Below are 71,530 nucleotides of genomic sequence, written 5' to 3'. Positions count from 1 at the left end.
AAAAAAATCAACAATAAATACAAATTGAGAAAGGGAAATTAGTAGACAGGATTTCAGTCATGCTCCAATTTAATAATTTTCAGACTAATGGAATGGATTGGACTAGATGGAAACCCTAATAAACAGATTCCTTTCCTTTATGTTATGTGTATAAAAGTAAAAAATGAAAAGAATTAATGTAAAATATTCAGCTATACTGGAAAACTTACACTGCTTGTAGGTGTGGATCCTAATAGTTTCATGGAAGGTGTTATCTCCCCAGCTTTCACCAGCCCCAATGAGGAAATCCTCCTTTTCTATTCTCTTCCATTCTATTAATCATAGAATCATAGAATCATAGAGATCAGAATCATCACTGATCATTGATCATCATGCAGGCCCTCCTGCAAGATGCTGCCACATAACCCCCACACCACCCTCCTGCAAGTGAACCCTGCCCCATGCTTCGGAGGAAGGCGAAAAACCTCACTCCCAAAGGCAAATCTTCCCCAATTCCTTGAACCCCTGACCCCCAAGGTCAGCTGAACCCGAGCACCCAGGCAAGACTCTGGAAAAAAGCCCCTCTGGAAAAGGTACATCATACCAGGCACATAATTGACCTACTTGACTCCTATCATTATCCTATCATCCCATATCCTCCATAAACTTATCTTCTCTAAGCTTAAAAGTCGTGTCCCTCTTTCTGCCCCCACCTGTTCCCGGTAGACTGTTCCAGTTAGCCTCCCCCCTCTAATTTGGGTCTAATTTCATTTCTGAATTTCCTGACTGACAGTTTATATCCCTCGTGTCTCAGCCACATCAGTTGAGCTGAAATATTTCTTCTCCTTCCTTCTATTTATCCTAGTATATATCTAATATATTTAGTATAATCATCCATCTTTTCTTCTCATCCTAAAACAAAACAAAAAAGCTCTCCAAGCCTCCTTTCTCTTCCTTTCCTTCCAAGGCCTTCCATTTTCCTTCTCCCTTCTGGCCTCTTTGTTTACCTTTTTCTTCATCCTTTCAAATCCTTCTTACCAAAACTGCACCAAACAAACCAAACACAACCTGAGACTTATATATTATATAATATATATAGCACCTCCTCCTCCTTATCAGAAATACCTCGCCTAACCTAATGCAACAACGCATTTTTTTTTTTTTTACATCACACATTGTGCCTACATAGTCATCTTGCGATCAACCAGGACTCCTAGGTCCTTCTCCTCCTCCGTTACTTCCAACTGGTGCGTCCCCAGCTTATAACTAAAGATTAAACGTAATCTCATCAGTGATTTGCCCCCTCTAAAGATAAACTAGGACTAATTTAGTGACCTGGGGTTGATTGGTCCCTGTAAGCACAGAGCAACGCTTTCCTATCCACCTCTCTCACAGTTCGAAAGTCATAGAGGCCATTTCTGCCTTTAGGGGCAGAAACTGATCTGAAACTGTCTCCATCCCTCACTCTGCAAAATCTAAGATCCAACAAGATCTTTTGGAAAAAGTTCTCTCTCTCTCTCTCTCTCTCCTGGCTGTGAAGTTACAGCAGAAATATTTAGAGTGAATCATATAGTGGTAGCATGTCATTGCCTTGGGTAATGAGTTCCCAGAGGTATTTTTGTCTCCATTGGAAGCAATCAGTGAAGAGGTGGCTAAAGCATATTGCTTTGATCCTTCAGGCAAACTTTTGGTGTGTTGACAGTTAGGCCCAGATTTTTAGGCATTTCTCTGCTCAGCGTTACAAGGGACTTAGCTACACTCCCTTTTGAAAATTGATAGGTACTTAGCAATCTAAGGGTACATCAACACTACCCGCCAGATTGGCAGGTAGTGATCAATCTATCGGGGATTGATTTACCGTGCCTAGTGTAGACACGATAAAATCAATCCCCAGTCGCTCTGCCATTGACTCCGGAACTCCACCGTGGTGAGAGGCTGAAGCGGAGTTGATGGGGGAGCAGCAGCGGCTGACTCACTGCCATCCTAACAGCTAGGTAAATCGACCTAAGGTACGCCGACTTCAGCTTCACGAATCTTAGGTCGACCCTCCCCTCTCCCCCACCAGGTGTAGACCTAGCCTAAGTCACATTGAGACTTAGGCTTCTAAGTGCCTAAATCACTTTTTAAAATGGGATTTAGCCAGTGATGAGCTGCCAAAATCTTAACAACGGGTTCCCTATAAAAAGTTCTGATTTAACAACGGGTTCCCTATAAAAAGTTCTGATTTAAGGGATGTGCGACAGCATGTATTTTTTGTACCAATAGGGTTACCATACGTCCATATTTTCCCAGGAGGTGATTAAGAACCGAAAAGCCTGACATGTCCAGGAAAATACAGATGTATTTTAACCCTACCTAAAGTTCTTTTTTAAAAAGATGGGGCTGAACTAGAAATGAGCTCCGTTTCACATGTGTGGGTGGTGATCAGGGACAGTCTCAATTTTTGGGTCTTTTTCTGATATAGGCTCCTATTACCCCTCAGCCCCGTCCCGATTTTTCACACTTGCTGTCTGGTCACTCTAGGGTGTGCACACGTGTGGGTCCCAGCTGCTCCCTGCCCCCCCCTCACTGAAGCAGGTGTGCAGGGTTACTGCCCTGGGAACTGCAGGGCACCAGTGGATGTGGGGCTGGCTGCAGATAGGGGCGTGGGGCAGGGCTAGCTGGAGGCAGGGAGTGACACGGGCTGGCTGTGGGCAGGTGATGCAGACGGGCGGGCTGCGGGTGGCTGTGGGCAGGGGGTGGCTGCGGGCGGCTGTGGGCAGGGGGTGGCTGCAGGCAGGGGGTGGCGGTGGCAGGGGCTGCAGGCAGAGGCTGGCTGCGGGCAGAGGGTGGCTGTGGCAAGGGCTGGCTGCGGGCAGAGGTCGGCTGTGGGCAGGGGCTGGCTGCGGGTGGCTGTGGGCAGGGGGTGGGGCAGAGGGCGGCTGTGTGCAGGGGCTGGCTGGGTGGCTGGGGGCAGGGGCTGGCTGCGGGCAGAGGGCGGCTGTGGGCAGGGGTGGCTGCGGGCAGGGGTGGCTGTGGGTGGCTGTGGGCAGGGGCTGGCTGCGGGTGGCTGTGGGCAGGGGTGGCTGCAGGTGGTTCTGGGCAGGGGTGGGGCAGGGGCTGGCTGGGGGTGGCTGGGGCAGGGGCGGGCTGGGGGTGGCTGGGGCAGGGGTTGGCTGCGGGTGGCTGTGGGCAGGAGTGCGGCTGCGGGCAGGGGCGGCTGCGGGGTGGCTGGGCTGGGGTGGCTGGGGGCAGGGGCTGGCTGTGGGCAGGGGCGGGCTGGGGGTGGCTGGGGCAGGGGCTGGCTGTGGGCAGGGGCGGCTGGGGGCAGGGGCGGGCTGGGGGTGGCTGGGGCAGGGGCTGGCTGCGGGCAGGGGTGGCTGGGGTGGCTGTGGGCAGGGGCTGGCTGCGGGCAGGGGTGGCTGGGGTGGCTGGGGCAGGGGCTGGCTGGCTGGGCAGGGGCGGCTGGGGCAGGGGCGGGCTGGGGGTGGCTGGGGGCAGGGGCTGGCTGTGGGCAGGGGGGCGGCTGGGGGCAGGGGCGGGCTGGGGGTGGCTGGGGGCAGGGGCTGGCTGCGGGCAGGGGGGTGGCTGGGGGTGGCTGTGGGCAGGGGCTGGCTGGGGGCAGGGGGGTGGCTGGGGGCAGGGGGTGGCAGGGGGTGGCTGGGGGCAGAGGGTGGCTGGGGGCAGGGGCTGGCTGCGGGCAGGGGCTGGCTGGGGGTGGCTGTGGCAGGGAAGGTGGGGGAGGGGCGCAGATACTCACACGGGGGGGGGGGGCTGGGAGCAGCAGGACGCAGCCAGGGACTCACCAAGCAGCAGCTTGGCTGCAGGGTCAACTGCAGGGCACACACAGACTGCAGTCACTAGGCACCAGGGACAGTCTGTGTGGTGTATGCTGCCCCGGGTCTTTCCTTGATGTGTATGCTTGTGCAAGGTCCTGGTGCCTGACATCCCCGAATGTAAAGGCAGGCTTCCCTTCACATGCACTTGGACCGTAGTCACGATCCTCCCCGGTGCCCTGAGCCCCAAAAAGAGACCTCATCCAGGGGCAGATACTCACCCTTCCCCCACACCCCTCACCCCTTCCAACGCCCAAACCCACAGCCGTCATGTTAACCCCTATTCAAAGACGGCACCCCTCGCCCCTTCCTGCAAACCCACCCATCAGTGCACACCTTACCCAGCACAGAATGCTTCCATGTTTCAACCAAGAAACAGAAATGCAAAGTCAACGAAAGATTTATTATTAATTACTAAAACATGTCCTTAGTTTTAAAACGTCCTTGGGAAGTGGGGGAAACTTGGTTTATGATCAGGCTCTCTTAAAATCAAGTGGACAGTCACAGGTTACCCTGCTCTGCGAGGAAACTCGCTTTCAAAGCCTCCCTGATGCATATCGCTTCCCGCTGGGATATTCTCTCAGCACGGGTGTCTGGCTGATCGTAAACAGCAGCCAGGCGATTTGCCTCAACCTCCCAAGCGGCCAAAAAGGTCTCACCCTTGCTCTCACAGAGATTGTGGAGCACACAGCAAGCAGCAATAACTACGGGGATATTCTTTTCGCTGATGTCCGAGTGAGTCAGTAAGGTCCGCCATCTCCCCTTGAGACGTCCGAAAGCACACTCCACCACCATTCTGCACTTGCTCAGCCGGTAGTTGAAGAGTTCCTTTTCACTGTCCAAGGCGCCTGTATAGGGCTTCATGAGCCAGGGCATTAGCGGGTAGGCCGGGTCTCCAAGGATCACTGTAGGCATCTGCACATCCCCAACCGTTATTTTGTGGTCCGGGAAGAAAGTGCCTGCCTGGAGGCGTCTAAACAGACCAGAGTTCCTGAACACACGCGCGTCATGAACCTTGCCCGCCCACCCGACGTTGATGTTGGTAAAACGTCCCCTATGGTCCACCACAGCTTGCAGCACCATTGAAAAGTAGCCCTTTCGGTTAATGTACTCGCTGGCCTGGTGGGCTGGTGCCAGGATAGGGATGTGAGTCCCATCTATAGCCCCACCGCAGTTTGGGAATCCCATCGCGGCGAAGCCATCTATGATGACCTGGACATTTCCGAGAGTCACTACCTTTGAGACCAGTTGCTCAATGATTGCGTGGGCTACTTGAATGACAGCAATCCCCACGGTAGATTTGCCCACGCCAAAGTGGTTCGCTACTGACCAGTAGCTGTCTGGCGTGGCAAGTTTCCAGAGGGCTATGGCCACTCGCTTCTGCACACTCAGGGCTGCTCGCATCCTTGTGTCCTGGCGCTTCAGGGCAGGGGACAGCAAGTCACACAGTTCAAGGAAAGTGCCCTTACGCATCCTGAAGTTTCGCAGCCACTCTGTGTCATCCCAGACCTGCAGCACTATGCGGTCCCACCAGTCTGTGCTTGTTTCCCGGGCCCAGAATCGCCGTTCCACACCATGAACGTGACCCATTGCCACCATGATCTCCACTGCCCGGCGTACCCTGCTTTCTGAGAGGTCTGTGCCACTCTCCTCACCGCGCTGCCGGAGCCTCCTCGCCCGGTTTCTCAGCAGCTGACTGTTGCAGAGGTGGACGATAAGGTGCGAGGAGTTGACAATGGCCATAAGTGCAGCGATGATCGCAGCGGGCTCAATGCTCGCAGTGCTGTGGCGTCCGCGCTGTAACCGACCAGACAAGTGCGCGAACAGATTTCCCGCCGGCGCTTTCAAGGAAGACAGGGAGGGCGTGATTGACGGTTCAATGACGACACATTTTTCCCCCCAGCATGCATTGGGGGGAAATCCCACAATTCCAATGGGCAGCGGGGAGTGCGGGAACTGTGGGATAGCTTCCCACAGTGCACCGCTTCCAAAGTCGAAGCTGGCCCCGTGAATGTGGACTCAGAAGTTCGAATTTGTGTATTTAGTATGGATACACAAATTCGACTTATTAAGGTCGAATCCACAAATTCGACTTAAGTAGATTCGAAATAGTCCTGTAGTGTAGACAAGCCCTAAGGGTAGGTCCATACTTACCCGCCGGGTCGACGCGGAGAGTTCGACTTCTAGGAGTTCGAACTATCGCGTCTAATCTAGACGCGATAGTTTGAACCCCGGACGCGCTCCCGTCGACTCCGGAACTCCACCACCATGAACGGCGGTGGCGGAGTCGACGGGGGAGACGCGGACTTCGATCCCGCGGTGTCAGGACGGGTAAGTCAGTCAAACTAAGGTAGTTCGACTTCAGCTACGCTATTCACGTAGCTGAAGTCGCGTACCTTAGTTCGACCCCCCCCCCCCAGTGTAGGCCAGGCCTCAGTCACTCAGGATTTGTGATACTGAGCTGAGCAACACCTAAATACTTTTAAAAATCTGGTCCTTAATCCCTTTAGTTGTTCTGTGCCTCACACTTAGAATTAGATATGAATCCCTCTCAACTTCCCATGTTTTACCAACTGATTGTGCTGTAGATTTGAGACCTTTCACCTCATATCTCGTTCGTATCTGGTTCATTCTACTGACACCTTCCTACATAACAAGACATTGCAGGAACTCCTCTTTCAAAATCTTCAGTTATTTCCTAATGCTCAGGAAGCAAGAGCATGAGAAGTCTGGCAACAGATAGTTAGCCCTCTAGGAAATGCTGTGTGTGAACAGCCATCTGTCCTAACTAGAACTGTGTAAATAGATTTTTTTTAGTTCACTGGAAATTCCAAAGATAAACTCGGGGGGGGGGGGAGGGATTTGTTTTGGGTTGAACCGAAAACAAAATTTTGGTAAATTGAAAAGTTAAAAAAAAGTTTCATTTTGGGTCAAATGAAACATTTTGTTTGGCCAATAATTAAACATTTTGGTTTAATTTTGAGTGATTTTGAATTATTTTTTAAAAATAAAATTAAAGGAAATTTTGAAACAAAAAGTCATTTTGAACCAAATAATTGAAAGTTATTTTAGAAAATATCAAAATATTTTTTTCTTAAATTTTTAAAGGTTCCCCCCACCCTTACCAAAACAATTCAGTGAAACCAACACACATTGTTTCAGTTTACCTGAATCTGCATTTTTCTGCTGGGAGAAAAGTTTCAGTTGAAAATTTTCACCTCACTCTAGTCCTAAACAATCACTTAAATAAGAGATTTAACAACGTTTGGATTTCTGTTCTACGTGCTCATGCCTAAGTTACAGGCCTAAGCTGTGACAATACAATGGCCCATGAAAGGAATGATTCATCTAGCTTTGCAGAAGAGACATTATAGCAAAATCAGCCAATGAGGGCTCTGAGGTAGTGTATGCCCAAATGTGTCCTGCTACATTTTGTCACAGGATGCTGCTTACATGCCACGCCCTGACTGCTCTGGGCCTACAGCTGGAGAGTAGAAGGGGGACCAGCACCTTTGTGACAGTGGTGCTGTGTTCCTAGAGTGAAAGCCAGTGAATGGTTCCCATTGATTTCACTGGGACCTGGATCAAACTCCACACAGATTTAGGAAGTGGCTGCCCTTTGTTCACCTGTGCAAAATATGTATTAGGAGTGGGGATAAACACCCTCAGCCACACCCTCATTTATCCACTGACATAACCAGTCCTGAATTGATCCATAATGAGAGTCATGTCATGTTAGCCTAGCTGTAATGAAACAAAACAGACTGTGACATCTCTCGCAGATGATGCACATGGAAAAGCCAAACTATTCCTTTAAAATACGATTCACTGAGAATTAGTCTCAGTTTTGGCTTAGCAGATCATTTGTCAAATGAACCTGATTTCCTCTGAATTAATTTGGTATTTCATAGAATCACAGGGTTGGAAGGGACCTCAGGAGGTCATCTAGTCCAACTCCCTGCTCAAAGCAGGACCAGTCCCCAACTAATCATCCCAGCCAGGGCTTTGTCAAGCCTGACCTTAAAAATCTCTAAGGAAGGAGATTCCACCACCTCCCTAGGTAACCCATTCTAATGCTTCACCATCCTAGTGAAAAAAGTTTTTCCTAATATCCAACCTAAACTTCCCGCACTGCAACTTGAGACCATTACTCCTTGTTCTGTCATCAGGTACCACTGAGAACAGTCTAGATCCATCCTCTTTGGAACCCCCTTTCAGGTAGTTGAAAGCAGCTATCGAATCCCCCTCATTCTTCCCTTCTGCAGACTAAACAATCCCAGTTCCCTCAGCCTCTCCTCATAAGTCATGTACTCCAGCCCCCTAATCATTTTTGTTGCCCTCCACTGGACTTTTTCCAATTTTTCCACTCTCCCACCCCCAGTGTGGGGCCCAAAACTGGACACAGTACTCCAGATGAGGCCTCACCAATGTTGAATAGAGGGGAACGATCACATCCCTCAATCTGCTGGCAATGCCCCTACTTATACAGCCCAAAATGCCATTAGCTTTCTTGGCAACAAGGGCACACTGTTGACTCATATCCAGCTTCTCGTCCACTGTAACCCCTAGGTCCTTTTCTGCAGAACTGCTTCCTAGCCATTTGGTCCCTAGTCTGTAACAGTGAATGGGATTCTTCCGTCCTAAGTGCAGGACTCTGCACTTGTCCTTGTTGAACCTCATCAGGTTTCTTTTGGCCCAATCCTCTAATTTGTATAGGTCCTATCCCTATCCTCCAGCATATCTACCACTCCTCCAAGTTTAGTGTCATCTGCAAACTTGCTGAGAGTGCAGTCCACACCATCCTCCAGATCATTAATGAAGATATTGAACAAAACCGGCCCCAGGACCGACCCTTGGGGCACTCCGCTTGAAACTGGGTGCCAACTAGGCATGGAGCCATTGATCACTACCCATTGAGCCCGACAGGTAGTTTATAAGTGTTTGAACAGTAGTTTGGCCAAATGATATTCATTTGTGGGTTGTTCGTCAACTGCTCACTCTATCCAGTCTTTGCTATTTGTTCTTTTGTGAGACAAGACACCTAAGCTGTATGATATACTTCCCACTCCCTGCTTGAAGGAATGAATACAAAACTTTTTCATCTGGAGAATAATGAAAGGTGGAAAAGTGCTCTTTCTGGGACCCATTTTCAGAAGAATTTGCGATAAAATCTGTGTAAAGCTTGGGGTTTGCAAACAGTTTCATGAACAGACCAGTGGTCATCCAAATGCTGAAATCACTCAAAACAAATAAAAGAATTCAATGGATCGTAGTGACCCAAAGTTGTTGCTTTGGTTGTAGATATATTCATCAATCAATTTTTTGTTTTGCTTTAACCAGGCACATTTGGGTGAAGCAAACAAATGTCTTATCTGCATATTTATACAATTCTGGTAGCCAATTGTTGAGAAGTCCCTTTTAATCCGTACATTATTCACATTTTTGTTGTTAATTTTCTTATGTTCACTTCTTAACACCACTATTTTAAATGGACACTTATTAAGAGTTGCAGGAGTTCCACAACTATGGATTTCCCCCCAAATGTCTGTAATTTTGTAATTCTTTTTTTCCAAGTTTATTTCAGCATCTAGAGATTCCACTAATTGTTGTTGTGCGTGGCATATTCTCAGTTTGTAGTTAAGTACTTAAGTGTGTGCCACAGTAACATTTAATTTACGACTTGCATCATTTGCAGAACTTCTTTTTCCAAAGAAGTTTTAATTATGCCCACTGGACTTACTCTAAGTATCTCTGAATGTTAGCATGGCATGCCTGTGTTGGTGTGTACCTGGGATAAGAACAAGATTATTAAAAAAATAAGTTATCATCAGATCCCGAGTCCTACTTCAAAAGTTACTAACTTATCAACAATCAAAAGAGATTGTTAGTTGTACCTGAAACCGCCAGAATTTTGAAGCTCTGCTGGACTGCAAAAATCTGCAAATGAAGTATGGAGATTCCATCTTTTGCAATGATTTGTTCTGACATTGCAGGAACACAGCTGTGCTTGACTGGGCATCAAACATTTGGCCCATAAGTGCTCAGTATGATATTGGTATATTTTAGCAAGGCCACAGAGTACATAAAATGCTCATGTGCATCCAAATGGTTGCCAGTGAAGCTGGTCAGAAAATTTTTGTTAAATTTTCTGTCAGAAAACGTTATATCAATGTAAATGATTTTTTTCATGAAATCATATTGATTTCAATGAAAATTCCCATGAAAACTAATCTTCCCAAAACAAAAAGTGGTTTTGGTTCAGAAAATTTAATTTCAGAAAAAAAAATCAATTTTATGTGTATAATTTTTTTTACTTTATTTTCATTTTTATGATACTTTTATTATTTTCTCAGTAGTGGTTCATAATTACATGTCATATTGTGAAGTTATGTCATAACAGGACATGTCATGTAGGATTATGACAGTCAACATTTATTTAATTTATTTTTGTATTAAAATAATTAAGGGCAGCTTCTACTTAATACAGATTGAAACATCTTATTTTCTAGGTCAAAGTGTCTCCTGTTTGTGTTGTAATGAAACAGTTTGATGCTTTCATACCCAGTCGTACCTTGGTTGGACAGCACCCTTTAAGCTCCATGGGTCGGGAATCCCTGTTATAAAGGGCAGAAAGAACAACATACTCACCTTCCATGTCAGCTTTTTGCAGCACTGAAAAAACACAGATTCACAAGATCTGGACTTGAGTGGACACCTGGCCCTTTCAGAGGCCTTATCAACTGGTACTGTTACCACAGAACCAGAAGAAGGTTCTTGCAACACCAAAGGGAAAGACACATGAACCTTCCATGCCACCTTGTGTTTGGGCTTGTCCTGTATCCCATACTGTCCGCAGAGCTGTCAGCCCAGTGTCCCACTGATTATCTCCCACACCAACACCAGCAATAGTCTCAAGTTTCAGTGGCGGAGGTCTAGATTGGATATTAGGAAACTCTATTTCACTAGGAGGGTGGTGAAACACTGGAATGGGTTACCTAGGGAGGTGGTGGAATCTCCTTCCTTAGAGGTTTTTAAGGCCTGGCTTGAAAAAGCCTTGGCTGGGATGATTTAGTTAGGGTTGGTCCTGCTTTGAGCAGGGGGTTGGACTAGATGACCTCCTGAGGTCCCTTCCAACCCTGAGATTCTATGATACTTGCCTCCAGTGGCTGTGTTGGTAGGCAGGTTGCTGGTCTGTGCCTTCAGGCAGACATAGAGAGCTCCTGCCTCTTTGCCAATCAGCCCCTGACTGAGCCAAGCTCCCTTCTTTTCTCCCCCCTCCAGGCCTGGCATTGGCTGCAAGTATAATGGGGTGGAGCTAGCTGAACCCAGAGGTGTTCTTTAACCCTTGCTGTGCCTGGCTGCAGTCTCTCTGCTCCTTCACAGTATTTTTGCAATATTAGCCCTGTTCTTGACAGATACTATGAGCAGGTTCTACCTTATACCAGGCCTTTGATACAAGGGCTTATATTTTAGGCTTTCTTCCTACTACATGATCCTTTAAAAATTGGAAGTCAAATTCTACTAAGGAAAATAGAAAGGAGCATAAACTCTGGCAAGCCAAGTGTAAAAGTACATTTAGGCAGGCAAAAAAGGAATTTGAAGATCAACTAGCAAAAGACACAAAAACTAACAGACAAAATATTTTTAAGCACATCAGAAGCAGGAAGCCCGCCAAACAATCAGTGGGGACACTGGATGATTGAAATTGCAGAACTACTAACTGTTGTATGCAACCTCTCACTTCAATCATCCTCTGTACCAATTGACTGGAGGATAGCTAATGTAATACCAATTTTTTTTAAAAGGCAATTACAGGCCAGTAAGCCTAACTTCATTACCACGCAAATTGGTTGAAACTATAGTAAAGAACGGGAATTATCAGACACACAGATAAACACAATATATTGGGGAAGAGTCAGCGTAGCTTTTGTTAAGGGAAAGCATGCCTCACCAATCTATTAGAATTCTTTGAAGTAGTCAACAGGCAGGTGGATAAGGATAATCCAGTTGATATATTGTACTTGAACTTTTAGAAAGTCTTTGACAAGATCCCACACCAAAGGCTTGAAAGCAAAGTAAGCAATCATGGGATAAGAGGAATGGTCCTCTCATAGATGAGAACTGGTTAAAAGATAAAAAACAATTACATTTAGGAATAAATGGTTAGTTTTCACAATGGAGAGAGGTAAAGAGCAGCGTCCCCCAAGGATGTGTACTGGGATCAGTGCTGTTCAACAGATTCATAAATGATCTGAAAAAAAAAGGGGTGGGTGGCAAGTGAGGTGGCAAAATTTGCAGATAGGAAAATTCTCAAGATAATTCAGTCCAAAGCTGACTGTGAAGAGTTACAAAGAGACTTCACAAAACTGGGTAACTGGGCAACAAAATGGCAGATGAAATTCAATGTTGATAAGTGCAAAGCAATGCATATTGGAAAAACATAATCCCAAATATACATACAAAATGATGAGGTCTAGATTAACTGTTGCCACTCAAGAAAGAGATCTTGGAGTCATTGTGGATAGTTTTTTGAAAACATCCACTCAATGTGCAGTGGTAGTCAAAAAAAAAGATAATAAAATGTTGAGAATCATCAGGAAAGACAGAAAATAATATATTGCCTCTATATAAATTCATGGTATGCCCACATCTCTAAAACTGCGTGCAGATGTAGTCACCCCATCTCAAAAAAGATATATCGGAATTTGAAAAAGGTTCAGAAAGGGGCAAAAAAAATTATTAGAGGTATGAAACAGCTTCTGTATGAGGAGAGATTAATAAGACTGGAACTTTTCAATTTGGGAAAGAGACGACTAAGGGCGAGGGGAGAGAATATGATATAGGTCTATGAATCGTGACTGGTGTGGAGAAAGTAAATAAGGAAGTGTTATTTACTGCTCATAACACAAGAACTAGGGGTCAAAAAAATTAATAGGCAGCAGGTTTAAAATAAAGAAAAGGAAGGATTCCTTCATACAACACACAGTGAGCCTATGGAACTGTTTGCCTAAGGATGTTGTGAAGGCTAAGACTATAACAGTTCAAAAAAAGAACTAGATACATTTATGGAGAATAGGTACATCAATAACTATTAGCCAGGATGGGCAGGGATGGTTTCCCTACCCTCTGTTTGCCAGAAGCTGGGAATGGGTGACAGAGGATGGATCACTTGATGATTACCTGTTCTGTTCATTCCCTTTGAAGTACCTGGCATTGGCTACTGTTGGGAAGACAGAATACTGAGCTAGATGGACCATTGGTCTGATCCACTATGCCATTCTTACTGGTAAAGTTTCAAACTTTTTTTTCCAAAATTGCTCCTGTGCTTCATTTTTCTCAATAAGACTGAAACCATGGTTGCCCTCAGTTAAGATGGCCAGAACTGCTCCACAGCCTTTGTAGATGGCAATGAGGTTGCCCCTAGTAAAATGGCCACTGCCTCCCTTTCATTCCAAGGAGACAGAAGCCAGATGGCTGCTTCCCTTTTGTGCTAAAAGTCTCCATTAATATCTGATTAGTTTCATTCTCTTTTAAAATTATCATGGCTTTACAACAACAGGATACAATATAAAATGGTATATTTATCAGGCAAGGACAGAAGAATCCCATGCACAGCTACAGGCTGGGGCCTGACTGGCTAAGCAGCAGTTCTGCAGAAAAGGACCTGGGGATTACAGTGGACGAGGAGCTGGATATGACTCAGTGTGCCCTTATTCCAAGAAGGCTAACAGCATACTTGGCAGCATTAGTAGAAGCATTGCCAGCACATCAAGGGAAGTGATTATTCCCCTCTATTCGGCACTGGTCAGACCACATCTGGAGTACTGCTTCTAGTTCTGGGCCTCCCACTACAGAAAGGATGTGGACAAATTGGAAAGAGTCCAGTGGAGGGCAATTAGCATGATTAGGGGGCTGGGGCACTTGATTTATGAGGAGAGGTGGAGGGAATGGGGCTTATTTAGTCTGAAGAAGTGAAGAGTGAGGGGGGATTTGATATCAGCCTTCAACTACCTGAAGGGGGGTTCCAAAGAGGACGGAGCTAGGCTGTTCTCAGTGGTGGCAGATGACAGAACAAGGAGCAATAGTCTCAAGTTGCAGTGTGGGAGGTCTAGGTTGGATATTAGGAAACCTATTTCACTAGGAGGGTGGTAAAGTAGTGGAATGGGTTACCCAGGGAAGTGGTGGAATCTCCATCCTTAGAGGTTTTTAAGGTTAGGCTTGACCAAGCCCTAGCTGGGATGATTTAGTTGATCTTGGGCCTGCTTTGAGCAGGGGGTTGGACTAGATGATCTCCTGAGGTCTCTTCCAACCATAATCTATGATTCTGTGTGAGCTGGTGGTTTTCCACTGGGTGGAATAAATTAGTGTATATAGAGAGAAACATTCTATTAAAAAGAAGTTGAGATGGAGAGGGCAGAATTGTGGCTGACTGGATGGTGTACTTGAACTGTGCTTTTCCTATTTTCATTTTATCATTGTATTCTTTATTCCTATAGTGGTAACAGCTACAAGCCCCACCATGGGCCAGAGCCCTCATTTTAAAGGTGTTGTACAGACACAAAACAAAAAGACAGCCACTGCTCCAAAGAGCTTACAATCTAAGTAAAATTTGGTTAATGTTGGAGTCTTTTGAATGTTCACCATCACAGAATGATTCCCAGGGTATCCATTATTTATTAATTAGAAGTTTAGTGTCTCAATAATCTTACCAATATGAACATTTAAAATAGAACCATTGCAGTTGCTGAAAGAGGTTTGTCTGTTTTCTGCATTCATGGGAAAACAAGGGGAATGTTCACTGATGAACTGAAAGCAAGACATTTATTTAAAATCTCTCATGAACATTATCCTTTTCCTCCTGGTTTGTATAACATAATTCTGCATGTCACCCTTTTGATTTCCCATCTGACATCACTTTTCTGCTCCATAATTTTCTCATGGCACTTTTCACCTCCTCATTTCTTAGTGTGTAGATCAGCGGATTCAGCATGGGGGTGATAATGGTGTAGAACACAGCAACCATCTTGTCCTCTGATAAGTGGCTAGAAGGTCGGATGTAGGTGAACGTGCAAGGCCCAAAAAATAAAATCACTACAGCAATATGGGAGCCACAGGTGGAGAGAGCTTTACGACGCCCTTCAGACGAACGTGTCCTCAAGGAGATTAAGATCACAATGTAGGATATAACCAAGAGAAGGAAACAACCCAAAGCAATCATCCCGCTATTAGCAACAACTATGATGCCGACAACATAGGTGTCAGTACAAGCCAGTTGTAGCAAAGGGTGAACATCACAGAAATAATGGTCAATCTCATTGGGCCCACAGAAGGGTAAATGGGTGGTTATAAGAGTCTGTACCATGGAATGCACAAAGCCCCCTACCCATGAGGCCGCCACCATCTGGCCACATACGCGCCTGGTCATGATGGTTGTGTAGTGGAGGGGTTTGCAGATTGCAATGTAGCGATCATAGGCCATCACTGTGAGGATGAAGATCTCAGTGCAGCCAAAGAAATGGACTCCAAACAGCTGTGCTATGCAGCCAATGAAGGAGATTATTTTTTTCTCAGTGAGGAAGTCTGCAATCATTTTGGGGGCTGTGACAGAAGAGTAGCAGATGTCTACAAAGGACAGGTAACTCAGGAAGAAATACATGGGTGAGTTCAGATGCTGACTGCTAACTACAGTGAGAACAATGAGGAGGTTTCCAAGAACAATGCTTATATAGAAGCATAAAAACAGCACAAAACACATTTTCTGCAGCTTATGATTCTGGGAGAGGCCTAAGAGGACAAATTCAGTCACATTGCTTATATTCGTCATGTGCTCTGGTTAGGTGGTGGCTGAGTGATATAGAGCTAATTTACCTGCCAAAATAAAAGAATTATATCATTAACAGAGATATATTGACCAGTTACATTAATGTCAAGCTTTATTAACCCAAGAGGTAGATATTGACCAAGGTGAAGGTAAGATCAAGATTATCTAAACAAGCAATCAATTTTTCGTTCCACTAAAATCAGGCTGTTCAGTTTTCACCAATGTCAGTAGGATTCTGACCAGACTGATGTGTCAAGGTGCTTAGATGGAGTGGGGGCAGGGGGAAGTCATTAGAGTTCAATGAGGCCCACTCACCCTAAAAATCACTGCTTCACCCCGAGTGGCTGAATGGTCATTTTAATGGAACTCAGGTTTTTCTGATTTTCACCCAAATCAAGTGAATAGTATCCATTCATGCCTAGACCATTCCCTGAAATTTTATAATTGGATGTGGTTTTCAGAACTTATTGCATTACAGAACAACAAGTTTTATTGAGCCATGTCTAGGGCCACTCTTTGCTCAGTCAACTATTTCACAATGTATTATTTTACTATGGTACTACGGGAGCCAAGTATCTGAACACCTCACAATTTTTAAGTTGCTTATCCTCACAACACCCCCAAGAGATAGGGAAGTGATATCAACTCCCTTTTACAAAAGAGAGCCTGAAGCACAGAGACTTTGGGCTTGTCTCCACAGTGGGGTAATGAGCACATGCAGGAGTGTGATTTTTAAAGAGCACTAATGTGTTACCCATTAGTTGGTCCAGGTAGCAGATGATTGTGTGCAATAACGGTTCCCTAGTTTACTTTCACATATTGATTTGTTTAAGATCACACAGGGTATGTGATAGAGCACAAAATCAAACCCAACTTTTCTGGGTCACTTGCAAGTGGTCTAGCAACTGGGCCATCCTTCCGCATTGATGTAGCTTCAAGATCTGCCCCTCTAATTTTTGTAGGAGAGTTAATAAAAGTAACCCTATGAGTTCAAACATCTCATGCATGGGTCCAGTATTCAGTAAAGTCAGTGGAAAGACTCCCATTGATGTCAATGGGCTTTAGAGCAGGAAATCAAGTTCTCTATGACAATGTTTGGGTAGTTTAGACTATATGAACAAGAAATAACAGAGGCCAAATCATACCCCCCACCCCCAAGATTGATGGGTGAAGCATCCCACCTTTCCCTTATAGAAGGAGGTGTTTTTGCTGCATTGTTTCCCCTTTCTCTGCATACTTCAAGGGCTGGGATTCACATAAGGGGAGAGGATAAGGAGTGGGTAGGCCTATGTAGATAGGGTGAGGGATACAGATCATCCCCTCTTGGCTCAGCAGAGATTAGGTAGAAAGATTTATACAGGCTAGGGCACTGCTACCTGTTCTGCTGCCCCTATGCATTATAGAGAGGCCCTGTTGAGGGATGCCTAGGGTCAGCCATGGCCAGGGAGTACATGTTTCCCTGTGCACTTAATGGGAAATAGAAGAGTGCTTGGATTTGGTGTGCACTTATTAGCATTTTTACAGAATAGAATCTCACCCTGCCAACTGACCCTAGTACAGAATTCCAGAGAGGGAGGGCCAGAGCCCCAGCTGGTGTCAATCAGCTTTATACATGGAAGTCAATGGAGCAGAGCCCCAGCTGGAGGTAAATCAGTAGAGGTCCATAGAGAACAATGGGTCTGACTTCCAGGTGGTATAAATTGGCATTCCATTGACATTAAACTAGGTCCTTTGATTTACACCAGCTTTGGATCTGGCCCATACTTTTTTGGCCTTGTGTTCCAAAATACTTTAAAATCTAAGCCATAGGAAATATTCAAAGTATGCTTGAGGAAGAGCATCCCTCTGTTATTATGGATGTATTTATTGCCTTCCCCACTCTATAGCTAGCAGTAGGCCTGCTTCTATCTAGCAAAGAAGAAATGACCATTGAGCCTTTCATACGGCATGCACCAGTTCAATGTACTGAATCTGACCATTTGTATATGCAAAAGATCAGATAATTGCATGTACACGGTGGTACTGATCTATGCAATCACTGCATCTGCACATGTGGGTGTAGGTTTGGATAGCTCATTATTGCCTGGGCTTTTAAAATTAAACAATGATATTTTTCAATTAGGAAATATTCATTTCTGTCCAACAGGAAGTGAACCAAGACCACCTATGCCTTTCATACAGAAAAGTGAAAAGACATTTGGGGAGGGTGAAGTCAGCCATCTTACTCAACTCACTGTAGTTTTAGAAATGGTGTTGTTGGAGCAGGAAAACTGATGAAACAGATTGTTTTCATGAACACACCTCTTATTAGTAAGAGCAGGGGATTGAAACACAGGAAATAGAGGAGAGAAGGTTGTTTGTTTTTTTAAGTGGGATTCTTTCAGAATGCCATGAAGGATCAGTGCTTCTTTCAAAATAATTGTTATGATCAGTGATGTACATGCTTGTTTCACTTCTGTTGCCATGCTCTAACTACAGCCTGCTTCTTATTACTTAATGCCTTTTGTTCAGGCCAGAATCCAGAGTGTCCTAGACAAAGAGCAAAATCCAGACCTTTCTTTGAGAAAGTGATCCCATCAGAGACACTTCCATCCTGATAAAGTCAATGCTGTCCCTTTAACTTGTTCAGTGATGCATCAAATTGCTATGTAATCCACTAACAAACAAGGTCAATATAGACATAGACCCTACCTCTGTGTTCCCAGCCATTTGGGGAGGGGGGGTATGATCATTCTCTTGTGTTAAAAAAAAATGTTTCTGCGTGAAGAGACCCACACAAAAACATTGAGAGAAACTGACTAAGACCACATTTTCATTGGAAAGAATTAACAGTTATATGGATATAGATAACCCACCCCAACCCCAGAGTGGACACTAATAGGCTATACCCTTATAAAAAACATTTCTACTGGTATAACTGGTTCCACACTCGCTGTTGTACTAGTACAACTTTCAGTACTCTTTAAAAAAGTCACTTGTAGCCAAATGCATAGATTAATAGATTTTCAGGCCGAAGGGACCACTAATCATAAAGTCTGAATGCCTGTATAATGTAGACTTTTACATTTTAGCCAGTTACCCCTTTGTGCCCAATAACTTATGCTTTTAGTTAAACACATCTTCCAGAAAGGCATCTGGTCTTAATCTGAAGACATCAAGACATGCAGAATTCACTGCTTCCCTTGGTTCAGTGGTTAATCCCCTTCTGTTAAGAAAAGTTGCATTTTATTTCCAATTTGAATTTGTCTGGCTTTTATTTCCAGACATTGGTTCTTGTCATGCCCATCTCTGGTAGAGTAAAGAATCTTTTAGTACTTAGTATTTGCTACCTGCAAGAGTACTTACACACTTATCACTGCACCTCTTGTTCACTGTGACCCTTAAATCTTTTATAGTAATTGCTTTCTAGGAGACAGTCCTCCATTCTGTAGGTATGGCCAACATTCCTTGTTCCTAGATGTATGACCTTGCAGTAGTTACAGGCAGAAAAACTGTTTAGACCAGGCCTTCTGACATAAGTGTGGCTTATTTGATTTAACTGAATCCCCTTCCCAAGTGATATAAGCAAAGACCAAAAAGGCATGCTTATACCAGAATGAACATTTCTGCATTTGGGGTAATACTGGTATAACTATATCAATTTCAATCATTTAAGGATATACCTACATGGGAAAGTTTTGGGTAAGTCCTAATGCAGAGATTTTGGTTATGTCATAACTCAAATTAATTGACATTAATGAACACTAGAATCCTGAATCTAGATGTTCTACAAACATTTGTTTCAGGTTGTGCTGCAGCCCAGCGTGAACCAAGACCAGGAGTAAGTATTTGAAGAATGTCTATGTCAACATGACTGTAAATGTTATGTCACTCAAATTAACTGAAGATCAGTTATTTACAGCATGGCCAAAAATTCTCATCTAGACAAAGCTTACCTGGCCATATGGCCACACTGTAGATTGGGAAACACTGAAACTGACAATATACAAAAGTACAGTCAGATGCAGAGTAACTAAACTGGGGAAATTCCCCCCTTGCAAAAAAATCTTAAATTACAGTAATCTTAGGTGCCCCTTGTAACAGTAGGTAGAACATTTTCAGATGGAAGTGTTACGTTTACACAGCCTGTAGTGCAGATGTAGCCTAAGTGTGATTCTCCTACTTATGTATACATTCACACTAGCTCTAGCATGAGTCTAAATAGTACAGCTGTGGTTGGACAGACAGCTGGGCTATTCAAAGTACATACAACCTCCCTGAAACCAGTGGGTACTTGGCATGGCTCAGCTGTGCCTTCACAGCTGCTAACCAGGCTACTGCAACTAGACTGCTCTTTATACCTGTGCTAGCTTAATGAGAGCTGCTTGCGTACATACACTTGAGCAGGGGAAATTATACCCCTCTCTCATAGTACAGGTGTAGCCTTAGGGTGTCTTTCAGATTTGAGGCAAAGGAATCAGTACTTTTTGTGGTGTGTTTATGGAGTTAGGTGCTGTACAGAGTCCTGATCCAGGACTAGGGCTCCTAGGCACTATGGAAGCCACCAAGATTTTGGTCCCAGTTCATTCTTGCCCTGCACAATGGTTGCCCTTCAAACCCACTTTGCACTGACATAAGCGACTCTGGAAGAAGCTGGCCAAGGAAGAATCAGGCTCAGAGCCCACAGCCTTATGGCTGGTCAGCGCGCCCAGTAGGAAGTGAACTGGCATCTCAATCACACAAATAAATACTGTCTCTGTTGGCTGTCTGGGCAAAGAGGCTAAGAAACAAAATGGCCAAAGATACTGAACTTTTGTCTGATCTACAGATGGGGTATTTTCAGGTAAAAAATAAGGCCTATTTTTGTTGAGATTGCCTTGAAGTTGCCATTCTGCGCACTGAGAACTTCAATGTCCATTCCTATAAATCTAGTCCCTTATCCTCACAAGGAAACTCAGTTAATTACACCAAAGCAGTTAGTAAAATATAGAGTGTTTTATCTCCTTGTCTGTCTCATCCACCTGTTGTGTCTTCCTTTTAGGGTATGTGTACACTGCAATCAAAGTTAAGGCTGCTGCACATGTAGACGTATCTGAGCAAGCTAGCTAGAATACACGTCAAGGTTCTCGGGCAGGGCTGCAAAGCTCATGCTGCTGCTGCTCTGCTGTGTTGTGCCTGAGCTAGCTTTTACACTCTCATCTACATGTGCTGCAATCACATCTGATTTCAGTGTGCACATCCCCTTAGACTACATGTCCTGTGGGGCAGGGACTATAGATTTCTGCAGCACCTGGGGCTCTGGCATGACTGTCCTCTGTCTAATGCAATTAGAGCTGGACAAATTTCAGCCAAAATTTTGGCCAAAAAAAGATTCAGTGACACCAAAACATTTCACAAATTGGTGTTGCTGAATTGTTTCAGCCAAAAAAGTTTAGAAATCTGAAGAAAAACAAAGGGAAGTGTTTTCATTTTTCAGTTAATGACCTTTTGAAATTTCCTTCAGTTACATTAAACGAAAGCATTCAAAAATGCTCAAAGTAAAAAAAAATTCAGTTTGAATGTTTCATTTGACACAATGTGAATTCTTTTCAAACTTTCACTTTGCCAAAAGATTTGGGAAGTTGGTTGGACCCAAAGCAAAATTTTTTAAAAAAAATTTTGAATTGCCAGCAATCCAAAAAAATGTGCATGGTTCTAGTCACAATTTAACAATAGAATTTCCTGTCCACATGATTTCAGCAAGAGATAGGTGAGGCAGGCAGACAGACTAGATTAAATTTTTAAAGAATATTTCCTTTGTTGTGCTTTCTACAGTAGAAGAAAAAGCCAAACAAGCTATAAAACTTACCCTGCCTGTGTCCGCAGATTCCAGTAGTCTCCTGAGTGTTTTGGTTTTTATCTCCCCAGCTTCTACCTGCTCCTGTGATAAAATCTTTAAAGAATAAAACATGTAAAGCATGGGATGCTTTACACAGAGCTTCCTGTACTGTGGCATCAGAAAATCATTTCAGTAAAGGTCCCCTGATTTGTAAATGCCACAAAACCTGTCAGACATCCCATGCAAACTAATCTGTCACTCTCCTTTATCAATGTGGTACCTAAGTGCTTTGTACCAAGATGAAGATGAACTGATTTACTGGACTAGACAGAAGACAACCCATGAATGCAAAGTGGTTCTCTTATCCAGGTATCTCAAAGCAGCAGAAGCCAGTTCTGACTTTCTGGAAAGAAAGTGATTTAAGTACCTGTCTCCATCTTGCACCCTGTAAAAATCTGTCTGGATCCTGGTGGGGGGGGGGGGAAATGTCTGTGTCCTGATTGCAAAGTTATAGCAGAAATCTTTAAAGTAAGTTAGGTGCTGGTAGTAAGTCACTGACTCTGATAATGAGTTCCCAGAGGCATTTCAATATTTCCCCCTCCCTATCAGAAATAGCTGAAGGAGCAGCTGAAGTTTATATTGCATGGGACAAGTATTTCTGGCAAATGTTTAATTAGTCCCTTTAGCTCTTTTCAGAGTTTCTCATTAAGTAGGGCTGATAGATGTTAAGGCCAGCAGGAACCATTAGATCACGATCTTACCTCCTTGCACTATAGGGTTTGGAGTCCCATGCTAAAAAGGTCCATTTATAGAGTATAAGGGAAGTAGATAATTTTTAACTTCATGTATTCAAGTGAAAACAGGTGACAAAACAAGTGTAGCCCATTTGAGTGAGTGTTACAAGTTCCACCCCTACATGCTGACCCACAGAAGGGGAGATTTTTTTACAGCCAGAAACTACAGGGACTTGGCTTGTTCAAGTTATTGCAGCTCATGTTTGCAGTGCTAGATACCCAGGGTCCAATCCCTGATGCATGAGCCAGGGGGCAGGCCATCACAGAAGCACTCACATGTCCCTTAACTAATGTAATAATAATGCATAGCTCTTATGGAGTGTGTCTCATCTGTAGGTATCAAAGCACTTTACAGGTGAGGAAACTGAGGTACAGTGTTGCTCAGAGTTGCCCAGCAGGCCAGTGGCAGAATCAGGAGACCTGGGTTCTGTGCTAAGTCCCAGTCCAGTGCACTAGTCCCTCAACCACACCCCCTGCCAATAAAAAGGCCACATATTTTGACATATGCATTTGATCCAAACAGCTGTACACGTCCTTTACAGTGAGACTCAAGGAGCTCAATCTATTTGGCTTAACAAAGAAGGTTAAGGGGTGACTTGATCAGTCTCTAGGTACCTACATGGGGAACAAATATTTAATAATGGTCTCTTCAATCTAGCAGAGAAAGAATGATTCAAAGGCTGAAAGTTGAAACTAGACAAATTCAGACTGGAAATAAGGTATGAGTTTGGTTGTGTTTTTTTTTTATGAGTGTAATTAACCACTGGAACAATTTACCAAGGGTCCTGGTGGATTCTCCATTGCTGGCTATTTTAAAATCAAGATTGGATGTTTTTCTGAAAGATCTGCTCTAGGAATGGTTTTGGGGAAGTTCTCTGGCCTGTGTGATCCAGGAGGTCAGACTAGATGGTCATAGTAGTTCCTTCTAGCCTTGGAAGTCTATGAATTATAGAGATGATAGATTTGCTAAAAAGCCCTCTTAATCTAGAGGAGACAGGCACAATAAGAGCCAATAGCTGGAAGCTGAAGCTGGACAAATTCAAACTGGAAGGTACAATTTTTTAATTGAGACAGTACCACCAAACAAGCTAGCAAGCACAGTGGTGGATATACCATATCTTGATGTCTTCAGATCAAGAGTGGATGCCTCTCTGGAAGATACAATTTAGTTAAACACAAGTTATTGGGCTCAATTCAGGGGTAATGAGTGAAATTTAATGATCTATGATATACAGGAGGTCAAATAGGCAGATTTAAAAACAAACAAAAGGAAGTACTTCTTGACACATTGTAGTCAACCTGTGGAACTCATTGCCAGGGGACGTTATGAAGGCCAAAAGTATAACTGGGTTCAAAATAAAATTAGTTAAGTTCATGCAGGATTGGTCCAATCAGTGACTATTAGCCAAGATGGTCAAGGAAGTAACTCCATGCTTTGGGCATCTAAGCCTCTGACTTAGAAAACCTGGGACTGAACAGGGGATAGATCACTCAATTGCCCTTTTCTGTTCAGTCCCTCTGAAGCATCTTGCACTGGCCACTTGTGGAAGACAGGATACTGGGCTAGATGAACCATAGGTGTGACCCAGTATGGCTATATCATCTAATTTAAGAACAATGGTCCCTTCTGGGGAAATCGTGTCTTACTAATCTATTAGAGTTCTTTGAAGGGGTCAACAAACATGTGGACAAGGGGGATCCGGTGGACATAGTGTACTTAGATTTCCAGAAAGCCTTTGACAAGGTCCCTCACCAAAGGCTCTTACGTAAATTAAGCTGTCATGGGATAAAAGGAAAGGTCCTTTCATGGATTGAGAACTGGTTAAAGGACAGGGAACAAAGGGTAGGAATTAATGGTAAATTCTCAGAATGGAGAGGGGTAACTAGTGGTGTTCCCCAAGGGTCAGTCCTAGGACCAATCCTATTCAATTTATTCATAAATGATCTGGAGAAAGGGGTAAACAGTGAGGTGGCAAAGTTTGCAGATGATACTACTCAAGATAGTTAAGACCAAAGCAGATTGTGAAGAACTTCAAAAAGATCTCACAAAACTAAGTGATTGGGCAACAAAATGGCAAATGAAATTTAATGTGGATAAATGTAAAGTAATGCACATTGGAAAAAATAACCCCAACTATACATACAACATGATGGGGGCTAATTTAGCTACAACGAGTCAGGAAAAGATCTTGGAGTTATCGTGGATAGTTCTCTGAAGATGTCACGCAGTGTGCAGAGGCGGTCAAAAAAGCAAACAGGATGTTAGGAATCATTAAAAAGGGGATAGAGAATAAGACTGAGAATATATTATTGCCCTTATATAAATCCATGGTACGCCCACATCTCGAATACTGTGTACAGATGTGGTCTCCTCACCTCAAAAAAGATATTCTAGCACTAGAAAAGGTTCAGAAAAGAGCAACTAAAATGATTAGGGGTTTAGAGAGGGTCCCATATGAGGAAAGATTAAAGAGGCTAGGACTCTTCAGTTTGGAAAAGAGAAGACTAAGGGGGGACATGATAGAGGTATATAAAATCATGAGTGATGTTGAGAAAGTGGATAAGGAAAAGTTATTTACTTATTCCCATAATACAAGAACTAGGGGTCACCAAATGAAATTAATAGGCAGCAGGTTTAAAACAAATAAAAGGAAGTTCTTCTTCACGCAGCGCACAGTCAACTTGTGGGACTCCTTACCTGAGGAGGTTGTGAAGGCTAGGACTATAACAATGTTTAAAAGGGGACTGGATAAATTCATGGTGGCTAAGTCCATAAATGGCTATTAGCCAGGATGGATAAGAATGGTGTCCCTAGCCTCTGTTCGTCAGAGGATGGAGATGGATGGCAGGAGAGAGATCACTTGATCATTGCCTGTTAGATTCACTCCCTCAGGGGCACCTGGCATTGGCCACTGTCGGTAGACAGATACTGGGCTAGATGGACCTTTGGTCTGACCCGGTACGGCCTTTCTTATGTTCTTATGTTCTGGCCTTGAAATCTATACCAATAGTGTTTGTGTAAAAGAAGTAGAGGAAAGCTGAGCCCATGCTAATGTTTTGCAATTCCTCTCAGACATACTAATGCCTATTTTGCAGGGAGATCTTGGACCTGTTCCAGTTTGGGGGGAAATCTACCAAACATGTTCTTCATGTTATGCACAGCTGACTTGCAATTCCTTGAATGATAAGCTACTAGAACCAGAAAGTAATTCAGGAAACATAGCAAACAGAAGGCATCCTTAATGAAAAGCTATGAACTATTTCATGATTCTTTCAAGGTCAGGCTGATTTTTCCACTGTGGGGAAAGGACAATCAGGCCCATAGGGTTTCTATCCCTTTCCCAGAAAGGAAAAGGGAGCCAGCATGTGCTTATTTCTTGAATGGATAGCATGTTACTGCCAGCTGCTCTTTACCTCTGGCCCCACACTACCACCAGTTAGTTCTGCAGGCAGAGGAATATCTGGTGCCCCCTGCTGCTGACTTCATATATTACAGGCAGCCACTTAATTTCAGATCTCTCTCCTTGGGCATACAGCTTGGCATACAAACTTAATGTGTTTAGGAGTAGCAGCTGTGTTAGTCTGTATCCACAAAAACAGGAGTACTTGTGGCACCTTAGACACTAACAATTTTATTTGAGCATAAGCTTTCCCACAAAAGCTTATGCTCAAATAAATGTGTTAGTCTCTAAGCTTAATATGCAGATCTTGGTCTCTTTGACAGACCAAGAAGTAATGGTCCCAAGTTGCAGTGGGGGAGCTTTAGGTTGGATATGAGGAAAAACATTTTTCACTAGGAGGATGGTGAAGCACTGGAATGGGTTACCTAGGGAGATGGTGGTATCTCTCTCCTTAGAGGTTTTTAAGATCAGGCTTGGCAAAGCCCTGGCTGGGATGATTTAGTTGGGGATTGGTCCTGCTTTGAGCAGGGGTTTGGAGTAGATGACCTCCTGAGGTCCCTTCCAACTCAGATATTCTATGATGCTACATAAGCAACAAAAGTTAGGTTTAGGTGAGGGCTAAGACACCAGAGAGTTTCTTCTGCCTGCAGCATGAAATGGGCATTCTGTGGCCCTCATTTTAGTGGAAATCAGGCTGCTGAAGCCTTCCCCCCCACCTCCATCCATCCCCCATTAGCTGAGCCCCTCACCCTCATTCTAGCCAGTCTCTCCAGGTAGGCCTCTTGCCTCCCACTGGGCAATAACCTGGAAGAAAAAAATAACTGATAAAGTTTATAGACAATTAATAACTTCAGTAAAGTTAAGATCAGCATCCTACCACTGAGAGATCAAGTCTAGGTAGGCTCATTTTAATAATGAGGCAACAAGTCAAAAAGGCCCTAATGACAAAAGTAAGGAAATTAAAAGCCTTAGAGCACCCATGGCAATGACTCAAGCAGCCATAATAGATTCCAGAAGGTACTTATCCCCCAAGTCACAAAACCAGAAGTGGGAAGGGAAAAAACCACACACCTCCATGTGGCTGAATGGCAAAGCTCAAGAAATTAGCTGAGCCAAACAGGTATCCTTCAGAAAATGGAATTCTAATCCCTAGGAATCCAAGAGCACATTCACAACAGCACACAAAGTGTAAAATGGAAGTAGGAGGGCCAAGAGGGAACTTGAAAAGAAAGTAGTCAAGGACCTAAAAGTCACCAGCTCTATATTCTTTCATGCTATTAGAAAGACCAGGGCTGGCTCCAGGGTTTTTGGCACCCCAAGCAGTGAGAAAAAAGCTGCAGTCGTGATCAGCAGCAGTTCAGCTGTGCTGCTCTCTTCTTCGGCAGCAATTCAGCAGCAGGTCCTTCCCTCCGAGAGGAACTGAGGGACCCGCCGCTGAATTGACAAAGAGCCTGACGTGCTGCCCCTTCCTCTTGGCCGCCCCAAGCACCTGCTTGCTGAGTTGGTGCCTGGAGCCAGCCCTGAGAAAGATTGTCAGAATCAGTGATATATGCAGTGTAGCCATGTCACTCTCAGGATATTAGAAGGAATATCTTTCATTAGACAACTTCTGCTGGTGAGAGACATGCTTTTGATCTTGAATAAGCTCTGTGGGGCTCACAAGTTTCTCTTGCTCAATGTAATGGTGTGGAACCCATCTCTTGTGAGCACCCCTTCTGGTCAGGTGTCTGCACTTCTCTCAGTTTACAGTGACTTCTTCTGGCAGTTTCTCATGACTCAGCCCTCCATCCACTGTCTTGACAGAGTCACTGTCTGTACAGAACACAATTCAAACAGACCCCCTTCCAGGGTATTAATCCAACAAAGTATTTAAGCACTCTTGGCCCTAGTAAGGGGCTATACCCACAGTGCTTCCTCCCTGGAGACTTTTCCACTCTGGTCTGTTCTCACTCCAGCTTGGCCTCCTAACAGTTCAAATCCCCTTCTGGGGGGTTATGACTGTGCAGTTGTAGGACACTTCCCCTGTGGCCTATGGGGGTGGGAGAAGAACTAGGCCCACCCACTACTCCAGGTTCCAGCCCAGGGGCCCTAAGAATAGTAGCCACATGCCACCATGTCCCTTAATTAAACTGCTTTCAGTTCCCTGGATCACTTTCCCAAAGCCCCAGCCTTCACTGATGTTTCACCCTTACCTCAGGGCTCTTCTGTGTCCAGGCCCAGCAGCCAGCAGCTCTTTCTTGCTCCCCAAGTCCCTGCCAACACTTAACTGTCCATGGTGGTGCAGTTCCCTCTAGCCAGCCAGGAGCACCATCTGCACTCCTGTGGCTCGAACAGAACAGATACTGAGCAGCAGGGCAGCTTCTTTTATACTACCCTGCAACCCTCTGATTGGCTAGCCCCTTGAAGCCTCCCCATGATTGGCTGCTTGGAGGACTTAGCTCCCCTACTCCTTTTTAGTGACAGATATTATAGGACCCTGAAGCCTACAGCAGGGACCCCTTCACTGTCTATATCCTGAACTTGGGTATTGCTGATTTTGGCTTCCTCCTCTTCACAGCTGCTTTTCACATCATCAGCGTGGTTCAATATTTACATGTTTTAATGTAGCTCATTTTTACTTATGGATATCATTTAACATGTAGGCTCTGTTCCCATACAACACAAACCTGTATCTCCTGAGGACCATCAGATCCAAGAGGTGTGTGTCCATCCTCTATCCTTTTTAAATACAACAAATCCTGCATTTTGTCAAGGGGTTAGATTAGATGACCCTTGCAGCCCCGTCTAGCCCCGTGGTTCTATGATTCCATGATTCTACCTCATCTACTGCAGATGCCGCCACCCAAAGCAATTGTCTGCCATTGTATGAGCCCTGCTGTGTGCACAGTGCAGACCACACCAGGCCCCACCCCGGACACTGAACAGGCCCCACGAGGCCCCACTCAGAACACTGCACAGACCTCACCAGGCCCCTCAGACACTGCACAGAATTGTTCACAGGGGGCTGAGGGCAATTTGGACTTTTAATCTGATAAGAGGGCATCCCTCCATTAATCTAGGACCTGGTGACTCAGTATATTGCACTACTGCTGGGGATACAGGCCTGTGTGACTCCCCTGGGGCCTCTGAATGGACCTGTGTGCTAAATGAGGTTTTGTCCCTGCCTAGATCCAGGGTTGTGGAAGGGAACCAGGACACTGGACCAAGTGGGGATGCAACAGGCCTCTCTGATACATGATTTGGGATTAGACATCCAGCTAACAAAACTCAGGGTGTCCCTGCCAGAAAGGAATCAATAAAGAACCTGGCCTGAGTTGTAGGCAATAAGATCTATGGTTTGGTGATCTTGGGCAGAGGTTGATATTCTAAATGTGCCTGTGTCCTGGCCGGCGGTGGAGCATCCGCTGAAATGCCGCCAAATTTCCGCAGCAACACCTCTCAATGATGCCACTTGTCAGCGGCAAGCAGCGTCATCGCCAAAGTGCCGCAAGCAGCGTCATCCTGCTCCACCGCCCTTTGTCTGGAGCAGGAATCATAGAATATCAGGGTTGGAAGGGACCTCAGGAGGTCATCTAGTCCAACCCCCTGCTCAAAACAGGACCAATCCCCAGACAGATTTTTACCCCAGTTCCCTAAATGGCCCCCTCAAGGATTGAACTCACAATCCTGGGTTTAGCAGGCCAATGCTCAAACCACTGAGCTATCCCTCCCCCTGGGAAACAGGTGACAGCAGGAACCAGATGACATCGCCCCCTCCATTGGCTTCTGCTAAATCCTGGGCAACACCTGGGCCCTGAGTCTGGGGTTCCTGCTGTCACCTGTTTCCTTTGGTGTCATTTTCCTTTCCCACCTTATACCTTCTCTGTCCTATCCCTTTCCTTGTGCCTTTTAAACCAGATTCTGGCTGAATTGTGCCTTTTAAACCAGATTCTGGCTGAATTGCCAAGACAACTCCACCTTTTGCAAGAGTGCTGTGAGCTGGTACCAGAAAGGCAGCTACACTGGTATAAATAAACCATGTCTCCTAGTGGCCGATCAGACTGTGGGTAGGACCTGTGTTTCTCCAGTAGGGAGGCTGCGTGTGAACATAAGCACCATGAGGACAAACGGATATTACGAGGACAAACGGATATAAATTGTCAGTCAGGAAATTTAGGCTTGAAATTAGATGAAGGTTTCTAACCATCAGAGGAGTGCAATTCTGGAACAGCCTACCGAGGGAAACAGTGGGGGCGAAGGACCTCCATGACTTTAAGATTAAGCTGGATAAGTTTATGGAGGGGATGGCATGATAGGATAACGGGTTTAGTCAATAGGTCAATAACGTGCCACACTGGTAATTAGTACAAAGGGTCAATGTTGGGATATTGTTAGCCTTTTCCAGAGGGTCTGGCTGGAGAGTCTTGCCCACATGCTCGGGGTTCAGCTGATCGCCATATTTGGGGTCGGAAGGAATTTTCCTCCAGGGTAGATTGGCAGTGGCCCTGGAGGTTTTTCGCCTTCCTCCGAAGCATGGGGCAGGGGTCGCTTGCTGGTGGATTATCTGCTACTTGAAGTCTTTAAATCATGATTTGGAGCATTCAACAGCAGAGTCTAGGGAGAGAATTAGTTCAGGAGTGGGTGGATCGGCTTATGTGGCCTGCATCTTGCAGGAGGTCAGACTAGATGATCATAATGGTCCCTTCTGATCTTGAATTCTATGATTCTATGATTCTATGACAATAGATTCATTTATATCTATTCTGTTCTCTCCCCTTTTGTGTGGCTGTGCCTTGTTTTGTATGAAAGGAAACAAGATTGAACTTCAAGAACAAAACAAGCAAAGTTCGGGAGCAGCTATACTAACTTTTTCTCTCTTCTCTGAAAAGGAGGAAGGATACCACCTTTATCACATTATCACAAAAAAAATCCCTGTCAAATCTGGATTTCCCCTATAAAAGACTATATAGATAAAGGTAAAGGGAATATGATGTCATGATACAACGAAAGTCTGAGTAAATACTTTCCATTTTAAATGCTTTAACAGTTTTCCCCCTTCTTTTTCTGTGTCTTTAATAAAAGGCTGAAAATATTGTTAATGATGGTAGTTACAATGGGCATCACCAGCGATAACTTCACAAGAAACACCAGACCACGCTGAGCCGTTTGACGAACAGTGAACAAGAGTTTCAATAACACCTCCTTGTTGGGCCCAAGGAGACCCCCTAACAAAACAGTGGAGTTTACTCATCCTTCACGTTTAATACAGTTCAAAGAAGGAGGTCACATTCAGCCAGTTGTCATGGTTAGAGGGCTAGCTGTACCTTTGACCTCTTTTCAATCTCATCCTGTCCCATCACTCCTCACAGCATGCAATCCCTCCATTTTCCCTCTCAGACACTGCCCATAATCTAAAACTCCTCTCTTTACCAACCATGTTTTCTCAACTCATCCAACTAGGTTTGGCACCTGCAAGAGACTTCCTTTCAGGAGTTGTGACCCATATGTAAGTGCAGAGCCTCAGAACAGCTTCTTCAAAACAAAGTATTTATCCTTAGGTACACAACAACCAGGGAGAAGAGGATTAAAGGGCCTTCACACCTATGTGTCACCTAAAGCTTAGCATTGCCCTCAAGGCTTAGGCAAGCCAATCCCAAGGAACACTCCACTGCTGGGGACTGGGTAGCCATCTGCTTCCTTGAAGACATTACCTTCCCCTTGAACTCAGGACCTCAGGCCTTTTATCTACCCAAGAGTGCTTTGTTTGATGTTACTCACCTGAAGTCTTTAATCAACTTCCCCTCTCCCCTGTCCCAAGCCAGGGATGATGGTCCCAGCATGGTCAGAGACAACATTTCAAAGACATTGACACCTATGTTGTCTGTTAAGTATCAGTGACTGGGTTATCTGAAGCCCTTATCTGCCTTTCCATGGATGGACGTTGGTGGGGGGGGGAGAGCTTCATCAGGAGATAATCCTTAGAACCTATGTAACAAAAAGCATAACAAAAATCAGATATACAGAGGTACACGAAGTAGTCATAAAAATATATACAGGTCACTCCCGTATTCTTCACATCAATACAAGAAGGGCTGTGTGGCTTATTTTTGTGTTTTATTTGTGACATTGGAATGTCAGTTAATGATACTGCCAAGAATGACCTTGAGCAGATCACTGCAGACTACGTGGCTCTGGGAAGAAGGATAAAGAAGTTTGAGGCGCAAGTGGCGTTCTCATCCATCCTCCCTGTGGAAGGAAAAGGCCCAGGTAGAGACCATCAAATCATGGAAGTCAACGAATGGCTGTGCAGGTGGTGTCGGAGAGAAGGCTTTGGATTCTTTTGATCATGGGATGATGTTCCAAGAAGAAGGATTGCTAGGCAGAGATGGGCTCCAGCTAACAAAAAGAGGGAAGAGCATCTTCGCAAGCAGGCTGGCTAACCTAGTGAGGAGGGCTTTAAACTAGGTTCACCGGGGCAAGGAGACCAAAGCCCTGAGGTAAGTGGTAAAGTGAGATGCCAGGAGAAAGCACGAGCAGGAGAGTGCAAGAGGGGAGGACTCCTGCCTCATACTGAGAAAGCAGGATGATCAGCGAGTTATCTTAAGTGTTTGCACACAAATTCAAGAAGCCTGGGAAACAAGCAGGGAGAACTGGAAGTCCTGGCACAGTCAAGGAATGTGATTGGAATAACAGAAAATTGGTGGGATAACTCACATGACTGGAGTACTGTCATGCCTGGATATAAACTGTTCAGGAAGGACAGGCAGGGCAGAAAAGGTGGGGTAGTTGCATTGTATGTAAGCGAGCAGTATGACTGCTCAGAGCTCCAGTATGAAACTGCAGAAAAACCTGAGAGTCCCTGGATTAAGTTTAGAAGTCTGAGCAACAAGGGTGATGTCGTGGTGAGAGTCTGCTATAGACCACCAGTGACCAGGAAGATGAGGTGGACGAGGCTTTCTTCAGGCAACTAGCAGAAGTTACTAGATGGCAGACCCTGGTTCTCATGGGAGACTTCAATCACCCTGATATCTGCTGGGAGAGCAATACAGCAGTGCACAGACAATCCAGGACATTTTTGGAAAGTGTAGGGGACAATTTCCTAGTGCAAGTGCTTGGGAAATCAACTAGGGGCAGAGCTCTTCTAGACCTGCTGCTCACAAACTGGGAAGAATTAGTAGGGGAAGCAAAAGTGGATGGGAACCTGGGAGGCAGTGACCATGAGATGGTTGAGTTCAGGATCCTGACACAAGGAAGAAAGGAGAGCAGCAGAATATGGACCCTGGACTTCAGAAAAGCAGACTTTGACTCCCTCAGGGAACTGATGGGCAGGATCCTCTGGGAGAATAACGTAAGGGGGAAAGGAGTCCAGGAGAGCTGGCTGTATTTTGAAGAATCATTATTGAGGTTGCAGGAAAAAAACATCCCGATGTGTAGAAAGAATAGTAAATATGGCAGGCGACCAGCTTGGCTTAACAGTGAAATCCTTGCTGATCTTAAATGCAAAAAAGAAGCTTACAAGAAGTGGAAGATTGAACAAATAACCAGGGAGGAGTATAAAAATATTGCTCAGGCATGCAGGAGTGAAATCAGGAAGGCCAAATCACATTTGGAGTTGCAGCTAGCAAGAGATGTTAAGAGAAACAAGAAGGGTTTCTTCAGGTATGTTAGCAACGAGAAAGTAGTCAAGGAAAGTGTGGGCCCCTTACTGAATGAGGGAGGCAACCTAGTGACAGAGAATGTGGAAAAAGCTAATGTACTCAATGATTTTTTTGCCTCTGTCTTCACAAACAAGGTCAGCTCCCAGACTGCTGCACTGGGCAGCACAGTATGGGGAGAGGGTGACCAGCGCTCTGTGGAAAAAGAAGTGGTTTGGGACTATTTAGAAAAACTGGACGAGCACAAGTCCATGGGGCCGTATGCACTGCATCCGAGGGTGCTAAAGGAGTTGGCGAATGTGATTGCAAAGCATTGCCATTATCTTTGAAAACTCATGGCAAACGGGGGAGGTCTCGGATGACTAGAAGAAGACTAATGTAGTGCCCATCTTTTAAAAAGGGAAGAAGGAGGATCTGGGGAACTACAGGGCAATCAGCCTCACCTCAGTCCCTGGAAAAATCATGGAGCAGGTCCTCAAGGAATCAATTCTGAAGCACCTAGAGGAGGGGAAAGTGATCGGGAAAAGTCAGCATGGATTCACCAAGGGCAAGTCATGCCTGACTAACCTAATTGCCTTCTGTGAGGAGATAACTGGGTCTGTGGATGAGGGGAAAGCAGTGGATGTGTTATTCCATGACTTTAGCAAAGCTTTTGATACAGTCTCCTACAGTATTCTTGCCAGCAAGTTAAAGAAGTATGGATAAGGTGGATAGAAAGCTGGCTAGATCATCCGGCTCAATGGGTAGGTCCTGGGGTCGGTTTTGTTCAATATCTTCATTAATGATCTGGAGGATGGCATGGATTGCACCCTCATCAAGTTTGCTGGTGACACTAAACTGGGAGCAGTGGTTGATACGCTGGAGGGTAGGGATAGGATACAGAGGGACCTAGACAAATTAGAGGATTGGGCCAAAAGAAGTCTGATGAGGTTCAACAAGGACAAGTGCAGAGTCCTGCACTTAGGACGGAAGAATCCCATGCGTTACTACAGACTAGGGACCGAGTGGCTAGGCAGCTGTTCTGCGGAAAAGGACCTAGGGGTTATAGTGGACGAGTAGTTGGATCTGACTGAACAATGTGCCCTTGTTGCCAAGAAGGCTAACAACATTTTGGGCTGTATAAGTAGGAGCATTGCCAGCAGATCGAGGGACATAATCATTCCCCTCTATTCGGCATTGGTGAAGCCTCATCTGGAGTACTATGTCCAGTTTTGGGCCCCACACTACAAGAAGGATGTGGAAAAATTGGAAAGATTCCAGTGGAGGGCAACAAAAATGATTAGGGGACTGGAGCACATGATTTATGAGGAAAGGCTGAGGGAACTGGGATTATTTAGTCTGCAGAAGAGAAGAATGAGGGAGAATTTGATAGTTGCTTTCAACTACCTGAAAGGGAGTTCCAAAGAGGATGGATCTAGACTGTTTTCAGTGGTGGCAGATGACACAACAAGAAGTAATGGTCTCAAGTTGCAGTGGGGGAGGTTTAGGTTGGATATTAGGAAAAAAATTTCACTAGGGGGATGGTGAAGCACTGGAATGTGTTACCTAGGGAGGTGGTGGAATCTCCTTCCTTAGAGGTTTTTAAGATTAGGCTTGACAAAGCCCTGGCTGTGATGATTTAGTTGGGGATTGGTCCTGCTTTGAGCAGGGGGTTGGACCTCCTGAGGTCCCTTCTAACCCTGATTACACATAGGGTGACCATATGTCCAGGTTTTATAGGGACAGTTCTGATATTTGGGTTTTGTATTATATAGGTGCCTATTACGCCCACCCACCACACACACACACCTTCTGTCCTGATTTTTCACACTTGCTGTCTGGTCACCCCAATTACATGTAAATGTGCAAAAATGTGCATCTGGGCTTCTCACCAGCACTGATGTTATCAAATATCAGGTAGTGTCAGAACTCTGCTCCCCTCTCTGATCTGCTGAACGTAAAGGAAACAGCTTGTCAAAGATTAGTTCTCATGGATAGATATCATAGCAATCTGTGAAAGGATCCTGGTTTATTTAGGTAGTAACCTGGCTCTGCTAATTGCCACAACAGTTTCCACATTCTTCCTTGTTTAAATTTTTGCTGGTTTTCCCAATTAGCATATTTCTGTAACATTTGTTCTCCGGGCCCATGCTATATATTGTGTGGCATCTAGGCTGAGGCAGATCTGTTGGAGAATTTCGGTGTCTCACATTTTGTAACTGACTCTTGCTGTAAGGTTTGTGAGTGAGTGTGGGATTGGAGGCTAAGAACCAGCCTGTGACTCCTGTGCAGCATCCCTTGGCCGGTCAAGCCCCAAGGTCTACCAGAAAAGTGTCCAATCCACACACTACAAGGCTAAATACCAAAATCAAATCACCCTAGCCCCTCCTTAATACAGTACAATCTGATATATCTGGAAATTACTTTACCGATTAATATAGAGAAAAACACACAGAATGTATAGATTTGTCAAGAACGCATTTTAAGATGCAAATACTGAAATGTACAGAAAACAGCAAGTGGTGAGTATTTGTAAAGGGATTTTCAGGAGAATTCCTATCCTGTTCATGGACTGCTTAGACATTGTGCTGACAGCCACTATGGAAAATTGAAAGAGAGAGAGAGAGAGAGAGAGCAGCAGCAATTGCAATTTTTTATCTATTCATATGCAGGGCCGGCTCCAGACCCAAGCACGCGCTTGGGGCGGCGTCCCGCGGGAGGGCGGCAGGTGGCTCCGGCGGACCTCCCGCAGACATGCCTGCGGAAGGTCCACCGGCGCCGCGGGACCAGTGGACCTTCCGCAGGCATGTCTGCGGGAGGTCCGCCGGAGCCGCGGGACCAGTGGACCCTCCGCAGGCACGTCTGCGAGAGGTCCACCGGCGCCACGGGACCGGCGACCAGCAGATCGCCCCCCGCGGCCTGCCGCCCTGCTTGGGGCAGTGGAAATCCTAGAGCCGCCCCTGTTCATATGGAGGCAGCAAAACCTCAGGTACTGCTGTTTCATAGTAACACACAACAGTGACATACTGGGTCAGAGCATAGTCCTGATATTTCAGAATATAGGAGGAAAAGTTAGACTCCAGGACTGGAATAGCAGGGAGGCTGTGGGTTGCGGTTGAGGGGCATCGGCAGAGCTGGGAGTCGAGGAGCCCAGGACTTGGATAGTAGGGGGCTGCCAGCTCACCCAGAATGTACAATGTACACCCTGCTAACATCACTCCTTTGTCATCAATATATTTTAAGAAAAGGCTAGAAAAACACCTGTCAGGGATGTTCTAAATTATACTTAATCCTGCCTCAGCTCAGGGGGATGGATTGGACGACCTCTCAAGGCCCCTTCTAGTCTTACATTACTATGGTTATATACATATATCCTGCTGTATCCTAATGGGGATAGACATACCCAATCCCCAATGGGGGTGGCAGGTGGAAGTTAGTTGGGGGGACAGTTTAGGAATGGAGGGACACAGGCACAGCCCGCCCCCTACTCAAGCCCCATGTGGAGAAACCGCCCCAGAGGTTGGGAGGCAGCCAAATGTGGGTAAAAGCATCTAGGGTAAAACTATTTGCCCTGCCTCCTGCCCAGCTTCCTGTAAAGGCCCATGCGGGTAGCAGGAACGTTAAAAGACATTCCTTGTGATATTTCACTGGGGAATTATCATGGAGGCTTGATCCAGTGTCCATCAGTGCTACCAGAGCAAGCTAATGGGAAGACAGAAACACAGGGCTCTGTTACCCAGGGCAGCTTAAGATGCTCAGTGAAAATGCATACGACTTTGAGTTGGGAGAGGGTAGAAACCCTGCCCTATTCCTCTCGATCTGCATGAACCAAGCTGGCTCTGGCGTAGCTACCCAGAGGCCAGACACAAGAGCCAAGGAGACAACTTCCCTGGACCACAGGCTGGAGTGACTTGACAACCCCTGAAACCCTCCCCGCCAATGAAATAAAGGTTTTTCCTGGAGGAGAGAAAGGCTTTCAGTCCAGGGACAGACATGATTAAAAAGCATTCCAGGGCTGGGGACGGTCCAAGAGAAAGCAAGTCACTAAGACTCTTCCACACCTGATAATGGGTAAGCGGAGCCCAGGAGTTACTACTAAGGTAAGATTAACAGACTGTAAAGCCAGCAAGGCCCATTATGATAATCTAATCTGACCTCTTGCATAACAGAGGCAAGTGATTCCTAAACATCTGCTTGAGCCAGAACAGATCTTTCAGCCCTATAACTGGGGCACAAACATATGCAAACACGTGCAAATTAGAATCTGTTGGGGTTTTTGTCTGCCCATGTTGGTGGGGATGCTGTAGCAAGGCCTGAGAGTGCCTGTCCTGGCGAGCTAAAGTCTTATCTTATGTGAGATTTGCCTAAGGAAATAGGCTACTGCACCCTTTTTGCCATAAAGTTTACTGCCCTTGGGGCTCCCAGACAGGTACTGTGGCCTGCAAACAAATGGACAGAAGCAAGGGTCTTCCCACTCTGTCTCTCATCACCTCTACCCAATAGAAAAATGGAGTTCTGTCAAAACTGACAGTCTCTATAGGGAAAAAAACAAAATTTATATGGAACTTTCTATCCAGAAAACTGAAATAAAAAAATTTATTTGAGGACAACTCCAGTCAAAATCATTTATTTTAGTTTTGCAATGCAAAATGCAACGTTTTGCTTCATTTTGTGTTTTGACATTAATAGCCATCCACCTGAAATGGCTTAGTGTCTCATGGGAATTGTAGTTCTAGGGCCCTCATTGTCTCTGTGCAATAGAGCTCACTACTGGATGGTAGTGTTTTTTGTTTTTTTTTTTTGCACTGCAGATTTTTACATAGCACATTTATTTGGATAGTTTTCCGGCTGAAAGGACTTACTCCCAACCAGCTTTTGCAGAAGAGTTAGTCACACATCCGGACCAGGTCTCTAAATCAAAGAGAATGAGTATTATGGGCATGATCCTGCTTCCATTGAAGTCCATGGGAATTTGGCTACTGATTTCAATTAGAGCATGATCAGTCCTTATGAGACTGATATTCGCGTAACTGAAGTCGAAGTATCTTAGTTCGACTTACCTGGCCGTCCTCACGGCGGCAAGTCAACCGCTGCGGCTCCCCCATCAACTCCGCTTACTCCTCCTGCCGAGGTGGAGTACGGGCATCGATTCGGGGATCAATTTATCATGTCTAGACGAGACGCGATAAATTGATCCCTGATAGATTGATTACTACCCGCCAATCTGGCGGGTAGTGTAGATGTGACTTTAGACAGCATGCTGGAGAATACACCTCAGAGAATGATCTAGCTCTAATGGGAGGAATGGGGGGATATAATAAATGCCCTTGTATGTCTTCTCCATCTCAACTTCTTTTGATTCTATGATCTAGAGATGTCTCCAGAATATTCCAAGCTTGCTCTCTTGGGTTTTAACTGAGCACCATTACTGCGTCTCCATTGGGCAGTCTCCCCTCCTTCTCTGGGACTTGCTGTATATTTGAAGACCCTCTGGGGCTTATTAGCTCACCTCTTCTGGGTAGCTTCTGAGTAGGAACTAAATAACTGGGTTGAGGGCACTGCTTGTAGAGGGGAGTCAAACCAAAGCCAAAATCAGTGATATTAAGAATAATGTTATCAAAATAATGATCAAGGAAAGGCAGGGCACTGAAAGAAAGAGAAAAATAAGAAGAAGAGGATGCTGACTGGGATAATTGTGTAAATGTTTCCTGATTACCTTTTTTGAGAGCTACATCAGATCTTGATGAACAGGGTCAGATTGAAGAGAATAATGGGATCAGTGGAAAGCAGCAAATCCAGGAGAGAATCCACAGTGATGCACACACAATGTGGCCTGTGACATACAGGAGGAAAGACTAGATGATCCGGTGGTCCCTTCTGGCCTTAAATCTTGTGACTCTAATGGCAGACAAGTGTTTTGGCTGCTGAAACTGACACCAGATTGGATAGAGGATATACAGATGCCCCTCAGTGTTGATGACCATCAGGAGATACAACTCATTATCTACATGAAAAAGTATCAGAAACTCATATTGTCTCAGCATTGAATACAGAGTTCCTAAACTAAACATGAAAGAAATATTGATCATCACTAGTTAGGTGTAACATTAGGCAGAAGAGGTAGCCAAAGTCAGCAACAGCCTGTATGCTATGAAAGGGTTCCTCTTCATGCGGAAGCTAAGGAACCAGAGGACAATCCCATTCCTCTACAGAGTGAAGCTCTTGATGGCTGCTACTGAACTGCCATTTGGGAATCCAGTCCTACATTTTATCCCATAATGCAGGCTGGACCCAGTCAAGTGCAAAGATGTTGTGCTCAGCTCTGTCATGCTGAAACTCTGCTGCGGTATGCCGGTCTCCCCATCAGCCTCTGTCTCTCATACACATGTTAGCAAAAAGGAGACAGAACCAACAATATTCTGCTTTCTTGATCACTTTAAGGTGGTCACCAAAGGGACAGAGCTGTCATATTTGGTGGTTGAGCAAGGTAGCCTGGGGAAGACTGTAGCAGCCATCTGTACAAAGCTATACCGCTCCCCAACCCCAACTGATGGGAGAGGAGAGACACACAACCCTCAGCTCCTTATTCATCTGTGAAATCATGGTAGGGATGAAGTGCAGAAAGCATCACATGGCTAATAGCAGGACTGGTGTCATCCTGGGTTCTCCCACCTTCCCATGAGTCCCCTGGGAGTGGAGACAACTCTTAGAGGCAGCTAGGCTGGGGCAGATCTATTAGAGAAAGTTGTCTCTGCATTTCTGTAACTGGTGCTTTGGGCAGGGCCCTTGCATTGCCTTCAATTGCCAGGGATTCAAACTGGGGGAGGGATAGCTCAGTGGTTTTAGCATTGGCCTGCTAAACCCAGGGTTGTGAGTTCAATCATTGAGAGTGTCATTTAGGGAACTGGGGTAACAATCTGTCTGGGAATTAGACCTGCTTTGAGCAGGGGGTTGGACTAGATGACCTCCTGAGGTCCCTTCCAACCCTGAGATTCTATGATTCCCTGCTTCCTGCCCATCTCACAGCGGGGGGAACACCAATCCAGAATGGAAGCTCAGCCCTGCACAGCTGGGGCAGGAGACTGGTTGAAGGCCAATCAGCTGGCATGGGGCAGAGACACAGAGAGAAGGCACCCATCTTAGGGGAGAGCAGGTTCTGGCACTGTTAGTGCAGCTGGGTGGAGAGGGCCCAAAACATAGCCTGAAATAGGAGCTAGGGGATCAGCCCAGACAGCAGGGTAGGGCATGTCGGTAGCCAGTCTGGGAGAGTGGTCTCAGTGATTGGATCCGAACATGATGGGGACAAACACCAAGCAATGCATCAAAAACTGGGACTCACCCTCCATGCATTCACTCCACAGAGCAGACAGTCCCTGTTTGACACTAAGAGCCTGGGGGACAGTTTATAAATTGGCACAGGTGAGTGATCTTAACTAAGTCCTATGAAAATGAAAAAAAAAATTTAACTCAGTTACCTAAATGCAGCCATTCAGGAATTACTCGGTCAAAATAACCATGTTTCTTAGGCCTGGTCTGCCCTAGAAAAGTAGGTTGGTTTAATTTACACCTCTGCTTTATTTGTTTCCTTTTGGGATTATTTAAATCCACACCCCTGAGTGGCATAGTTACGCCAACCTAATCCCCGGGTAGACAGTGCTAGGTTGAAGAAGTCTTCCATCGACCTAATTACTGCCTCTCAGGGAGGTGGATTATGTACGCCAACAGTAGAACCCCTCCCATTAGCCTAGGAAGTCTCTACGCGTAAGCACTACAGCTGTGCAGCAGTATCTCTGCCACTATAGTGTCTCAAATGTAGACAAGCCCATGGAAACCCACAGCTCACTTTAAGGAGTTGTCTTGAGACAGGCAAATTAATGAAAATGAAGGACTGGGCTGAGAGGAGCTGGTGACTGCGTCCATCACAAATGCCTTGGCAACTGGGTGTGAACACACTCATCACTTAATGATACTGTCAGGCTGAGTTCCTCACAAGCCCCCTATCTAACACAAAAGGGAGTTGTGAACTCACCCAGAAGCTTTGGACTGTGTAGGCAGGAGACTTTTGCTGGCTATTGGAGTGTGTGTGTGTGTGTGTGTGTGTGTGTGTGTGTGTGTGTGTGTGTGTGTGTGTGTGTGTGTGTGTGTGTGTGTGTGAGAGAGAGAGAGAGAGAGAGAGAGAAAAAGAGAGAGAACCAAATTTGGGATCATTTCTCCAAGGGGTTCCCAAGATTTATGCTAGTGTAACTCTGTCACCACTAGAGGATTATACAGCATGATCTATACCAGTAAGTCAGAGCGGCACAGCTACAACTTGTGTGTGCAGCCAGTGCCTTACAACACAGCTCAGCATACAGCTGGGAAGTCTGGAAATGCCCTGGTTCACTGCTGGAGGTGACCCGAACAGGCTGGGATCTCTCTAGCCACCGCCGGCTGCTAGGACAATCTTGCCTGTGTAACCCCTCTGCCAGGCTGAAACAATAGCAGCAAGGGCCAGGTTCAATACCTAGGGGTCCCTTCCCCACAACGTAATGCAGACCAGCTCGAGCCCCCACCCAGTGACCTGGGAAAATCTTACACACACCCCTGGGCGCCTCAAGGAGGCAATACTTCCCCTCTCGCAAGCACAGACTCTTGGTGTAGCAGAAAAGGTTTAATTACATAAGATAAACAACAACAAGCATGAAATTTGGAAAATACCTCAACTGGAGTTCATAGGTCAAACCGTGAGCAAAGACCCACCCCAGCAACTTGGGCCGTGTCCTTCTCTCTGGGCCCTTGAGTCCAGCAACCCCCCTAAATCACCCACAGTCCCAAAAGTCCCACAATTCAAAAGTCTCTGTCCCGGGTCAGGCAGCCCAGAGTTCAAGAGTCTCTTTGCAGAGGTCCCCCTCCCCAGCCTAGGTAGAAAGGGGCACCTTACGTGGTTCGGGGCCAGCTGCCCTGCCTCTTCGTGGGGTTCTGCTTCCACTAGTCGTCCCCGCAAACAGCTCAGCTCCGCTTACTCTGTGGGCTGCTCCACTCTGCCAGCTGCTTTGGTCCACCAGCTGTCCTGTGATCCGCTCCAGCCGTCCTCACGAGCTGCTCAGCTCCACTCACCCAGTGGCTGCACAAACTGCTCCACTCTGCTCTGCCAGTATTGCTTCAGGCTCCCCCACTCATCAGCACAGTGCTCTCAGCTCAGCAAGTCCAGCTCTTCAGTGATTTCAGCTCCACTCATTAGCACAGTGCTCTCAGCTCAGCAAGTCCAGCTCAGCAAGTCCAGCTCTTCAGTGATTTCAGCTCATAGTAGGGGAGCCCCAGTACCAGTGAATTCAGCTCAGTAACCTGCATCTAGATTCTTAAGGGAATCAAAAGTTAACTCTGACATTCCACAGTGGAGAGAGGCACAGGTGGAACTAGTGCTTCTGGCTCACACAAGGAGCCTACGCCACCTAGTACAGATACTGGCCCCCCAGCTTCTCTCCTTTCAATGGGTTTTGGAACCCATGTGCCCCATCTAGCAAGCGCTATCCAGCTGACAATGAAACCCCCCATCACAAGACAATTTTGTAGTTCCCCATTTACCCAATCAGGGTGACAACATTTCATTCCTCCTGCCCAATAACAACGAAATTGGGGGCTCCCACAGCTGTGACAGTAACCATCCCATGCTGCTTTGCGGTATGCTAAGTGGGGTGGGAGTGCCCATGCAAATAACCGAAATACCAATGCAACACTTTCCGCACTCCCCATAATTTACCACCAGATGTCAGGGTGGGGCTCATCCTGACTCTGCTTACACCTGGGTTAACTCCTGCTGGCTCCTTGGGGAGGGTGTTTGCTGGTGGCCTTAGCAGAGCAGGTTCTCTGGGCAGGGAGAATGTCATGAGGCCAGGGCTCTCCCCAGAGCGATCGCTTCTCCCTTGGCCAGCTGGGCTCTCACAGTTTGTTGATGGGGGGGAGTTTCCCTCCACTCCCAGAGGTTCCTGCCCGGATTTTCTCCACAGAGAGCTTACTCAGAGCACCTGGCAGGGGGGAGTGGGGCAGGGAGCTTGTGTCAAGGAGGAGCTGCTCTATGGACCAGGGGTTTGACCCAGTGAGGGCGGAGGTTACCTTGGGAACAGAACAGATGGGCAAAGTGGAACTGGTTCAGGATCTCATGTGGAGAGCAGTGTGAGGGGAAGAGGCCTCTGAGTCAGAGGCGGGTCCCACAGGGAGAGCAGTGTAAGGGGAGGGAGGTCTCTGCGGCTGGGGCAGGGTCCCATGTGGAGAGCAGTGTGAGGGGAAGGAGATCTCTCCAGGTCATGGTCAAGGTCCCATGGTGGGGAGAAGTGTGAGGGATGGGGAGGTTCTCTGGGGCAGGATTGGGGTCACAGGGGCTGAGAACTAGGGGAGCTGGGGGTGTGGCAGCACCCCCTGGCTTGAAGTGGTTTCCATCATATACAGGGTTTACAGTTTTGTTCAATGGCTTTCAGCACCCGCACTATAAAAATTGTTCCAACATCAGTCCCCCTTCCTGAGCTCTGCCAGTGCTCCTCAGTCCTGACCCACAGCCATTCCAGCCCTAGGCTCACCCCACACAGCTCTGCCAGTTCTCCTCAATCTCAACCCACAGTACCCCCGACACACACACTATTCCAATCCTTGCCTCTGTATTTTTTTCCTTTTCCTCCACAGTGAAATACACTAATCTGAAAAAGGCCACTGTTATTCCAAATAGGAATATCCACATGGGGAGTTATATCGGCCTGATTATAGCACTATAATTAACCTGGTATAGTAATGCTGGTAAGTTTTCTGTGTAGACAAGCCCTCTGGCGCTGGTTGCTGCTGGAGGAAAGAGATCAGTCTGGACAGACTCACAATGCTCACAGCATTGATCAGTGCTGCGTGCTCCTGCGAAGCAATGGTTCCTGAGCATGAACTACCACCGCTTGGCCATTTCTTTTCATGCAGTTAATTGCTCATCACTCTCATGTTATTCACCTAATGTCCAAGCATCATGATTTTATCTGGAAAGCCATTGCAAAAATCCAATGAGCTAAGCAAGGGGGGTGCTGATGCATCAAGCCCACATCTCCCTACTCATATATCCCCTGTGCTGTGGATTTAACACTCCACACCAAGCTGGGATTAAAGTAACAGTGTCCTGAAATCTCAAGGGAATCTGGGGACCCTGAAAGTTCCTGGCACAGAATCTTGGGAATAAGAAGCCTCAGCACCCCCCTATTTCTGTGTCCTGGAAGGGAAGGGGGACTCTAAAATATCTGCTCAGAGAATCCCATTTGCTAGCCACTCAGAAGCAGGGAGCTGCTCAAACCAGCAAACAGAGTCAAGTCTGTCATTTGGAAACAGGACACAAAACCCAGAAGCTGGGTGAAAAAACTAAGGAAATATACAAAGTCTGTGACATTTTTTAAATCAATTTTATTCTGTTCCTTTGTTGGTTGCTTCAAATTTTCCCCCTGCATCTTGTATTGAAGGTTTGTTGGTTTGTTGAAATCGATAATTTTCAAAGACCTGAAATCAATCTGATTTCAAATTCAAAAAGTTTTCTAAAATGAATGATTTGGGCAGGGGGGAACCCAAATGTCCCAAAACCTCCTGCCTTGTGATTAAGCCAATCAAAAAGGAATTGAGTGGTGGCAAGGAGTGTCTGGAAAAATCCATTGTGTCTCCCCCTCCCCCCGCCCGTGAGATCATGTCCCTATCACTGCCCCCACTTCCTCAAAACACAAGCTAATTCACTGTTCAAAAACTTTTAACTCAGAGTTGAGGTTGCCCAGTTCTGCTTTGTGGCTAAGCAGTTAAGATAATGCCTCACATGATTTCCCAGCTATGCACCCTTGGAGCAATGCCCCAGTGCAACAGTGTACCATTTCTGAGCCTGGGGAGGGAAAGCGAAGAAGACTAGTGTGTGGGAAGTCTTACACCTTGGTAGGACTGGAAAGGCCATTAAGAGAGGGAAGGTGATAACTGATAACTGAGAGGGGTCGGTCCTGGGGCGGGTTTTGTTCAACATCTTTATTAATGATCTGGATGATGGGATGAAATGCACCCTCAGCAACTTCGCAGATGAAACTAAGCTGGGGGGAGAGGTAGATATGCTGGAGGGTAGGGATAGGGTCCAGAGTGACCAAGACAAATTGGAGGATTGGGCCAAAAGAAATCTGATGAGGTTCAACAAGAACATGTGCAGAGTCCTGCACTTAGTAAGGAAGAATCCCATGCACCGCTACAGGCTGGGAATCGACTGGCTAAGTGGCAGTTCTGCAGAAAAAGACCTGGGGATTACAGTGGACAAGAAGCTGGATATGAGTCAACAGTGTGCCCTTGTTTCCAAGAAGGCCAATGGCATATTGGGCTGTATAAGTAGGGGCATTGCCAGCAGATCAAGGGAAGTGATTATTCCCCTCTATTCGGCACTGGTGAGGCCATACCTGAATATTGTGTCCAGTTTTAGTCCCCCCACTACAGAAGGGATGTGGACAAATTGGAGAGAGTCCAGCGGAGGGCAACAAAAATGATTAGGGGGCTGGAGCACATGCCTTACGAGGGGAAGCTGAGGGAACTGGGGTTATTTAGTCTGCAGAAGAGAAGAGTGAGGCAGGATTTGATAGCAGCCTTCAACTACCTGAAGCAGGGTTCCAAAGAGGATGGAGCTAGGCTATTCTCAGTGGTGACAGATGACAGAACAAGAAGCAATGGTCTCAAGTTGCAGTGGGGGAGGTCTATGTTGAATAGTAGGAAACACTATTTCACTAGGAGGATGGTGAAGCACTGGAATGGGTTCCCTAGGGAGGTGGTGGAATCTCCATCCTTAGAGGTTGTTAAGGCCCAGCTTGACAAAGCCCTGGCTGGGATGATTTAGTCGGGGTTGGTCCTGTGTTGAGCAGGGGATTGGACTACATGACCTCCTGAGGCCTCTTCCAAACCTAATATTCTATTATTCTATGATGGCCTGTGAGGAGCACATCTACCAGCTGGAGGCAGCTGGGGTCGCGGGGGTGAGGGGATGAGGAGAATACCAGACTTCCTATCCCAGGTCTGGGCCTAGTGTAGGGGGAAGGGGCACTGTACATCAGCAGCAGGATTGGAGTGATGTGAAGTGACCTATTCATCTCAAGGAGATGTGCTCAGCTGAATGAGAGCACCCCATTGAGATGAATACAAACTGAAACAATATCTCGGAGAGCTGTTAACTGTTCCATTCATCTCAGTTTTCTGATTCCCCCTCCCTAGATCTTGGTATTGTATGCTAGTGCCATGCACAAGCCTATCCAACAGGCGTTCCATCAATACAGAATGTGTATTAAGGTCTGATGTTTCATAAATCGCCATCCCTACAAAAGGGATGCACACATCAGTGGAGAGCTGAGAGTGCGAGTTTTTCAGGGCTGTGTGGCATTAGTTTCTATCCAGGGGTGAGCTGGAGCCGGTTTGCTCCGGTTCGCAGGGGAACCGGTTGTTAAATTTAGACGCGGTTTTAGAACCGCTTGTTAACTGGCTTCCCTGTGAGGGAAGCTTTGATGGGCTCTGGCTGGGAAGGGTGTAATTCCTCCTCCCGGCCGCCAGGGGGCGCTGCGCTGTGTTGTGGGAGGCATGTGAGCTGCCTCCTGGCCCTGTTGCTGCTGCTGGTCCTCGGACCTCTGGCACTGGGGCTCCTGCTGCTGCCTGGTGGGTCCCCGGCTGCTCCCAGCTGCTCTCCCGGGGTGAGTATCTGCACCCCTCCCCCGCTCCCCCTGCCTGCACCCCCCCGCCGCAGCCAGCCCCGTCACCCTGCCCCCAGCCCCCTGTCTGCACCCCCTGCCCTGCCCCATTGCACCCCCCGCCGCAGCCAGCCCCTGTCTGCACCCCCTGCCCTGCCCCATTGCACCCCACCCCGCAGCCAGCCCCTGTCTGCACCCCCTGCCCTGCCCTGCCCCATTGCACCCCCTGCCGCCGCCAGCCCCTGTCGGCACCCCCTGCCCTGCCCTGCCCCAGTGCACCCCCTGCCGCAGCCAGCCCCTGTCTGCACCCCCTGCCCTGCCCCATTGCACCCCCCGCCGCAGCCAGCCCCTGTCAGCACCCCCTGCCCTGCCCCATTGGACCCCACACTGCAGCCAGCCCCTGTCTGCACCCCTGCCCTGCCCCATTGCACCCCCGCCGCAGCCAGCCCCTGTCTGCACCCCTGCCGCAGCCAGCCCCTGTCTGCACCCCTGCCCTGCCCCATTGCACCCCACACCGCAGCCAGCCCCTGTCTGCACCCCCTGCCCTGCCCGGCCCCCATGCACCCCCCGCCGCAGCCAGCCCCTGTCTGCACCCCTGCCCTGCCCTGCCCCATTGCACCCCCTGCCGCAGCCAGCCCCTGTCTGCACCCCCTGCCCTGCCCCATTGCACCCCCTGCTGCAGCCAGCCCCTGCCCGCAGCCAGCCCCTGCCCACAGCCCCTGCCACCCCCCGACCCCTGCCACAGCCCCTTTCCCCACCACAGCCTGTCTGCACCACCTGCCCACAGCCAGCCCCTGTCTGCACCACCTGCCCACAGCCAGCTCCTGTTGCAGCCAGCCCGTGTCACACTCCCTGCCTCCAGCTAGCCCTGCCCCACGCCCCTGTCTGCAGCCAGCCCCATGTCCACTGTTGCCCTGCAATTCTCAGGGCAGTAACCCTGCACACCTGCTTCAATGAGGGGGGGCAGGGAGCAGCTGGGACCCACACATGTGCACATCCTAGAGTGACCAGATAGCAAGTGTGAAAAATCGGGACGGGGTGAGTGGTAATAGGAGCCTATATAAGAAAAAGACCCAAAAATTGAGACTGTCCCTATAAAATTGGGACATCTGATCACCCTAGCACACCCCAAGGGAGTGGCGGGGACCCACACATGTGAAATGGAGTTCATTTCTAGTTCAGGCCCATCTTTTTAAAAAAGAAATTTAGGTAGGGTTAACATACATCTGTATTTTCCCAGAGATGTCAGGCTTTTAGGTTCTTAAATAGCTGTTTGCGTGGTAAATTTTAAAAATTCCTCCCGGGAAAATACGGACATATGGTAACCCTATTGGTACAAAAAATACATACTGTGGCACATCCCTTAAATCAGAACTTTTTATAGGGAACCGGTTGTTAAGATTTTAGCAGCTCATCACTGCTTCTATCCTTGGGGCTCACAAGTTACATCTTAGAATGGTCTCTGGCATTAGGACCGGTTGGATGCCCAGGTACTTGACTGATTATTATTTATGTGACCTTTGCACCAAGAAACTGATTGTGCTATGCCCTGCACAAACGCAGAATAGGAGGCAGCCTCTGCCACAATGGGCTGACACTGAGACAGACACAGAAAGATTGTTATCCCTGCTTTACAGGTGGGAAACTGAGGCAAAAAAGGGACTAAGTGATTTGTCCAAGGTCACACAGAGAGTCTTTGGTGGATGCAGGAGTTGAACCCAGCTCCCAGGGTGAGTTCCTACCCAGAAGCCCAGCCTGACACCCTCATACTGTACTTCCAACATGCCCATATTAGTCTGTCCTGTCTGAGTGCCATTGATCATTGAAAGTGACATTCTGCTCTTGCCTTCCTCTATGCTAACTACCAGAGCAGGTAAAAAATCATTTGTGGGAAATTATTGTAGATGGCAAGCAGCTATTCAACAGATGCAACCTTTCTTTCTGGGAAAAATATCAGTTCTGTTGATGTAAGTAGTAACCAAGGCTGGAGGGGACGAAGGTTGAGTCTTTTGAGTTGTAGGCGGGCTGCTGGGGCCAGAGTGCTGACTCAGGATGACACAGCACACAGACACTCAAGGAGCTACCTGCTTGTCTGCTGGCTGGGATGTCGAGCTACAGGAGCAAAGCATTTAAGGTACCCAGAGTTACTGGTCAAGCAGTGACAAGCCCTCGCTGGTCTGGATTGCACCTTAAGCCATCCCAGGAAGATGCATCATTGGTGAGATAACAATAAGGAAGAACTGGACACTGAGAGGAACAGCAAAGATAAGGAAGAAGACAGTGAGCAGGATAACAGCTAAGATCTTTCCTTGCTGACATCACTGTGAGCTACATCAGACTTTGAAAAACAGGAGCAGATTGGCCAGAACCATGAGGGGAGAGAAAATGAGGAAATTCAGGGCACATATAGGTAGAGGCATATTCCAACAATTTTCAGTTCCATCAGCAAAACCAAAAAGAGACAATATTCCAGACAGCAGGCAGGAGAGAATCCGCAGCAGGACACAGACAATGGAAGACAAGTCATTTGGAGGGCAGCGTCAGTGCCAGATGGGATAGAGAACTGACAGATACCTCTTAGTGCTGAACACCATCAGCCGATCAAGGCTGGTGCTGTGTATGAGCAGATTAAGCAAAAATCTTCTAAAAGAAAACAAAATAGATGTTTGGCAGCAACAATTATGAAGAAACCAAGAAGGCAGAAGAGGAAACAAAAGTCAGTGGTGGCCATGTGCAGGATGTAGATAGTGAAGAGGTTCCTCTTAATGCAGAAGCCAAGGAACCAGAGGATGATACCATTCCCCAGAAGCCCAAAGAGGCAGATGAGCAGAGTGACACCATCAATGCTTACTAGAGTTAAATCATCTTTTTGGCATCCAGTCCCACTATTTTTGGTCCCAATTATCCAGGCTGGGCTCAGTCAGGAGCAGATATGTAGGACTCAGCTCAGTCACCATGAAATCTCTGCTGTGGGATGCCAGTCTCTCCTTCTACCCCTCTCTCACACACACCTGTTAGCAGACAGCAGACGGAGGTGAATCAGTAACATCCCCACCACTGTGTTTCACTGATCATTTCAACCCCTCCCCAGCCTCATGGCCTGGAACAGCCAGATCCCAATGAGTGGGAAGGAGAAATATCCTGAGAGATAATGGCCATGGGAAAACCTACAGACAGAGAGAGACTTAAAAATGATGATGGGTGAGGACCAGTCTGGACAGAGAGGTGGGAGAGACAGAGTTAGGGTCAGAGAGAGATGAAAAGAGGGAGAAAGAAAAATTGGGAGGGGTTGGCAGTTAGCTATGGGTACAGAATGAAAGAGGTAAGAGAAGTTGGGTGAGATTTGGAAAGTGTGGTAGAGAGAGAAAGACAGAGAATAGCCATGTATCATTAATGATGACAAAGAGCAATCCCTCACCTTCCTTACCTCCATCATTCTGGGGCCAGAATCAAGTGTTTACAGGAACCAGGCTAGGGCAGATTCACTTCCAACTCGCTATGTCTCATGGTTATTAAATGGGTTTCTCACTGTAGGATCTTCATGAGAAAGTTTTATGAGTTTTATCTATTACCCAGAAACTAAGAATTTTCCTGTAATCTGTATAGCATCCAACACTCAGTCACTGCCAGAAGCCATTAGAGAAATGTCTTCTCCACTCTGGACAGAGTGGGACACAGCATATACCATTATTGCCTTTCATGATCACTGGGCAGCTATACAGCATCAGTCACTGTCAGAGATCTGCTTCCCTTCCCTGATTGCTTCTGATCTCCTAACCCAACGGCTTTGCAAAGATTAAGTAATAGATATCCAAGAAAGCCACTCTTATCTGAGAAGAGCTGCTAATGTAGTTAGGACAGAAGCAACTGTGTTAATAAGCATGACAATTGGCACCTTCTTAATGGTTCAATTTTGCTCTAATTTCTCCAAATAGCATATTTCTGTACCACTTGGTTATAACTTTTGTGTCTGTCTGGAAATCTTCCATCACCACAGTATGTAAGCCCATAGTATATATTCTACAGATCCTTAAAGATATATTTCCTCTGATTATGTTTTTTTTTAATTAATGTGGCAATAAATGTTTTCTGTTTCTTTCTACAAACCCATCTACTAAAAAGAGATTGAAAAAAATGCTTTTTGACACGGTGGGCATTAAAGGAAGTAATGTACAGACATTAACATTGAATGGTGATGTCATTGTATTTGCCCAAAACATAAGGACCCAAGATAAAGTAAGGTGTTCTAATGAAAGAAATACATATAAATATCTCTATAGTAAAACACTATACAATTCCCCAAATGAGCATTAGGTGTCATTTTCACGCTGACTGGAGTGGCTCATGACCGTGCACCAACCCCAGGGCAGACTGTCAAAAAGCAAGGCAGACCTTCTAAAACTGTTCTATAATTAGATTTCACCAACCTAGTAATAAATGTGAACTACATAGTCTTATAATGGAGTCACAGACCCTTGGACACTCCAGTCTATCTTGCCACCCAGGCAAGCTGGACGATGTGATACATGGTCACCTAAACTAAAGATCACAAAATATTCAGGTTGCTCCCAGCCTCAAGACACAAGTCACTTACCCCAGGTCAATTTGTACCTTAGATCTAGGGTTGCCAAATTTGGTTGGACATATTCCTGGAGATTTCATCACACGACATACTCTTTAATTATAGATTAATCTTTAATTCCTGGAGATTCCAGGACAATCCTGGAGGGTTAGCAATCCTACTTAGATCTCACACCAAAGACAGCTAAACTAAAGGTTTATTAACTAGAAAAAGATACGAGTTATTTACAGGTTAAAGCAAGCAAGAATATATACACAAATGAGTTTCAATCTGTGATTCAAAAGGTGACAGAGTTGTAATCTGTTCATTCCCAATGTCTTTCAGGGCTAATCCATGGCAATCACCCTGGGGATCTCTTTTCTTATGTTTAGGAATCTTTGCCCCTCAGAGTCCAGACAGCATGAAAGAGATTCAATTTCTCCTTGTCAGGGATTTTTATTCCCTCCACTACAGAGTTAAAACTGATGGGATGAGTTCATGAGTTCATGAGTAGGTCTCTCTTTCACAAAGGGCGCTAGGAATGCTATCAACAGGGCCTTTCTCCTTTGATGCCACGATTGCCTTCAGTGGGCCATCTTGTACACAGGACAACACCTTTACTTTAATTAATGATTTCCTGTTTGGTGAGTTACATAATTAGAGGTTTACTATGCAAACACTTAAAATAGCTTTACACCATGGGCTGTAGAGGTTATAAGTGAGATCAATGCATGAAGCATCCTATCAGCATTTTATAAAGACTAAACACAAAATAGATTCTTATCAACTTAATATCTAATATCGATTTTAATCATACTAACACACAGGTAAGCAAGACTGATTTCCAGCTACGCATTTGTAAGTGTTCAGTGAAGCCTGGGGTCTTGGCTTGAGTTGCCACCTAGTCTACCAGTGTCACAATGATAATTAGTAAGGCTACATTTTAGTCACGGGTATTTTTAGTAAAAGTCCTGGACAGGTCACAGACCGTAAACAAAAATTCATGGGCCCGTGACCTCTCCATGACATTTACTAAAAATACCCACCCTGACTAAAACTTGTGTGGGGGTACTCTGAGGAGGGGGCAGTCCAGGGGTGCTGCGGGTGCTCGGGGAGTTGACCCAAGACCCCCGCTCGTGCTGGTTGGTGGGGCTTCCTACTGGCTCCATCCCTGCAGCTCCTCAAAAACCCTTCCCCTAGCCCTGAGCCCCCTCCCACACACCCAAACTCCTGCTGCTGAAGAAGTCATGGAGGTCACGGAAAGTCACAGAATCCGTGACTTCCATGACCTCCGTGACAGATTCGCAGCCTTAATCATTAGATAATTTAAATAATCCCAGAAGGATACCAATCAAGGAGCAGTGAGTGAGGGAAATGCAATGGACAGAGATCACCCAATAGCTATAAAACAAGGAAGCAAGTGTATAGCCTCCATTCCACCTGCATATGGTCACTGTGCAATAGTCCCCATGAGCCTGATTGATTAGGGGGTGGGCAAAGAGGGCAGTTAGCCACAGAGCCCTGGTTGACTAGAGGACTGGTTGAAAATCCCACCTCTGGCTCCCTGCCCACCTCTTCTTGAGAGAGGGGAATGGCATTCTGTAGCAGAAGCTTAGCCAAACCCAAATTGAGAAAGGAAATTGGCTGAAAACTCATCAGCAGTACAGGGGTTGGGCTACAGAGAGAAGGCACACAGCATGTGGTACTGCTGGGCAGAGGGGGACAGCAAAATGCTGCCTGAAACTGGAATTAGGGGATTGGCCCTGAGAGCAGGTGGAGTCATCATTGGTAGACAGGCTGGGAAAGTAGCCCAGATATAAGTCTGGAGATCTGAACACAGGGTTGTCCTTACCCATACGCAAAGTACACGGTTGCGTAGGGCACCAGGAAATTTGGGGCATCAAATTTCCTGGTGCCCTACGCAGCTGCATGCTGCTCCAGCCCCTGCTCCACTTCTTCCCCATGGCCCCTGCCCCTGCTCCGCCCCAGCCCCACCCCCACTCCACCCCACCCCACCCCTTCCCCTTCCCCTGAGCACTGCAGCAAGGGTCGGGCCTGCACTCACCAGGCAGCAGTAAGTAGAGCAGCGGGCAGTTGATAAATGAACAGAGATTGGTGATCTTAACTAAGTCCTATAAAACTGGAGAATGCCTTAAACTCAGTTCCTTAGATGAAGCCACTCAACTGAAATGGCAATGTTTCTCGTAAACCAATTTACTTTAAGGATTGGCATTGAGACTGGCAAAATAGGGAAAAACAGGTATCTTAAATTCATCTTAACCCCCATTATTACTCTGTTTCCCAAAGTTAACTAGTGACTCCTTCCTAAACGTCTAAACAATCTGGTGTTTAACAGGAGAAGCTGTTAATAGCTTAAATGACAGTAACATTTCAATATGCACATTACACAATGCTTTTGCAAACGTTATCTCATGAATGATGTTGATCATGTGCAGAAGAAGGGCTGGATCGGAAGGTTGCTTCTTCATTCTGTGTTGTGGCCTCTATATTCTTTGTCTTGCTCCTGTTCACTTGCTTGAAAGAGATGAGAATAATGGGCAGAGCTGATGGAAGAAGGCTGACATGAGAGTGCTAGTATCTTGATTCAGAGACATTTATACTTTTCTCTTTCCATTGTCTGGCTGAAGGTGGGAGACACCCCACTTCCATGGGCTTGGCTGGATTCAAATAGCCACAGGCACCTTTGCATTGCTCAACAGTTTTATGGGTTGGTCTTGGTAGGCTATGCAGATCATGACTATGCAATTTGCCAATGCACACTGAGCAGGGTTGTTTCTGTGGCAGGAAATTCTCAGAACATCATTAAAAATGGGGTTTTAACTGTTATTCAAGTCATTTTCTTAGATGTTCCTTTAATTCCATTAGCACTGAATAGCAGTTGAAATTCTGTTTCTACTGAGACTGAACATCTCTATTTCCAGTATAAAAGCCTGCTAGCTTTTAAAAATGTATTTGTACTCTAGTGATTCTTGGAGAGTTATTAAACTTAAACGGGCATTAAAGAAGCTATTGTCCTTCTGACCATCCTTGTAGAGGTTCTTCTTCTCTTTCTGTGTTTGGTAAGAAAGTTGCTTAAGCATTGCCAGATAATTCCCCCAATATACGTTAATATTTCTTACTCAGAAGGTTTCTTATATTAATATCCAGCTACAGTGTAGTCATTTGTTTTCATATTACTACATAACACATTTTGTGTTTACATAGTAATGATACCAGTAAGTTACCACATTACATCCTTGAAATTAGACATAACATTTGCAAATAAACATCACTAAAGAAGCTTATACCACATATGCCAGGCCTTATTAATAGATGATTTAAACTCATTGGTTAGTTCATAGTAATTCTTAATTGTTTCCACAGCAATAGTGGTGAAGGTTTCAAATATCAACCTGCAGAAGCAAGAGTCTAGAGTTGCATAGAAGCACCTTCTGCATCAGTCTTCAGGCAACACTGGGAGACACGTGCCACCACAAGTGAAATTACTGTTCAGTGGCATTTCAAAAACAAAGTTAATGAGCACATTATGGATCTGTTCCTGCTTCCATTCAAGCCAACAGGACTTCCCCCACTGATTCCAAAGGGAGAAGGATTGGGTCCCATGTGACCCATTGGTGTCCTTTACAACTGCACAGAAACCTGGGGATCAACTTTAGGAAGGATCCTGCTCTGGGTCGGGGAGAGGAAGAATTTAGCAAATGACCTACTGAGTCCTTTCCATCTTTAATTTCTTTGATGATGTGAACTAGGGAAATCTCCATCCCGAGAACAGGGTGTCCTAGGCTGGGTGCTGCCGAGATTTAAAATGATGTCTTCACTGTGTCTTGTCTGGAGGTTTCTCCACCCTCTCTGGAATCTGTCTTTTCTTCAAATATGTTCCGGAGCGCAACCTGGAGGCAGCCTCTGAATCGGTGCTGCCTGTAACTCCCAACTAGGAAGTAAATAACTGGGTTGATGCTGCTGTTTATAGAAGCCAGCAGGTAAGATAGCTCATTAGCATGACTATAATGAATAAGGTCAAGGAAGTATTGTACACTGAGGGGAACAGCAAAGATGAGAAAGAAGAGGACAGTGAGCAGGATAACACTGTAGAGCTTTTCTTGCTGACGTCGCTGTGAGCTATGTCGGAGCTTGATGAACAAGATCAGACTGGACACAATCATGATGGGAGCAAAAATGAGGAAATTCAGGCCATACATGGGTAGGAACGTAAGCCAACAATTTTCAGTTCCATCAAAAAAACATAAAGAATACACTATTCCTGACAGCAGGCTGGAGAGAGCCCAGAGCAGCGCACAGACAATGGCAGACAAGTGCTTTGGGCGGCGGCATCGGTGCCAGATGGGAAAGAGGACAGACACACACCGCTCAGTGCTGATGGCCGTCAGGAGATAAAGGCTGGTGCTGTATGCGAGCAAAGACAGCAGTTGAAATGAGTTTATTAAGTTAAGTTCCGCTAAAGGAAAACAAAATAAATGTTTGGCATTAAAGGTTATAAGGAAACCAGGCAGGCAGAGGAGGAAGCCAAAGTCAGCAGCAGCCAGGTTGAGGATGTAGACAGTGAAGATGTTCCTCTTAATGTGGAAACCAAGGAACCAGAGCACAATCCCATTCCCCACCATCCCGAACAGGCAGAGCAGCAGAGTGATGCTGTCAATGATCACTGCAGTTAAATAATCTGTTGCACATCCATAATTTTCATCCTCAGGCTCCTGGCTGGGTATAGTCACAGACAGGTACATTAGACTCAGCTCACTCATCGTGAACCCTCCACTGTGGGATGCTGGTCTTTCCTGTTCTCCTTCTCTCACACACACCTGTTAGCAGAGAGCAGACAGAGGAGAATCAGTGACTTTGACAACCCCAATGCTGTTTTTCACTGATCATTCCAGCCAGGGCCGGCTCGACCATTTTTGCCACCCCAAGCAAAAAAAAAACAAAAAAACCCAACCTGCTCAGACTGCCACCCAAACTGAAGAAGCAAATAAAAGCCACCCGGACTGTACCGCCCCAGGCATGTGCTTCTCCGCTGATGCCTGGAGACAGCCCTGATTCCAGCCCTTCCCCAGCCCCCTGGCCAGGAACAGCCAGATCCCAAGGAGTGGCAGTGAGAAATATCCAGAGAGATAATGCTCATAGGGGATACTAGGGACAGAGAGAGACCTGGAGAAAGACCGATGTATACAGACCAGCCTGGAGAGACAGACAGAGACAGAGTTAGAGAGACAGGCTACGTCTACACTACCCGCCGTATCGGCGGGTAGCGATCGATTTTTCAGGGATCGATATAACGCGTCTCATCTAGACGCGATATATCGATCCCCGAACGCGCTTCTGTCGATTCCGGAACTCCACCGCCGCGAACGGCGGTGGCGGCGTCGACATGGAGAGCCCCGGACATCGATCCCGCGCCGTGAGGACGGGTAAGTTATCGATATAAGATACTTTGACTTCAGCTACGTTATTCACGTAGCTGAAGTTGCGTATCTTATATCGATTTTTCCCCTTAGTGTAGACCAGCCCACAGAGAGGAATAGAAAGGGAGAAAGAGAAAATAGGAGGGGCTGTCAGCCATATATGTGCAGAGAATGGCAGGAATAAGAAAAGTTGGGTGAGAATTCAAGATTGGAGTTGAGAGAGACAGAGAGAACAGGCATATATCATTAATGATGACAAAGAGCAGGCCCTTACCTTGCTTTCTTCCTTCCAACGTCCAGGGGTCTGAACCAAGTATTTACAAGAGCCGAGCTGGGGCAGGTCTGCTTCAGAGTCTCTCTGTCTCACGGTCACTAACTGCAGTTCTCACTGTAGGATCTTCATGGGAAAGATCTCTGAGTAACAGTGTAATATAAAGACACGAAGAATTTCTGTGCCAGTCCCTGTGCAGCGTCCAACACGCAATCCCTTCCCTGGTCCTGTCATAGAAATGTCTTCCTCACATTGGGCAGAGTGGCACACAGAGATCACAGTGTCCGGGCATCTTATGACCACTGGGCAGTTTAATAATATCAGACAACATCAGGGCTATGCTTCCCTTTTCTGGCAGCTTCTGGCCTCCTGCACATAAAGGAAATGCTTGCACAAGGTTAAGTCTCACAGGATAGAATCACAGAAAGTTGCTCTTCTCTGAGAAAGGTTCCTGCTGTTTAGGGCGTTACCCTACTATGTTCATTACAATGAAAATTTGCACCTTCTCAGTTGTTTAATTTTTCTAAATAACATATTTTTGGGACACTTTGGTTATGGTTTTTGTGTCTTGAGATTTCCCAACACCAGAGTATCTGGGCCATGATATATATTCTACACATCCCCAAAGAGATATCTGACGTCCATATAATTTATAAAATTAATGGGGGAATAAATGATTTCTGCTTTTTTCAAGAAACCCATCTACTAGAAAAGGAGATTAAAGAAAGACATTTCAACAGAACAGGTATGAAAGGTGATATTGTCTTGACATTCACGTCAAATGGTGACTTTAAAAGAAGTAGTAACTATAAATATCTAAGATCCAGACTAACACGGTTATGCCTCTGATATAAATATCTATATCAATATGGTCATTAGAAAATTTAAATAATCCCAGAAGGACACAAAGACACATCAGTGAATGAGGGAAATGTAATGGCTATAAGAGAAGAAAACAAGTGTGGAATCCCCTCCCCACCTGCATGGGTCCACAGTGTGAAACAGCCAATCCTCCCCAACAAGCCCCGATGGATATGGGGATGGGCAGAGAGGGGAGGTGGCCCCAGGGGCCTGGTTGTCTATATCACTGCCAGGAAATCCCACCCCTGGCACCCTGCCGCCAGCCCTTGTATATGTTATTTACAGCTGAAGGATCCTGACTGGGGTGGGAGGGGGAGAGGGAGGAATTTAGCAAGTGATCTGCAATATCCTTTCCATCTCTGATTTCTTTGATGCTGTGATCTGAGGAAATCTCCATCCCCACAACTGGCTCTACCAGGCTGGGTGTGCGGGGACTCAATTGGCTGTCTCCATTGGGTCTCCCGTGGGAGGTCTCTCCATCCTCTCTGGGATCTACCTTAACTTGAAAGATCCTCTGGAGTGTGATCCCGACAAAGCCCCTGAATCACTGCTTCCAGTAGCTCTTTACTATGAAGAAAATAACTGGGTTGGCGCTACCATTTACAGAGGTCAGCATGCAAGATATGTCAGTCTGGTGATAAGAACTGATAAACTGGAGAAGGTATTGGACACTGTGAGAAACACACAAGATGAGGAAGAAGAGGATATGAGCGGAATACTCTGTACTGTTTTCATGGTGACGTCAGCTTGAAGAACAGGGTCAGATTGGACAGAAGAACCATAAGGGGAATGAAAATCAGGAAATTCAGGCCAGACATGAGTATTAGTGTCATCAGACAGTTTTTCAGTTCCATAAAAAACAGAAAAAAGACACCAATCCTCTTAGCTGGCAGAAGAGAGCCCACAGCAGGGCACAGACAATTACAGGCAAGTGTTTTGGGTGGTAGCATCGGCACCAGCTGTTGTTAAGAAAGGACAGACACCTCAGTGCTGATGGCTGTCAGGAGGTACAAGCTGGTGCTGTATGTGACCAAAGGCAGCAGGGAAAATGTTCTCATTAAGTAGAAAAAAATCATGAACTACAACAATAGAAATATTCAACAGTATTAATTATGAGGAAAACAAGCAGTGGTAGCCAGACTGAGGATGTAGACGGTGAAGAGGTTTCTCTTAATGCAGAAACCAAGGAACCAGAGGATGATCCTGTTCCTCACCAGCCCAAGGAAGCAGATGAGCAGAGTGATGCCATCAATGATCACTGCAAGCAAATCATATATTTGGCATTCAGTCCTATTTTCTGGAACCCAGAATACAAGCTAGGCTATGCAGGAGACAGGGACACTCCACTGAGCTCAGTCATTATGAAACCTCTGCTCTGTGATACTTGGTCTTTCCCCACATAGCCCCATTCAGTCAAATGGATGAACCCCTTCCAGGGTAGCAGAGTTCAACAAACTGTCAGCCCTTTTCAGAATCTTCGGCCCCATCTCTGAGCCCTTTAAGTCCCACCTCACTTGGGCTTCCCAAGAAAGCTTTGTCCACATCTCAGGGCTGAGGCCATTCTCCCAGTGGTTGGTGGGGGGACCCAGGCCCATCTACTACTCGAGGTCCCACCCAGGGATCCTATAAACAGCAACTACATACCGCTGCCTCCAGTTCATTGCTGCTGTTCCCTGGGCCTTTCCTGACATAGGCCCTTTCTTTTCCCCCTACCCTCAGGGCCAAAGTTCTCAGATCCTCCTTGCTGAATGCCAGTGCCACCCAAACCCCCGTCCTCTGGTTCGGCCTTGAGCTCCTGTGACCAGGGAGGCAGAGCTGTGACACTACCTGATGTTATAAACTGCTCATGAAATGCCCCAATGTTGACAACTCTGTGTTCCACCCTGCCCACTGTGAAGACATTTCTCTGGTGGGACTTGGCAGGGACTAGGTGTCACATGCTGCACAGGAGCTGACAGGGAAATTCTTAGAGTCTGGATTACAGATTATTCCCCAGAAAGAGTTCCCAAGAAGATACAATTGGGGTCCCATGTGTTAGTATCTGTTAGTAAATATTAACCCTTTTAGTCCTTTTCTTTTTGTATATTTGTTTATTTTGTATATTAACTATTATTTAGAATCTCTATGATATTAACAAATAGTATGGTTGAATTCTAAGGCCCAGCATAACCCTATTCAGGAATTCTATGCTTTAGGCTGTATCTAATAATCCTTGGCACCTCCATGTCAATAGAACTCCAGATATTCATGAAAACCATCCTCTTATATATAGATATGAGGGAAGATTGTTATGGCAGATGTTTCCTGTTGGGGAATCAACAGAGAAGAATGATGATCGGGGGGAAGAAGGACTGACTGAAATATATTATCTTGAAGAACACTTGGTCCTTTCAGCTGTAAACAATTATGCCTTCACATATCAATCAGGTAAACTAAGAATGTACAGATATTAAAGGAAATTCCATCAGAATGTAAGAAATGACATCTGAACATATGGTTCTGGGATAGTGATTCTGGCAAAGAAGGGTTTCTCTGTCTAAAACCCTTATATAATGACAGACATTTTGGCATTTAGCTAGGAAATGAAACTGTTGCGCCCCATCAGTTACTGTGAAGAAGAGACACAGAGACAGCTTTTACCTCACATCAAGGCTGGTAATGTATCTGTTCTTTCTGTTTTCTGTATAGTGCTGTACTAATCACTGATTGATAATCTTTAATTCCAGGTTTCAGAGTAGCAGCCGTGTTAGTCTGTATCCGCAAAAAGAACAGGAGTACTTGTGGCTCCTTAAAGACTAACAAATTTATTTTAGCATGAGCTTTCGTGAGCTACAGCTCACTTCTTCGGATGCATAGAATGGAACACACAGACAGGAGATATTTATACATACAGAGAACATGAAAAGGTGGAAGTATGCATACCAACAGGAAAAGTCTAATCAATTGAGATGAGCTATCATCAGCAGGAGGAAAAAAAACTTTTTGAAGTGATAATTAAGATGGCCCATTCCAGGTGAGTCTGTTATTCAACAAACTGGAATCATCATTAACTTCAGATATGCAACGCATGGGACTGAAGAAAAGTAAGGTGGATGGATTCTTTGCTCTTTGACATCATTAGTGATACTTGGCTGGTCTCTCTTTCTCTTCCCCTCTGCAGCTCTCACCCCTTGTCTCCTCCCTACAAGGCTGACAGCCCCTCTCTCTCACTTGGCCAGGCTGGTCTCCTCCCATACCCCTTTCTCCCTGTCTGTCTCTGTCTCCAGAAACCTCCCTGGCCATTATCTCTCTCAATATTTCTCACTCCCACTCATTGATATCTTGCTGTTCCAGGCCATGAGACTGGGGATGGGATGGAATAATTAATGCTGGGGATAGCCGAGTTACTGATTTCCCTCTGCTAACAGGTGTGTGTGTGAGAGGGGGAGAAGAAAATACCGAGTATCACAGAGCAGAGGCTTCATAATGACTGAGCTCAGCGGAGTGTCCCTGTCTCCTGCATAGCCCAGCTTGTATTCTGGGGATACAGGAAATAGTACTTAATGCCGAATATATGATTTACCTGCAGTGATCCTTACTGATGTCACTCTTATAATCTACCTCTTTGGGCTAGTGGGGAACATGCTAATGAACACAGTAGGGTAACACCCTAAAACACCAGGAACCTTTCTCAGAGAAAATTATATGAACATCAGATATCTCTTTGGGGATGTGTAGAATATATATCATAGCCCGGATACTCTGGTGTTGGGAAATCTCAAGACACAAAAATCATAACCAAAGTGTCCCAAAAATATGTTATTTAGAAAAATTAAACAATTAAGAAGGTGCAAATTTTCATTGTAATGAACATAGTAGGGTAACGCCCTAAAACAGCAGGAACCTTTCTCAGAGAAGAGCAACTTTCTGTGATTCTATCCTGTGAGACTTAACCTTGTGCAAGCATTTCCTTTATGTGCAGGAGGCCAGAAGCAGCCAGAAAAGGGAAGCATAGCCCTGTCTGATATTATCAAACTGCCCAATGGTCATGAGATGCCCTGACACTGTGATCTCTGTGTGCCACCCTGCCAAATGTGGGGAAGACATTTCTATGACAGGACCAGGGAAGGGATTGAGTGTTGGATGCTGCACAGGGACTGGCAGGGAAATTGTTTGTGTTTTTATATTAAACTGTTACTCAGAGATCTTTCCCATGAAGATCCTATAGTGAGAACTGCAGTTAGTGACCGTGAGACAGAGAGATGCTGAAGCAGACCTGCCCCAGCCCAGCTCCTGTAAATACTTGGTTCAGGCCCCTGGATGTTGGAAGGAGGGAAGGAAGAAAGGTAAGGGCCTGCTCTTTGTCATCATTAATGATACATAGCTGTTCTCTCTGTCTCTCTCAATCCCACTCTTCAATTCTCACCCAACATTTCTTACTCCTGCCGTTCTCTGTACGTACATGGCTGACAGCCCCTCCCATGTTCTCTTTCTCCCTTTCTATTCCTCTCTCATCGCTCTCTGTCTCCCTAACTCTGTCAGTCTTTCTCTCTCCAGGCTGGTCTGTACATATCAGTTATCTTCCATGTCTCTCTCTGTCCCTAGTATCCCCCATGGCCATTATCTCTCTGGATATTTCTCACTCCCACTCACTGGGATCTGGATGGAACAATCAGTGAAACACAGCGCTGGGAATGTCCAAGTCACTGATACCTTCTGTCTGCTCTCTGCTAACAGGTGTGTGTGAGAGAAGGAGAAAAGGAAAGACTAGCATCCCACAGTGGTGGGTTCATGATGAGTGAGCTGAGTCGAAAGGCCTTGTCTGTGACTATGCCCAACTGCAGGAACAAGGATGTGTTGTTGCAATTTGGGCAAACACTGGGGCTGGAGTGCGGTGCTGGTAGTGGGAGTGAGCAAACCCGAGAGTGGGGTGCAAAGCATGGCCTCGGAAAGGGGTCTCTAAAGAAGGGCATTCCCAGCCACGAGGCCTCCATTTGTCAGGAGCCCATGGGGGAGTGGGAGGTGCTGCAGGGACCCACACACAGTGTGTAGGATGTGATTGTTTGTAAGGTATCTGATCTGCTGCTTTATGGAATGGCAGGACATTAACTCTGATGGAGATCAGCGCTCTGGGGACCTGGCTTTCTTAGGAGTCACCAGACAAACAAAAACTCCTTTGCACGTCTGCTAAACACGCATACCCAAAATAGGGGTAGAGGAGACAATTAAAAGAGTTAAAAAAAGTAAGGAACTCTTCTGTGACAGGGTGTGTTGTCAGATGCTACTGGTGTGGTGCTCTGCTCTGTTGAATGTTGATATCAATCGGCTGCATGTGTGTGTTCCCTCTGTGTGCTGCCCCAGCTCTCCGCAGATAGCTGACACAGCAGATCCCGAGAGAACCCCCAATGACCACAGACTCTAGTAAGGTACGAAGGCACGTCGGCCAGGTTTATTGTTGAAGAGAAACACAGTCTCCAGCTCCCGGCCAAACGAAGTCCAAGGTGCTGCTAAGGTGCTGCTAGCCAGTACATACATGCTTCCTGGCAATGGACTCAGTTCAGTCAGTGGCGGAACTTTCCACTGCCCCCTAGGCTGGAGAAAGACATCCACTCAGGGATGCATTCTTATACAGAGGTACAAACAAGTTACGCATCACTCCTGACGTATTGAGGTGCAACCCCTCTACGTAGCAAGGTACAACCCCTCTACGTAGTAAGGTGCCGCCTCTCACCTTCTACATGTTGGTTCGAACAAAACAACTCTATCCATCATATTACCCTTTTGGCCCTGTCACTGGGATGGATCAGCCTGTTCCTTGTTATCTGTGTGAAGTGTACAAGTATGCGAATGTTCTGATATCTGGTGTCCAGTACCTTTTAGGTATGTCTCTTTATGCAGTATCAGCCCTTTCCTTGCCAGCTTCTGTGAGCAGGGCCTGCCTCTGGCTCACAGCTTAACTTTGCTTTATGTTAGCAAAGTCTTGACCATTACTTTAGTTCAGGCCTCAGGCCTCAAACAGGGCCTCTGATAAGGGTTTATGTTTCAGGGCCTCATCTTACTACAGGGTGCACCCCGCCCTTCGAGGCCCATTGGTCCTAGCCCATCCCACCCCAGGAAGAAGCAGCAAAGGTGTGTTCTCAAGGCCTGCCTAGACAGGTTGCACTGAAGCAGCCAATCAGAACCCAGCAGGATCAGATGAAAATAGCTGCAGACCCTGAGCAGGTCAGTTCCCATGGGAACCAGAGGAGCAAGTGTGAAGGGGTGCTCCTTCCTGGTCACAGGAGCTCAAGGCCGAACCAGAGGACGGGGTTTGGGTGGCACTGGCATTCAGCGAGGAGGACCTGAGAACTTCTGCCCTGAGGGTAGGGGGAAAAGAAAGGTCCTATGTTAGGAAAGTCCCAGGGAACAGCAGCAACGAACTGGAGGCAGCGGTATGTGGCTGCTGTTTATAGGGTCCCTGGGTGGGACCTCGAGTAGTAGATGGGCCTGGGTCCCCCCCCACTAACCACTGGGAAAGTGGCCTCAGCCCTGAGACGTGGACAAGGCTTTTTTGGGAAGCCCAAGTGAGGTGGGACTTAAAGGGCCCAGAGATGGGGCCGAAGATTCTGAAAAGGGCTGACAGTTTGTTGAACTCTGCTACCCTGGAAGGGGTTCATCCATTTGACTGAATGGGGCTATGTGGGGAAAGACCAAGTATCACAGAGCAGAAGTTTCATAATGACTGAGCTCAGTGGAGTGTCCCTGTCTCCTGCATAGCCTAGCTTGTATTCTGGGGTCCAGAAAATAGGACTGAATGCCAAATATATGATTTGCTTGCAGTGATCATTGATGGCATCACTCTGCTCATCTGCTTCCTTGGGCTGGTGAGGAACTGAATCATCCCCTGGTTCCTTGGCTTCTGCATTAAGAGAAACCTCTTCACCGTCTACATCCTCAGTCTGGCTACCACTGCTTGTTTTCCTCATAATTAATACTGTTGAATATTTCTATTGTTGTAGTTCATGATTTTTTTCTACTTAATGAGAACATTTTCCCTGCTGCCTTTGGTCACATACAGCACCAGCTTGTACCTCCTGACAGCCATCAGCACTGAGGTGTCTGTCCTTTCTTAACAACAGCTGGTGCCGATGCTACCACCCAAAAACACTTGCCTGTCATTGTCTGTGCCCTGCTGTGGGCTCTCTTCTGCCAGCTAAGAGGATTGGTGTCTTTTTTCTGTTTTTAATGGAACTGAAAAACTATCCGATGACACTTATACTCATGTGTGGGCTGTAGCCCACAAAAGCTTATGCTCAAATAAATTACTTAGTCTCTAAGGGTATGTCTACACTACAAGACTATTTCGAATCAACTTAAGTCGAATTTGTGGAATCGACCTTATGAAGTCGAATTTGTGTATCCACACTAAATACACTAATTCGACTGTGTGAGTCCACAGTAACGGGGCCAGCGTCGACTTTGGAAGCGGTGCACTGTGGGAAGCTATCCCAGAGTTCCCGCACTCCCCGCTGCCCATTGGAATTCTGGGATTTCCCCCCAATGCATGCTGGGGGAAAAAATGTGTCAAGGGTGGTTTTGGGTAACTGTCATCATTGAACCGTCAATCACGCCCTCCCTCCCTCCCCGAAAGCGCCTGCGGGCAATCTGTTCGTGCACTTTTCTGCTCAGTGACAGCGCAGGCGCCACAGCACTGCGAGCACGGAGCCCGCTGCAGTTATGGCCGTTGTCAACTCCTCGCACCTTATCGTCCACCTCTCCCACAGTCAGCTGCTGAGAAATAGGGCTACTTTTCAATGGTGCTGCGAGCACTGGTGGACCATGGGGGACGTTTTACCAACATCAACGTCGGGTGGCCAGGCAAAGTTCATGACGCGCGTGTTTTCAGGAACTCTGCTCTGTTTAGACGCCTGCAGGAAGGTAGTCTCTTCCCGGACCACAAAATAACTCTTGGGGATGTGCAGATGCCTACAATGATCCTCGGGGACCCAGCCTACCCGCTAATGCCCTGGCTCGTGAAGCCCTATGCAGGCGCCTTGCACAGCGACAAGGAACTGTTCAAAGAGCAGCGAGCAGCGTGACCTGTGACTGTTCAGTTTCTTTACAGAGAAGCTGAACCTGCCCCTGTTTCTTTACCAAGTTACTGTTGACTAGCATCTGCAGTTACATATCCCGTCCACCCCGCTTCCCCCCCTTCCAACACACGTTTAAAAATAAAATACATGTTCCACTGTAACTTTACAAAGGTTTCTTTATTGATGACTTTGCATTAAAGGGTTGAAACTGGGACGCAGACTGTGCTGGGTAGGGTGTGCGGTGATGTAAAGGCCACCTCTAAACTCGAGGAATGTCAGGCTCCTGCTCCCAGAGCGGTCTGCAGTGCCGGACTGGTTGTTTCAACGGAGCCTGCCATCCCTCCTTTTTGGGACTCTGTGTGCGGGGGCTATGTGGCCTTGTGGCGGGGGAGGACGGATACAGATTCCTCTGCTGCGTGGCTCTGTGGTCCAGGACAGGGACCGTTGCATGAGATCTGTAACCACCCTCCCCCGCTACAAAGTCATGTACCCCCACACCAACACAGAACCTGCAAACCACCTCCCATACCGACCAGGGTGCCTACTGACTGCACTGTGTGTGTGACCTGCTGCTGATCCTGCCCCCGTCTCTGTACCCTGCTAAAGGTGACTGTCCTATGCAATACCCTACCCCCTTCCCCACCCACCCCTTCAAATGCAGCGTTGTGTAAAAAAGCATGACGGAAACAGTAATTAACAGCAAAGTATTTTTAATAATTAACCAGACAGTCAGGGGATGAAACTGGGATTGGGGCTAGGGTGAGTCAGGAAGGGAAGGAATTCTCAAAAATTAGGGCATGAGAGCTTTTGGGTACTTGAGCACTCTGCTGGGGTGCAGTGACAGTTTTCACGGCCCCTGGCGCCACTCCTTCTGGTTACTTTGGGTGACGGGAGGTATGGGACTTTGTGGCGGGGGAGGGCGGTTGCAGATACACTGTGGGGGGGCTCTGTCCTCCTGGCTGCGGTCCTGCAGAACATCCACAAGGCACCGGAGCGTGTCCGTTTGCTCCCTCATTAGTCCAAGCAGCATTTGAGTCGCCTGCTTGTCTTCCTCACGCCACCTCTCCTCCCGTTCGCTGTGTGAGCGCTGGTACAGAGAGAGGGTCTCCCTCCACTGGCTCTGCTGGTCCGCCTTGGCTCGGGAGCACCCCATAACTTCAGTGATCATCTCGTCCCGTGTCTTTCTCTTTCACCGCCTAATCTTTGCCAGCCTCTGTGAGGGGGATGCTGTGGCAGGTCTGGAGACAGTCGAAGCTGTGTGATGGGAAAAAGGTAGTGAATTCCTTGCAAAGATACATTTTTGCGAACAATGAACACAGTCTAGTCTGTGTCTGTGAACAACACCATGCACAGCACCTATCTCGTCCGCACTCCTGCAGCAGGCAATCCTGAAAGCATAAACTCTGCCCCTGTTCCACCCCATCGCAGTGTCCCCCGACCCTTGCACTTCTGGGTTGAGATCCCAGTGCCTGATGGTGCAAATTTCATTGTTGCGGGTGGTTCTGGGTAAATGTAGTTAGTAATTCCTTCCTCCGGGAAAGCAACGCCAGACAATCATTTTGAGCCCGTTTTCCCTGGATTGCCCTGGCATACGCCATAGCGTGGCAACCATGGAGCCTGTTTTGCCTTTTGTCACTGTCACCATATGTGTACTAGATGCCGCGGACAGAGGCGATTCAGCAGTGCTACACAGCAGCATTCATTTGCTTTTGCATGACAGCAGAGATGGTTATCAGACATATTGCACCATCAACCACGCCAATGTAAACTGGCAAGGTGATGACGGGTAGCTGTCCTTTTGCAGTACACCTTCTGCTGCTGTCATAGGTGCCCCTGGCCGAGATCAGCCGGGGGCGCAAAAGACAGAACTGGGAATGACTCCCCGAGTCAATCCCTCCTTTATGGTATCTAAAAATAGAAACAGTCCCGCCTAGAATATGGGGCAACTGTACTAGGGTTGCAGTGTATCAGAGAACTACAGAGCACAGCTGCTCTGTGTCAGATCCCGCAGGAATGACGAGCTGCGTGCCATTCACAGGGGGTGCCCCTGCAACAACCCTACCTGGTGCTTCCCTCCTCCTCCAGCCTTCCTGGGCTACCGTTGTAGTGTCCCCCCATTTGTATGCTGAAGTAATAAGGAATGCAGGAATAAGAAACAGTGACTTGTTAGGGAAATGAAATGAGGGTAAGGCAGCCTCCAGCTGCTATGATAGTCCAGGCAGTACAGAATCTTTTCTTTACACATGAAGGGCGGGGGCTGATGGAGCTCAGCCCCCTGTTGCTATGATGAAGACGGTTAGCAGGCCGTCTACTTACGGGCTGATGATGAGGACAGGTAGCAATCCTATTGCACTACACCATCTATCGCAAGGCTGATGATGAGGATGGGTACCAGTCATTTTGCACCGTCAGTCACCCATGAGGCGGGGGAGGGGGGGCGAGGATGCTACCGTAGCGTGCCGCAGCATTGCGTCTACCAGCAGCATTCAGTACACATAGGGTGACATTTACAAGAGTCAAGAGACGATTTCTTTCCCTTTTCCTTCTGGGGGTGGGGGATGGCTGTACATTGATGAGCTATGCCCTGAACCACCGCGGACACTGTGTTTGACCCTAGAAGCATTTGGAGCTCAGCCAAGAATGCAAATGATTTTCGGACACAGCGGGAACTGTGGGATAGCTTGCGTCCTCATTCCCTCCCCCTCCCTCCCTCCATGAGCGTCCATTTGATTCTTTGGCTTTCCGTTACGCTTGTCATGCAGCAGCATGCCGACTCTCTGCTACGCCGTCTGTCCGGAGATTTTTTAAAAATACTTTGGACCAGGCGTAACATTACGGTAATTTTCCTAATTAGATGCAGGAGTCGCAGAGCGAGATCGCCCTGAGGAGGGTCACTGAAGGAGATAGAGAGTGCATGTTGCGTGAAAGCCAGCACAAACCAGGGGCCTATGCAGCCGTGCTCGGGGAGGCAATGCTCCCTGAGTACCTCATGAAAGCCTGGCGCGGAAAGGTGTGCTACCATGGAGCACCCAATAAGGCAGCTCTCCCCAGGAACCTCCTGCGGAGGCTTTTCGATTACCTCCAGGAGAGCTTCGTGGAGATCTCCCAGGAGGATTTCTGTTCTATCCCCATATATATAGAGACCTCCTTTACACATAGTTCAGATTCCTGTTCCATTAATAATAAAAGTTTACATGTTTAAAGCACTTACCGATTGCTCCTTCCCCTGATTCAGGGTCCGGGTTAACGGCCGGGGAGGGTTGGTAGGGGATCTCCGTGAGGGTGATGAAGAGATCCTGGCTGTCGGGGAAACCAGCGTTGTAAGCGCTGTCGCCTGCCTCGTCCTCCACAAACCCTTCCTCATCTTCCCCGTCCGCGAACATCGCCGAGGAACTGGCCGTCGACACTATCCCATCGTCAGAATCCACGGTCACTGGTGGGGCAGTGGTGGCAGGCTCCGTAGCATCCGTTTGCCGCTTTGATTTTTTGGTAGCCTTGTCTGGGGTCCTTGATTTTCACGCGGCGCTGCGTTGCATCCCGCCTGTATCCTCTGTCTCTCATGGCTTTGGAGACATTCCCGTAGGTCTTTGCATTCCGTTTGTTGGAGCAAGCTCCGAAAGCACAGACTCCTCGCCCCACACACCGATCAGATCCAAGACTTCCCGGTCAGTCTATGCTGAGTCCCTCTTTCTATTCAGAGATTACATGAACTCCTCTGCTGGAGAGCTTTGCATTGCTGCCGGTGCTGCTGAGCTCGCCCCGATGTCCAACCACAAAATGAGATTCTAACTGTCCAGACAGGAAAAGGAATTCAAATTTTCCCGGGACTTTTCCTGTGTGGCTGGTCAGAGCATCCAAGCTCGGACTGCTGTCCAGAGCGTCAACAGAGTGGTGCAGTGTGGGATAGCTCCCGGAGCTACTAAGTTCAATTTGCATCCACACCTAGCCTAATTCGACATAGCCATGTCGAATTTAGCGCTACTCCCCTCGTCGGGGAGGAGTACAGAATTCGAACTAAAGAGCCCTCTGTGTTGAATTAAATGGCTTCCTGGTGTGGACGGGTGCGCGGTTAATTCAAATTAACGCTGCTAAATTCGAATTAAAGTCCTAGTGTAGACCAGGCCTAAGGTGCCACAAGTACTTCTGTTCTTTTTGCGGATACAGACTAACACAGCTGCTACTGTGAAATCTATTCCCCTTATGGTTCTTCTGTCCAATCTGACCCTGTTCTTCAAGCTGATGTCACCATGAAAACAGTACAGGGTATTCCGCTCATATCCTCTTCTTCCTCATCTTGTGTGTTTCTCACAGTGTCCAATACCTTCTCCAGTTTATCAGTTCTTATCACCAGACTGACATATCTTGCATGCTGACCTCTGTAAATGGTAGCGCCAACCCAGTTATTTTCTTCATAGTAAAGAGCTACTGGAAGCAGTGATTCAGGGTCTTTGTCCGGGTCACACTCCAGAGGGTCTTTCAAGTTAAGGTAGATCCCAGAGAGGATGGAGAGACCTCCAATGGGAGACCCAATCGAGACAGCCAAGTTAGTCCCCGCACACCCAGCCTGGTAGAGCCAGTTGTGGGGATGGAGATTTCATAGATTCACAGATTCATAGACTCTAGGACTGGAAGGGACCTCGAGAGGTCATTGAGTCCAGTCCCCTGCCCTCATGGCAGGACCAAATACTGTCTAGACCATCTGTAGTGAGGCGGTGTGGCTCCCCGCTGCCCCAGAGGAGGAAGAGCCCATCCAGAGGCCAGAGTGGGCAGAGCCAGGGAGCTCTGAGCCCGCCCCTCAGAGGGTCAGGCGGTGACCCGGAACTATAAAGGCCAGCCCTCAGAGCTCAGTAGGAGCCCAGCCGCCAGAGAGAGCAGATGTCCCTAGGGGAGCCCGTGACTGGGAAGCTCCTGCGGCCCGAGGCAGTCGCCAAGACTGGCCGGGCCTACCCTGTGCTCGCTATCCAGAAGAGTTGCCAGACCTACCCTGCGCCCGCTATCCGGAGGAGTTGCTGGACCTACCCTGCGCCCATTATCCCGAGGAGTTGCCGGGCCTGCCGACCAACCCCTGCCCTGACGAACCCATGATCCTGGATCCCCCATAGGCCAACACTAGGACCCAGGTAGAGCCCAAGGGGGAATGTGGAAGTGGCCCGGGGGCAGCCGACCCCAGTCTGGCTGCAGCACTACCAGAGCCTATGTTGGTGTGTTGTGGCCAGGATCCCCACTGACTAAGTAGCGGATCTTCAGCCACTTCTAGGGCCCCCGGCTGGTACGCAGTGGAGTGGGGGGGCCTGCGTCCCACCTGCCACCCAACTCTTGGGTGGCAGACTCCCACTATCCCTAGCCTGAGGAGTCTGGAGCCTGTTGTTACTGCTCAGCCCTACCTGAGGGCCTGAGCCTCCTGACTCAGCGTTTGCTGCCCTGCCCTGACCTAGGGCTG

At 46.8% G+C, this 71,530-nt stretch overlaps 2 protein-coding genes and 2 pseudogenes across 11 annotated transcripts; all 4 read right to left on the bottom strand.

Annotated features, from left to right (window-relative positions):
- Positions 1 to 14,346: 14,346 nt before the first annotated feature.
- On the bottom strand, positions 14,347 to 27,936 carry LOC120393461 (olfactory receptor 4S2-like). 10 transcript variants are annotated; one of them, XM_039518034.1, is made up of 5 exons: positions 27,800 to 27,936; positions 27,268 to 27,419; positions 26,357 to 26,411; positions 21,443 to 21,526; positions 14,347 to 15,662 (listed from the first exon to the last, which is right to left on the bottom strand). In XM_039518034.1, the coding sequence occupies exon 5, from the start codon at positions 15,616 to 15,618 to the stop codon at positions 14,680 to 14,682; it is 939 nt and encodes a 312-aa protein (XP_039373968.1). In that variant the 5' UTR covers positions 15,619 to 15,662; positions 21,443 to 21,526; positions 26,357 to 26,411; positions 27,268 to 27,419; positions 27,800 to 27,936; the 3' UTR covers positions 14,347 to 14,679. The 10 variants fall into 10 exon arrangements, with proteins under 10 accessions (XP_039373968.1, XP_039373967.1, XP_039373966.1 ...); XM_039518033.1 differs by having other exon boundaries at positions 26,357 to 26,428; positions 27,268 to 27,448; positions 27,800 to 27,933; XM_039518032.1 differs by having other exon boundaries at positions 27,268 to 27,448; positions 27,800 to 27,933.
- Positions 27,937 to 49,097: 21,161 nt separating this feature from the next.
- On the bottom strand, positions 49,098 to 54,570 carry LOC120393396 (annotated as a pseudogene).
- A 716-nt stretch (positions 54,571 to 55,286) lies between these two features.
- LOC120393395 (mas-related G-protein coupled receptor member H-like) lies at positions 55,287 to 56,250 on the bottom strand. Its single transcript, XM_039517892.1, has one exon. The coding sequence runs from the start codon at positions 56,248 to 56,250 to the stop codon at positions 55,291 to 55,293; it is 960 nt and encodes a 319-aa protein (XP_039373826.1). The 3' UTR covers positions 55,287 to 55,290.
- Positions 56,251 to 58,262: 2,012 nt separating this feature from the next.
- LOC120393394 lies at positions 58,263 to 62,501 on the bottom strand (annotated as a pseudogene).
- Positions 62,502 to 71,530: the final 9,029 nt, after the last annotated feature.

The sequence above is a fragment of the Mauremys reevesii genome, unplaced genomic scaffold (genome assembly GCF_016161935.1).
Source record: "Mauremys reevesii isolate NIE-2019 unplaced genomic scaffold, ASM1616193v1 Contig2, whole genome shotgun sequence".
Taxonomy (NCBI): Eukaryota; Metazoa; Chordata; order Testudines; family Geoemydidae; genus Mauremys; species Mauremys reevesii.
Note: the sequence above shows the minus strand (reverse complement) of the source record. Positions and strands in the feature narration are given on the sequence as shown.

Excerpts from the sequence above, each read along its gene's own strand:
- LOC120393461 (XM_039518034.1), bottom strand. The coding sequence starts at position 15,618 with ATGACGAATATAAGCAATGTGACTGAATTTGTCCTCTTAGGCCTCTCC.
- LOC120393395 (XM_039517892.1), bottom strand. The coding sequence starts at position 56,250 with ATGAGTGAGCTGAGTCTAATGTACCTGTCTGTGACTATACCCAGCCAG.